Below are 50,595 nucleotides of genomic sequence, written 5' to 3' on the forward strand. Positions count from 1 at the left end.
TTAGAATTATAAGAATAAATATTACAACTCATATGGTTATAGCACATATATGCATAATTTTCCCAAATCATGAAGATTTGTGTGCCAGTATGCACCGACAGGAGATTAGTGCATAAACCGCATATAGTTCTAGCATTCCTGAACTGGATTGCGAGGAATATCTGCGGCTCCCGTTTGGTACTGTATGGATATATGCGCTTCCGAAGCAGCAAACATCCAGTGTCTCATAGACACCGTGTCTTTGCCAAGACTGATCCAGCAAGATCACGTGAACTCCAATAGAACTCACCAAATCATCCTCAGAAGTCCGCAAGGACAATGCTAGCATTACATTTGATGATTGGTGAATTGGCAGCACGAAGTACCAAATATCCGCATAGGCGGACTAAGTATAAGCTATAAATTGCAATATCATTGTTGTAATACCCGCAGTAGAAAAGGACATGTAGTCCTGAAAGCAGCGGATTCTGAAAGAAAATTCAGACCATCGGCATGAACATTCATCCTGCAACTAGTGCTATTGCATCTGTTTGGTTTATGTGCATATCTCAATATCATAATGCGTTGCAAAAGGCTCTCTCCGAAAGTCGAAAACATTTTACGGAGATAGTTCTGAAGCCTAAATTCCTTGACAAATAAGTATTATTTCCAGTCATTTAGGGGGAGAGAATGAACCCCTAGATAGGAAATGTCAGGAAATGTGATAGTTCGGGATTAATGCATGTTACACCGCACTAGTGAATGCAGTTTACATAAAGAATTAAAACTGCCAAATCACTTTGTAAATACTTTTGTGATTTCGAAGAGTTTGACTAAGTTGCATGAATGAAATGCACCGGAGGAGGGTGATACCGAAGAAAGTAAAGGTACCCCTCATCTTGTCTAGAGGCCTCGAACAAAAAGAATTGGACAAGAAACTTCGGCTCCTCACACCCCTAAAGTAACCGGAGACGTCTGGTGAAAATAGGGCAAGAGAGACTATCATACTCAAAGTCACAAAAAGTACCCCACCGAATAGAAGGGGAGCCAATTGAGATCTGGCAAACGGTACGGAACCTCAGAATAGGCGTACCGTAACTTCCCATCAAGGAAGAAAACCAGCTGTTGGAGTGCACGCTAACGCTGGTACATGCCCACATCAAGAAGTATTAAGCAAGCAAGAAGAAGAAGAAGCATATGAAAAATGCATCTCCTCATAAATTCATGGATACTCGCATAAAGTCTCATGCAACCAATAGAAATTGGCAATGAGACCTATCATGGGCAATGTCTCTTTTATCTCTTTTAGACAACAAAACTCATTGGCAGTCAACTTAGAGTTGAATGGAATTAGTGAACTGGAAGTTGAAAGGAAGAACTCAACCTAAATATTGATGAGCATTGAAGATAGAATCAATGAATGCAATTCAGGAGCTTGGATCGGACACTTGCATAATAGTACATGAAGAAGTACTAGGTCCCGAACCAACATAGAAAGAATAAACCAAAAAATAATCGAAGAAGCAAACTCGTTCGTTTTGAATTTGAGTTTAATTTTGAAATATTTGGCCGAACCCAAATCATGCTCACGCTTGTAGCTAAAAGCATGCGACAGATGGAAGTCTAGTACATCAGTCCAACCGCACTTAGAAATGTTCATGGTGCATAGCTTTGGATTAGTCAATTATCGCCAAAATGGGACGGAATTCCCAAACACAAGTGTGTCATAGCAGCACACAAATACTTGGCTAATTGAACTAAACCGAATTAAACATCGTTGAACGGTTCAGAGCTTCGGCATGGTTTTGAGAGATGGTTACCCACGACAGCAATCGCGACTTGGAAACTATCTCAACCCCCACTACTTATGAAACTAAAAGCAGCATATGTTGCATATATGCGAATGAGTTACGTGAGAAACAAACTCACTAAGCACATGAACCCCAAGCTCTTCTATGCGCATGAATTTCATAGAAGCAGTGAACTAAGTTATGTGGAAGTCTTATAGATTTGTCCACTAACTCATTATTGACATCTTCTCTTGAATATGTGTGTCCGAGAAATCGGAATAGTGAGACTTAGAGGAATAGAAAATTCAGGGGGGGAATTTCGCTAACTCATTCAGAATCTTGATATAGAAATTCAAGTACCTAGAATCAATCTAGAAAGATTGAACGAAGAATTGGGTGAACTGTACTCTTTTTCCCTTGGATAAGTTTTCCTAACAGTTTCTTATCAAGGTTTTTAATGAGGCAATTCATGTGACGTTGCAAGCATATGCTATGTACTCTTTCTCCAAATTTTTCCCACTGGGTTTTTGTGGAGTTTTGATGAGACATAGGCATCACGCAGTGAGAGCCCAAGGGGGAGTGTTAGGAAACCGCCGGCCCATGAAGGTCCAGCCCGGTTGCCCACTAATTGGGTCCATCACTAAATATGGAAAGTACTCATGGCTATGCCTATATATAGAGGGGAGGAGGTGCTATTGTATTACATAAGTGAATGAATAAAGGAAAAGAGTCTTACCCCTACATCTCTGTGTCTCCAATTCTTATAGACATTACGGGACCCTCTTGTACTGCTTCGTGTAGCAGGAGGGTTGCGTAATAGCAAGCAGAGCACAAAACATAGGAACTAGCTAGAAATTAATCGAATGAAGGAAGCAGTTGCCAACTAATTAATCAAGCATGCAATTTCGATCATATGTAAAGCAAGTAAGAAGAAGCAACAGCAGCAGCTTGAACTTAGACATCATGCTATATATATGCTGAAAACCATCTGCGGCATTGAATCGACCTAGATGGCAACTTGGCAAGATCTTGTTCAGTTTCAACATGGATTAGACGGAAGGAAATCGCACAGCGTCACATCATCGCTGGCCTGGAGGCTTGCCATGGGTGCTATCACAACTATGAATGGCAGATGACGATTAACCCATCGAGATAATCGATCCCCTTTGTTTCTTAAACTTTGGAGAAGAGGAGGGATACGAGGAGCAGCTAGAAGATGGATCGTGGAAGGGCATGCTGCCTACAGGCTTGTCGCAGAGGCGGTGGACGGCGAGAGGCGGAGCGCGTGTAGGCGATGGCCGATGGTGGCGTGGACGGAGCGCCGCAGCAGCGGGGCGACGGCGGCGCATCTACAAGCCAGCGACTCTCTAGTTACTCAATTCCATGGGTCGACCCATCTATGTTGCTGGGTCACAGTGACCCGACGCACGTTGGCCCATGAATTTTTGTGGGTCGACCCACATGATTTTGGCCCCATAAATCGCGGGTTGGGTCGCTGGGTCAGTGGGCTTACCCGACCCACCTGCATCCCTAGTAATAGGGGAACATTAAATAGTACTTTAAACAGAGCAAATAATAGGATCATGCAAGAGCTGCTAAGAGCATCTAAAGCGAAGCACATTTCTTGTGGAACTTGAGGAGTAGTCTGGACAACGAAAATCACATTGCCAACAGGGAAGTAGGCAAAACATGAATATCGCAGACGATTTCAGCAAACATTTGGCATGTTTTAGAAAGCTCTAATGAGATTATATATGCCATGTTATCATATCTGTAATTATATATAACTTCAATGTCATTCAAACCTTGAGGAAAAGTAGATCAAATCATCATGACCTTTTAATATCCCATTTAGAGTTAGTTAAGTACAAAGATAGTCATGGAGGTTAATCGATGTATTTTATGAGCATTTTAAATTACAGCGTATTTATATTAGTAAACGTGTTCTCGATGTCTTCATTCTAACAGAAATAGTTACACAACTTGAATTCTAACTCAGAAATAGAGCTTGAATCCTGAAAGGTAAAGTCCAGAATCAATTGTAAATTGGTAACTTATCCAACTTAAAATAGAAGGTGACAATATATACAAGTCTATATAGAAATGAGCTAATTAGGTTTCAATGTAGAATCTTATATGTTGCACAGACTATGAACCTAGAAGCATAGATACCAAGAAAGATCTGCTTATGTTAATGAAGCAAAAAGTCATTTATAGGATAACTTCCTCCTAAAATAGTTTCAAACTTTTTTTTACTTGCCGATACCAATGTTACATTTATCAGGCAAACTTGATTTGACAACAAACTAAAGAGTGTTCATGTCTAAATAGAAACAAAGAATTTTGGGATGTAAGGTTCCAAATGTACAAATGGTTTAGCAAGTAACACATATAGTATAAATGAGCATTCAAACTTGTGGGATATGATATGGAACCTTCAGTAGGTACATCTTAACTAACCAAGTGAACTTCATCACACAATCATTTGCAAAATTGAAACTTACATGAGTTTCTAGCTTTGTCATAAACTTAAGAGATTCTTCATTTGAAAGAAGCAAAATATAAACCCACAAAATAACTGTGTAATAAGTAAAAGAGTAAACAACAATTAATTCACTTCCCATTGCTCAAATCCCACTACTGCACCGAAATGCAGAATGCCAGGATCCCTCAGCAGAGCAGGAGGGGCGTATGAAATTCCTTGTACTTGCAATATGGATGCAAAACCGTACCGATAGTCAGCAGAGCTAACAAACTGAAATTAGCGGCTGAGATGGTCGCGAGCAATTAGTACCAGGGGTGACCACAGCCAGTAACTGATAAGAGAGAAGAGGCTGCAAGTAACTGGCATGCCAGCAGCGGACAGAGAACAGGAGGCCAGATCATGAGTCGATCCAGCATTAAGGAGATGAATATCTGGCCCTTGCTACACCATAACACCACAATCATCTTTCCCAGTAGCAAAACTGTGCCCTATCGACCTCAAGCCCTCACCGTGCCATGGGATTATCGTCAACGCTGGAGGCACGGCATCACAGGCAAATGTGTGCACCATTTGCAGAGCTGCACGCCGCCACCTCGAACCTTTGCTTCACTGCTCCGCTGCGCCGAGTCGCTGAATCGACCGCTCGCGTAGTCGCAGTCGAGGTTGAGCGTTCCCCGTTCGAGCAAGGCTCCATCCCCTGGATTGAGTGTTGCGCACTCCAGTTAGCCTCTCGCCTTCTCCCAACGCATCATCATCGGCAATAGATGAGAAGAAAACGGCTGGGTCGACGGTGGCGTGACGATGTAAGGGAAGGAAGGGAACCGATGAGTCGCACGCGAGGGAGAGCCGGGAGGGAGAGGGGCCACGGTGGCTAGGCCGAGCTCGAGCACAACGCACCAGATCGAGAACTTCAGGAATCGGCACGACGAACCTGGCATGAAACATGAATTGGACTTTAAGGGTAATGTTGGACGTGTTGTATCAACATTTTGGTTCGTTATATTCAAAGCTATAAACCACTCCTGCACTATTAAAATCAACAGCCGTATTTGATGGGCCCTTTTTTTGGGCTCATGAGCTAAACGAAAAAGTTTAAGCCCCAACAAATAGTCAGTTTGTTCGTTGTAATCTTTTGAGTAAATTTAACAAAACTACATATACTTGGGTCCAATTATCACAAAACTACAGATTTAAAAATGTGTATCACAAAACTACAGATTTAGCGTCAAACATTTCACAGAACTACCTACAGATTTAATGCACCATACCACAAGACTACAGATTTAATGATGAAGTTATCAAAGAACTACATATTCTAGAGTTTAGATCATAGCACTATTATTTATTTAAAGTTATAAAATCTGTAGTTTTGTGATAAATTAGTTTTTAAATGTGTAGTTTTGTGATAAAATAGTTGTTGAATCAATAGTTTTGTGATATAATACCTTAAATATGTAGTTCCGTGATATATTTGACTCTAAATCTGTAGTTTTGTGAAATACATTCTTAAATATGTAGTTTTATGATAGTTTGATCAAAGTATATGTAGTTTTGTGAAATTTACTCTAATCTTTTTTTAGCCATGTTAAGCCTAAATTAAATCTAGGTTCGAGTATTACTTTTAATTTTGTGAATTAGGGATAGGACTTCACCTTACACTCGAGACTTGAAAGCCACAGAATTTCCTTAGAAGAAAGGGCACAAGCTTAATTATTAATTATAAAAGCAAAAAAGAACGATAAAAGCTAAAAGGTTAGCTTAAAGAACATATCCTCTTTGTTTAGGGTTAGGCTTTTAAGATGACTTTTTGTCTTTTTTTAATAAGCTAATGAATTTTAAGCCTTAAGTTTAATGGTAAAATCTTATCTCCATTTCACATAAGAAAAAAAAACTACTTCAACCTAACTTTTTCTTAACAGTGTAAGGTTGTCTTCTGCACCTAGAGTTGGGAACCCACTCTCTTTATTTTTCACGCGTACGCTTTTCAAATTGTTAAATGGTGTGTTTATTGAAAAAAAAATCTATACAAAAGTTGCTTAAAAAATCATATTGATCTTTTTTTTAAAAAAAAGATAATAATTAATTAATCACACGCTATGGACCACTTCGTTTTCTGTGCGGGAGGGATTACTTCCCATCCCTTGCTGCACAGTCTAAGAGTGACTTATAGCTTTATAAAAGCCAAACAAAAAAAAATTATCTGTTGGTTTTGATTTCTCGGCTTATGGTCTAAACTAAGAGGGCGCCAGTAAATCGGCTTAAGAAGGGGGACAAAGTGTGGTGCCGTGATGATAAATAAATGATATAGGGATTAGATCCTAATGCACATAATTACACAGAGGTATCACATCGGGCCTAACGACTGGAGTATTAGTCAAAATCAACCAGCCTCGAGGTCGAGGCAGCGGCAATGTGTTGTTCGCAGGCGAGAAAGGGAGAGCCCCTTCTCTGCTTCCTCTTTTCCCTTCTCTGCAGCCTTCTGCCCGTCATGGAGCCCATTTCCTCTCCGCTTCCTTTGGCAACACCAATACACGAACGGAGCATCCCCGAGTACAAAAACAGAGTAATGCTAATCAATAGCAGTAATGCTACAGATATTAAGAGCCCTTTGAATCGCAGGATTGAGAAATCAGAGAAATAGGAAAAACATAGGAATTAAATACCAAACTTATTGGATTCCTATGGGATTTTAAAACACAGGAAAGTCTCCAAGTGTCGTTTGATTAGCACACAGGAAAAACGCAGGAATCTTAGACACATGCCCCTTTGAATCGTAGGGTAGAAAAAACGGAGGAATAGAAAAAACACAGTATTCTGACAGGAATTGAAGTATAAAACAGAGGATTGTAAAATACAGGAAAAACACAGGAATGATCGTTTGATTGGAGCACAAGAAAAACGCAGGAATCGGATGAGAGAGATAGACCTAAAGGAAATTTTCCAAGAGGTTGGAGCTCTTGCTAAATTTCCTCCAAAATCCACATGCAATGTGTCATTTCATAGGAATTTCATAGGATTTGGAAAGCTTCAATCCTTTGAATCAAAGGGCCAAATAGAAAAATTTCCTATAGTATTTGAATCCTATGAAATTCCTACATAAATCCTTTGATTCAAAGGGGCCTGAAGAGGAAAACATGAGGTGAGACCTCATGCTTATTTTCCTCCAAAGTTGCTCTAGTAAAGTTCATTCCATAGGAATTTCAAAGGAATTGTGATGTGACCATGGCTACCACGGATGCAACCATTGCTCACATCATGGATGAACAAGAAGATATCGAGATCAAGTACTCCAAGTGCTGGAATCCGATTCGGCCACCTACTACACTGCTGACTTCAAACGGCTACCGAATCTGCATACGACCTCCGTTTTCGGCCCGTGAGTACTTGATGGAAAGCTCTCGGAGTCCTCTTTCTAACGGATCCAGCCTCATCTCGGAAATCTATCTCGTTTGGCCGCAATCACAAAAGCAAGGTGCTGCGTCTCCTGTATTGGGCCAATGGGCTTGTAACTTTGTTTGGGACCCTGGCCCATGTGGGGCCCATGTGGGGTGCGCCCCAATCTGGTGGAGCACGACCCTTGGACCCTCTTGGTCGTCCTCCCACCTCTATAAATAGTTAGGTACCCCTTCAGGGTTTCTTGGGTTTTGTTAGATTAAAGTTTAGCCATTGCTACTTGCTTGCAGCGCGCGTGTCGGCTAGACCGTCCGTCTGCTTGTTCTTCGGAACCCCAACTTATCATTTGTATTAAATTCCTATTTGCAATATCAGATTGCTTTTATCTTGTTCTTACTTGTTTCTTCGATTTGCTTGCAGGAATAGGGTTGATCTGCACCGGCAAGATCAGCAACCCACGGAGAGGTGTATCGATCGCTTAGGCGCAACACAACGTCTCGTACGGTTGTAGTCGGATCGTCAACGTTTCTCCCAAATCGTAGTTATCACAACTCACCGAAAGATCGGGCCAACAACAGCCTTGAGTGTCGAGAGGAACTCAGGGTTCATCAGGTGGTATCAGAGCTTTCATTGCTCGGTGAGTTTTTATCTTCCTATAACCAGAAAATAGCCATACAAAAAAAAATTCGTATCATTTACCTAGCCATATTGTGCCATTGCATTGTTCTTTTCAGTTTTTGCTTTGTTGAATTTTGTGTTGCATTGTCACGTCGTGTTGCTGGTCTTAGCGTCTAGTTCGTTTAGAGTTTCGAGTTCTGGTCATGTTTTGTACCACAGTCGTCGCTACCACCGTGTCTCTGTTGTTGTCGGGACCTACGAAAACGGAATCGGCTCGCTGCCACGGTTCTATTTTTGTAGTTTTCAGAAGTTTCTGTCGGTTAGTTTTGGAGTTCTTGAGTTGCATCTAGAGTTTGCCGATCCTTGTGTGTGTTTGTTTTGGCCGTGTCTGTGTCGTGCACGAGAGGAGAAAGGTGAATTACCATATCTGATTTTGGAAGTAGTCAAGTTTGTTTTGGAAAGATATAGTAGATTGGATTGGTTAAAAATCAGTTTCCTTTTTATCCCATACACCAAATTCGGCTGCCATCCACTCCACCTCCTGGCCGAGTCCCACTCGCCCCTTTGGCCGAGTCCGACTCCCTCCCTCTCTTCCACGGTTCCGAGTTGTGTCAAACACCTTGGCGAATTTTTGTTTGGTGTCGGTTTCGAGATCTGTTTGGAAAAACGGAACCGGCATAAATTCAGCATTCCATTTTTTTTTGTATAATTTTAATTTTGGGTTTAGACTTTTACATTTGAGTCCCTGTAAATTTTATATTTATGTTTGAGTCCCTGTAATCTTACATTAAGGTCCTTGAGTCAGTTTTTGTTAAAAAAAATCAAGAAAAAAGTGAAAAAAAAGGCAGAAAGGTGCAAAAAAAAAAAGAAAAAAAAGCCGCACCAAAAAAAACAGAAAAGAAAAGGAAAAAAAAAAGAAAAGAAGAAAGAAGAAAGAAAGAAAAGAGAAAATACTGTTATGTTTGAGCTGAACTTCATATATCAGAGTTGTGCATGAGTTGTTCCTAGTGCTATCTTGTGGTATCGTTTGTGTCTAGGCTCGCGTCTCTAGTACGTTCTAGCCTAGGACCAGCACGGTACTTAACTTTGAACAATTATTCAACTTTGCATTATCTGATTTGAGCATTTGCTATTCCTTTGCTACATATTTAAGCCTACCCAGAGCTCCACATATTTGATTACAGCTGTACCGCAAGTGTTTGCCAAGGCATCGATACATCCAACCTTCATTGGGGTGCTTGGTTGAGTCGGTGTATGTCACCATTCCACTTGCATTGGTAAGATCTTGTAAGAGCTTGGTTAAAAGCTTGAGTGTGTGCGATTTTTGAGCTGCCACTACCTAGTAGTTAATAGGAACGCGCATATTTTTGTGTATGTTTCTTGTTTTCTACTAACAATGGCAGGGATACGCAAGATAATTGGGGATAGCTGCGCTCAACATCGACATCTTCGTCGAGACATGAGGAGGGATCAACATGACCATTATGAGGTAAGTGATGATGTTCTAGGTAAGATCAAATCTGCACTGCCTTATTTCGAGGGAGACTATGATCCTCGTGCTTACATTAATTGGGAGCTAGCGGTTGATAGTGAATTTCAAAAGCATGTCTTGTCGGAGAAACAAAAGGTTATGTGTGCCTCTAGTGTTTTAATTAAACATGCTTCTAATGATTGGAAACATCTTTGTAGGCATAACAAAATACCACAATCTTGGAAAGACCTGAAACGATATTTCAGAGATGTTTATGTTCCCATGTATTATGCTGACATTTTGTTCAACAAACTGCAATGTTTAAAACAAGATACTAGAACTGTTACTTCATACTATCATGATATGCAAGCTTGTTTATTACGTTGTGGTTTAGATGAATGCGAAGAAGCTAAAGAATTGAGGTTTTTATGTGGGCTTAACAAAGAAATTCAGGACATGCTTGATTGTCAAAGATATACATCTCTTTCTCATTTGTTACAACTTGCTTGCAATGCTGAAAGTAAAATAGAGGAGGACATGAAGAAGCAACATGCTATGTTTTTGTCTTCTATTACTAACCATTTGCAGGAAGTGCATAATCATGAAAAGGAGGAGAGAGACATGAAAGAGCCGCCAGTCCCATTGATCACACTCAAAGTCGAGGCACCTCCATTATCTGAAGAGGGCATCAAAGGTAAACTTAATGGTGCTGAAATTAATAAAGGTGAGTGTGTTGTTAATGAATTGAATTTGTCCACTTTTCATGCTATAGCAGAGCAACCATTAGTGGAACCAACTGCTGAGATTCCTTTGTCACAAATTGATTTGTTTGCTGTTCCTTGTGATAAAGAAGAGTTATGCGATAATGCTTCACTTATATCCATGCCACAACTTGTGAATGAACATGCTATTCCTACTGTTAATTTATACTGCACTGATTTTAAGCATGTTGTTCACATTGCTAATGAAGTAGAGGAGCGTGAATTGAGATCTTCTTTAAATACTTTGGGCTATGTTCAGTTTGATGATTTTTGTGAGCTCGATAATTTCAAGGAGAAATTATTTGCTAAGTCTGATTTGCCATATCCAACCAATGTTATATTTCACATCTTTGGTGAATATAATGATCTTGGAATATATTTTGTGCATAGAGTTTACATCTGCTCGGATTTAGAACCTCCTGTACATGTGGATAAAATATGCAAGCTAGAGAAAAATGTTATTGCTAACCAAATTGTCTCGAGTTTGCCTGGTTTTGATTGGAAGAAACAGGTTGTTGTAAATGGACTACGCAAAGAGCACCATATGGAAAAACCGAGGACGGTTTTCCGTGAAGAAGGGGAGGATGATGTGACCATGGCTACCACGGATGCAACCATTGCTCACATCATGGATGAACAAGAAGATATCGAGATCAAGTACTCCAAGTGCTAGAATCCGATTCGGCCACCTACTACACTGCTGACTTCAAACGGCTACCGAATCTGCATACGACCTCCGTTTTCGGCCCGTGAGTACTTGATCGAAAGCTCTCGGAGTCCTCTTTCTAACGGATCCAGCCTCATCTCGGAAATCTATCTCGTTTGGCCGCAATCACAAAAGCAAGGTGCTGCGTCTCCTGTATTGGGCCAATGGGCTTGTAACTTTGTTTGGGACCCTGGCCCATGTGGGGCCCATGTGGGGTGCGCCCCAATCTGGTGGAGCACGACCCTTGGACCCTCTTGGTCGTCCTCCCACCTCTATAAATAGTTAGGTACCCCTTCAGGGTTTCTTGGGTTTTGTTAGATTAAAGTTTAGCCATTGCTACTTGCTTGCAGCGCGCGTGTCGGCTAGACCGTCCGTCTGCTTGTTCTTCGGAACCCCAACTTATCATTTGTATTAAATTCCTATTTGCAATATCAGATTGCTTTTATCTTGTTCTTGCTTGTTTCTTCGATTTGCTTGCAGGAATAAGGTTGATCTGCACCGGCAAGATCAGCAACCCACGGAGAGGTGTATCGATTGCTAAGGCGCAACACAACGTCTCGTACGGTTGTAGTCGGATCGTCAACGTTTCTCCCAAATCGTAGTTATCACAACTCACCGAAAGATCGGGCCAACAACAGCCTTGAGTGTCGAGAGGAACTCAGGGTTCATCAAATTGATAGGAAACAATCCTTTATTTCAAAGAACTCTATAGGATTATTTCCCATAGGATAAAATCCTCTAGAATTTCTATTTTTTCCTTTGATTCAAAGAGGGCCTAAGGGCTTGTTCGGAATGGAGGGATTACACAGGATTTCTGTAGGATTGGCGAATCCTTTGGATTTGGCTATATTCATGCATTCGGTTCATAGGAAGCACGTGTAGGAATTTTTACGAATACTGTAGCAACCCTGTGAGGGCTCCTTTAATTTGCAGGAAAAGTGTAGGAAATTTGAAGGATTTCAATCCTATGGAAAAAATTCCTATGAAAGCCTTTGAAACAAAGGATTGAATCCTATACTATCCTTTAAAATTCCTATGGAATGGCTAATCCTATGTAGATTTTGGAGGAAAGTTAGCAAGAGGTCCAACCTCTTGGAAAAATTCCTTTGAGTCTATCTCTCTCATCCGATTCCTGCGTTTTTCCTGTGGTCCAATCAAACGGTCATTCTTGTGTTTTTCCTGTATTTTCCAATCCTCTGTTTTACACCTGCATTCCTGTCAGAATCCTACTTTTTCCTATTACTCCGCTTTTCCATTCCTGCGATTCAAATAGGCCTTTATGCGGGAATTTCATAGGATTATGAACATCCACTCACACCTCATTTTTTTTTCATTAGCTACCACAGGGAGGATGCTAATCACGTTGGAGTGACTAGATGGGAACTAATATTTTATTGCTTAATTATACTATAATTATACTATAATATATGAGATCAATATTAATTAGAAAATTCCTATGGTTTATATATTCATGTATTCCAAACGCTTCATGTTTTTCAATCCTTCGTTTTACATATGCAATTCTATATTATTCCTGTGTTTTCCTATTCTTATGTTTTTCCTATCCTGTGATCCGAACAAGCCCTAATCTGCCTATAAATCCTGGGCTATTGAAAATACGGAATTGTATACAGAGAATGTCCGAGCCTATAAGTATATTTTTCAGAAGAAATCTCCATAGGTGAACAGTGAATCCAAAAATAGCACTCAATTGATCCACCTCAGCAATGAAAGCTAAACCGACCGATGGAGAAAAAAAAGAGCAGCCGTAGGATTGGATCAATGAAAGCTGGATTTTTCTGTAACTTTCCAGTGCCTGCCTTACATGTGTTAGAGAGAGAAAAAAACATATGGAATAGAACTAGCAATAGAAGTATCAAAATATAAAGGATTAATTAGATCCATGCCACTATAAATGTGGTAAATTAGAAAAATACTACTACTATTCACGATATTGGTTAGGTGCTACTAAAATTTTGGAAAATTAGATCCATGCCACCCATCGTGTTTTCCGTCCTTCCCGTCACACTTTCCGTCCTTCCCGTCATTCCAGGAGGCTGAGGGCACGGAGGCCGGCGTCGTGGGCGGTGGACGGCGGAGCCGCCGGGTCGAGAAGGCGGAGCGGCGGAGTTGCCGGCTGGCGTCGTCCTCCGCTCCTCGCCGCGGACCCGCTACGGCGCCGTCGTGGTGGACGACGCGCACGACGGGATGGCGCTTACCGGCATCGTTCTCAGTCGTCGGCCCATTCATCTTGAAGCAACAGCAACCAGTCATATCCAATTTCCATCCCAGTCCGTCGTCCCCTAGCTGCCGGCATGCCAGCCACAAGCATCCCTCGTCAAGCTGCATCAAGTAGCAACCTCGTCGTCGATCTACATCATCAAGCAACAACAGCCGTTTCGGCATCTAGTGGTTGACATTCACCGAGCAGAAGCCCAGCCGGATTTGGCGCTGGATGCGGTTCTCGTTGAAGCCGCCCGTCACGTACGGTGCCTCTTCCTGTCCCCATCGCATCGCTCATCCTCACCGTCTCCTTGTCCTCATCGTCAATCGTGGTAACCTCATCCAAGTCGTCGTCCGTCGTGGCCCATCGTCTACAAGCAGCAACAAGCCAGTTTCGTTCCGGCGGTGGTCGTTGTCGGCGCGCGGCGGCGGGCTGCAGCACGGTGGCTTTGTGCTGCTGCTGCTGCGTCGCAAGCTGCTGTTGTGAGAGAGAGTATGGCTCAATGCAATGGTTGATTCACATCACAGAGTGTTACATGTATAGGCATCAACCTTCCATACTCTCTCCACCGACTTATGGAAACAATATCAGGAGGAGAAATGGAAGGTGAGCCGTGTACAAGGAAACTAGGAAATCACATTCCAACACCCCCTGCAGTCACAGCGTCGTGTCTAACGAACGTTGAGACTGGACCGGAATTCGGTGAAGACCAGAGACGGCAACCCCTTGGTGAAGATGTCGGCGTACTATGATGATGTGGGTACATGGAGGACTCGAATGGCGCCGATGGCGACCTTCTCCCGAACGAAGTGAAGATCGATCTCGACGTGCTTGGTCCATTGATGCTGTACCGGGTTGGAGGAGAGGTAGACGGCACTCACGTTGTCGCAGTACACCAGGGTGGCCTTGGGCGGGGGTGCGTGAAGCTCGTGAAGTAGCTGACGGAGCCAGGTGACCTCAGCGACGGCGTTGGCAACAGCACGGTACTCAGCTTCGGCGCTGGAGCAAGACACCGTGACCTGGCGTTTGGAAGACTAGGACACCAGGTTGTCACCGAGGAAGACGGCGTAGCCCGAGGTGGACCGCCATGTGTCGGGGCAGCCCGCCCAGTCGGCGTCGGAGTAGACAACGAGGTCGCCCGTGGGACATCGCTGTATGTGGAGGCCCATATCCAGGGAGCCTCGAATGTACCGGAGGATCCGCTTGAGCGCGGCGAGGTGAGGCTCGCGAGGATCATGCATGTGGAGGCACACTTGCTGAACGGCATAGGAGATGTTCGGTCTGGTGAAGGTGAGGTACTGGAGGGCCCCCACTAGGCTGTGGAAGTCAGTCGGGTCTGCGACCGGTGTACCGTCGGAAGCTTGGAGGCGGTGTCGACGGGAGTGGTACAAGGCTTGCAGTCTGTCATGCCGGCACGGTCGAGAATGTCGAGGCAGTACTGACGTTGACTGAGCAGCAGTCCGGAGGGCTGCCGAGTTACGCTGACGCCAAGAAAGTGGTGTAGGGTGCCCAGGTCCTTCATGGAGAACTCGGATTGAAGCGCGGAGATGGTCCACTGAAGGAGCCTGGTGGAGGACGCCGTCAGGACGATGTCGTCGACGTAAAGTAGGAGGTAGACGGTGTCGGTGCCGCTCCGAAGGACGAAGAATGAGGTGTCGGACTTGGCCTCGGCAAACCCGAGGGTCAGCAGGAAGGTGGCGAACCGACTGTACCAGGCGCGGGGTGCTTGCTTGAGGCCGTATAACGACTTGTTGAGGCGGCACACCATGTCGGGGTGGGCGGTGTCGACGAAGCCGGGTGGTTGGATGCAGTAGACCGTCTCCTGAAGTGTACTATGTAAGAAGGCGTTCTTGACGTCCAACTGATGGATCGGCCAGTCGCAGGAGACGGCGAAGCTGAGGACGGTGCGAACAGTGGCAGGCTTCACCACCGGGCTGAAGGTCTCGTCGAAATCGATGCCGGGGCGCTGCGTGAAGCCCCGAAGAACCCACCGTGCCTTGTACCGATCGAGAGAGCCGTCAGATTGGAACTTGTGCTTGAAGATTCACTTGCCGGTGACGATGTTGATGCCCGAGGGACAGGGAACAAGATCCCAAGTCCGGTTGGAGAGGAGGGCAGAGTACTCCTCTTCCATGGCAGAGCGCCAGTGTGGGTCGGCGAGAGCAGCCCGATATGTCCGAGGAATCGGTGAGAGGGCCGCCGCATGGAGATTGAGCCGATCTGACACCTTGCGGATGCCGTGCTTGCCGCGGGTCACCATGCCATGGTCGTTGACGACGGGTGACGCACCGAGCAGGGATGGTGGAGTAGGCACGCCGGGAAGACGAGCCGACCGTGGCCGGGTCGGGATGGCGACATGTGGTGGCAGGGTGAGCGTGGAGGCGTGGGAGGGTCCTGGCGATCTGGCAGGAGAGGCGTCAGAGAGCTGGGCGGCCGACCCAGGTGAATGGGCGGCCGGACTTGTGATGGCGTGCGTCGGGGAGACCGGCCCAGGTGAATGGGCCGGTCTGGAGCTGACGCTTGGGCCGCCTAGGCCAGTCGTGCGGGTGGGCCTTGAGGCGATGCTGGGGCAGACCGGGAGGTGGCGGCCTGCTGTCCCTGGGCCGCTGGCTGGGGAGCGGCCTGGAGCTGTCGGGCCGTCTGCCCGGAAGAGGTCGGCCGTGCTGGCATGGCCGACGCTGGGGCCAACACAGGGGCGCTGAATGCAATGGTTGATTCACATCACAGAGTGTTACATGTATAGGCATCAACCTTCCATACTCTCTCCACCGACTTATGGAAACAATATCGGGAGGAGAAATGGAAGGTGAGCCGTGTACAAGGAAACTAGGAAATCACATTCCAACAGCTGTCAACCACGCATCCCCTCCCATGAAACTCGTCGACAGACTGCGGGCACTTGGCCGCGTCCTCCTCGGCAGACGGCGACTCGAAGGCGGCGGGGTCGAGGTCCTCGAGTCCGCAAACACGTGTGTGCCGGTCTTGACGGCGGCACTGCGGTAGAGTAGGCCGGCGCGGGACGAGTTGAGGAGGCCGAAGTCGAGGCCAGCGACCATCCCCCGAGAGGCGCCGGTCGTCGAGTTCGGCGACGCTTTCAACGGCGAACTAGAAAGACAGCACGGAGTTAGGAAATTAACGGGGGAAGGACGGAAAATGCGACGGCATGGCATGGATTTAATTTGCCAAAATTCCAGTGGCACCCAGCAGATATCGCGAATAGCAGTAGTATTTTTCTAATTTACCATATTTGCAATGGCATGGATCCAATTAACCCAAATATAAAAGGCTTTCCAAGCAATCCACAGTCCCACGCTGCACATGACTGTATTTACAAAATTCAGAAAACAAAAGGCAAAACCACCACCTAATTTTAGTATAATCTGAAAATTAGTCAAAAAAAAAAGTATACATTGTACTTTTTAAGTCCCTATGATTAAGGCCTAGTTCTATTTCTCAACTTCAAACTTCAACTTCCTCGTTTTCCGTTAGCAAGCTTTTCAAACTGTTAAATGATACATTTTGCAAAAAAATTATATATAGAAGTTATTTAAAAAATTCAAATAAACCTATTTTTCAAGTTTATAATTATTTATACTTAATTAATCTTATGCTAATGAGATTTCTCGTTTTGCTTGCGTCAAAAATCTCAAAACAGATAGATCGAACGCAACTTAAATTAGCATTGGTTACAACAATTAATTCTATAGGTTAGCACACTTGTATGTAAAAAACTGTGCATGAAAAAAAAAAGCTAAGACGATTTTGATAATAATATGTAGAGCTTTTAGTTTAATTTAAAATCAAAAACTCATAACATGTCCTTTCAAAGCAGACACACCAATAGAAATTAAGGGAAAGATAAGAGGGTCAAGCAGCAATGGAGACCGTGAAAAATAATGAACCACACTAGAGAAGATGGCACAAATAATAATTATGTAAGTTTAGTTTGACATCTAAATGTAAATTTTGCAACAATTTTTTTCATTATGAATCAAAAATAAATCTAGATTTTCTTTTATCTAAACTTCCAGCTAATTTTATTCTCTAAACATTTAAAAGAATATAAGCTAAATAAAAATATATAGATTTGCTTTAGGAAATACTATAATAAAAATAAAAAATTATTTATTTATTATATATTATAATAAGAAAAATATAGTTAAATATATATTTTGGAGATGGTATAATTCTAAAAAATGTTAAGAATTATTTTACAAAATTGTCTTTTCTAACACTGAAAAGAAAACACAATTTTGTAAAATAATTTTCTAGAAGAAAAACCAAAAATGGTAGGATGGACTAGTCTTGGACTATGCATCATGTCCCGGCCTCCCGGGCGACACAGAGAGAAGAAAAAACGAAACAGCCGAGATGGAGAGCGCACCGGCCACCACCACCTCCTCCTCCACCCAACACGGCGGCGGCGGCGGCCATATCTTCCTCCTCGCTTTCCCCGAGGCGCATGGCCACGTCAACCCGATCCTGCAGCTCGGCCGCCACCTCGCGGCGCACCACGGCCTCCTCCCCACGCTCGTCACCACCCGCCACGTCCTCTCCACCCTCCCACCCCCTCCCGCCCCCTTCCGCGTCGCCGCCATCTCCGACGGCTTCGACTCCGGCGGCATGGCGGCCTGCGGGGACGCCAGGGAGTACACCCGGCGGCTGGCGGAGGTGGGCTCCGAGACGCTGCGCGCCCTCCTCCGCTCTGAGGCCGACGCGGGGAGGCCCCCCCGCGTGCTGGTGTACGACCCGCACCTCCCGTGGGCGGGGCGCGTGGCGCGCGGCGCCGGGGTGCCGGCCGCCGCATTCTTCTCGCAGCCGTGCGCCGTGGACGTCATCTACGGGGAGGTCTGGGCGGGGCGCGTTGGGTTGCCCGTCGTGGACGGGGGCGCGCTCCGGGGGTTGCTGAGTGTGGATATTATGGGTACCCCATACCCATACGGCATGGTTATCCGACTAGTTATAGGGGATAACTTATATATATGAAATATGTAACAGATCATGACTTGGGTATTACGTTTCCCTGTATATTATGGAACGGCCTAAAGTCCTGGTTTGATAAGATTGTAAAGTAGATTTAGGAAACCGATACCGTATTGGTTAAGGTTTCTATCTTGTAACCCTGCCCCCCAACCTATATAAGGAGGGCAGGGAGCCCCTCTAGGGGCACGATGAGACAACTAGATCGTCAGATCTATAATACACCCGGCGGATTCAAATCCCCAAACAGGAGTAGGGTATTACCTCTCATTGAGAGGGCCTGAACCTGTCTAAATCATTTGTCTCCGCCTCCATCCACTTTTAGGTCTCGTGCGCTACCCCCTTTTATTATTGCCGAAATCATGTTTCGACAGTTGGCGCGCCAGGTAGGGGTTGCGTCGAGTTTCCTATCAACGAGCGCGATGGAATCAATTTCATGAGTCGCCGACTTCGCTTTCGCTTTGGGAGTTTTCACTTCCTTTCCGTCGACCACTTCTTCAAGCTCCTCTTCTCTGACTTGATCCAAATCAGTCAGGGGGAAACTCAATCTGATTTTTATCATTATTTATCATATTGATTTTTAATCTCAGATTAATTTCTTGCTATTTTTTGTTGTTGTTCGCATATAACTACGCGGCACTATTGAGGCGATTGATGCTGGTCATGGACTCGAGGCGTCTCAGCTTTCCGGTCGATCGGCCGCGAGTCCACTCCGCCGGCTTGTCCTCGCCACCGCCATTGCTGATAACAACAACGACTTCACCGCCGGCCTGCCTCCGTCGCCGCCGATTGGTGCCTCCGCCTACACGGCTGGCCTATTATGCCGCCGCTGTTGGGCGTCTACGACTTCACCGCCGGCCTGCCTCCGTCGCCGCCGATTGGTGCCTCCGCCTACACGGCTAGCCTATTATGCTGCTGCTGTTGGGCGTCTACGCTTTCACCGCCGGCCTGCCTCCGTCGCCGCCGACTGGTGTCCTCGCCTATACGGTTGGTTGGTCACACCACCGTTCATGGGCGTCCATGCCTCCGCCTACACGGCTGGCCTATTATGCCGCCGCTGTTGGGCGTCTACGACTTCACCGCCGGCCTGCCTCCGTCGCCGCCGAGTGGTGCCTCCGCCTACACGGCTGGCCTATTATGCCGCCGCTGTTGGGCGTCTACGACTTCACCGCCGGCCTGCCTCCGTCGCCGCCGAGTGGTGCCTCCGCCTACACGGCTGGCCTATTATGCCGCCGTTGTTGGGCGTCTACGACTTCACCGCCGGCCTGCCTCCGTCGCCGCCGATTGGTGCCTCCGCCTACACGGCTGGCCTATTATGCCGCCGCTGTTGGGCGTCTACGACTTCACCGCCGGCCTGCCTCCGTCGCCGCCGATTGGTGCCTCCGCCTACACGGCTAGCCTATTATGCTGCTGCTGTTGGGCGTCTACGCTTTCACCGCCGGCCTGCCTCCGTCGCCGCCGACTGGTGTCCTCGCCTATACGGTTGGTTGGTCACACCACCGTTCATGGGCGTCCATGCCTCCGCCTACACGGCTGGCCTATTATGCCGCCGCTGTTGGGCGTCTACGACTTCACCGCCGGCTTGCCTCCGTCGCCGCCGATTGGTGCCTCCGCCTACACGGCTGGCCTATTATGCCGCCGCTGTTGGGCGTCTACGACTTCACCGCCGGCCTGCCTCCGTCGCCGCCGAGTGGTGCCTCCGCCTACACGGCTGGCCTATTATGCCGCCGCTGTTGGGCGTCTACGACTTCACCGCCGGCCTGCCTCCGTCGCCGCCGATTGGTGCCTCCGCCTACACGGCTGGCCTATTATGCCGCCGCTGTTGGGCGTCTACGACTTCACCGCCGGCCTGCCTCCGTCGCCGCCGATTGGTGCCTCCGCCTACACGGCTAGCCTATTATGCTGCTGCTGTTGGGCGTCTACGCTTTCACCGCCGGCCTGCCTCCGTCGCCGCCGACTGGTGTCCTCGCCTATACGGTTGGTTGGTCACACCACCGTTCATGGGCGTCCATGCCTCCGCCTACACGGCTGGCCTATTATGCCGCCGCTGTTGGGCGTCTACGACTTCACCGCCGGCCTGCCTCCGTCGCCGCCGAGTGGTGCCTCCGCCTACACGGCTGGCCTATTATGCCGCCGCTGTTGGGCGTCTACGACTTCACCGCCGGCCTGCCTCCGTCGCCGCCGAGTGGTGCCTCCGCCTACACGGCTGGCCTATTATGCCGCCGCTGTTGGGCGTCTACGACTTCACCGCCGGCCTGCCTCCGTCGCCGCCGATTGGTGCCTCCGCCTACACGGCTGGCCTATTATGCCGCCGGTGTTGGGCGTCTACGACTTCACCGCCGGCCTGCCTCCGTCGCCGCCGATTGGTGCCTCCGCCTACACGGCTGGCCTATTATGCCGCCGCTGTTGGGCGTCTACGACTTCACCGCCGGCCTGCCTCCGTCGCCGCCGAGTGGTGCCTCCGCCTACACGGCTGGCCTATTATGCCGCCGCTGTTGGGCGTCTACGACTTCACCGCCGGCCTGCCTCCGTCGCCGCCGATTGGCGACTTCACCGCCGGCCTGCCTCCGTCGCCGCCGATTGGTGCCTCCGCCTACACGGCTGGCCTATTATGCCGCCGCTGTTGGGCGTCTACGACTTCACCGCCGGCTTGCCTCCGTCGCCGCCGAGTGGTGCCTCCGCCTACACGGCTTGCCTATTATGCCGCCGCTGTTGGGCGTCTACGACTTCACCGCCGGCCTGCCTCCGTCGCCGCCGATTGGTGCCTCCGCCTACACGGCTGGCCTATTATGCCGCCGCTGTTGGGCGTCTACGACTTCACCGCCGGCTTGCCTCCGTCGCCGCCGATTGGTGCCTCCGCCTACACGGCTGGCCTATTATGCCGCCGCTGTTGGGCGTCTACGACTTCACCGCCGGCCTGCCTCCGTCGCCGCCGACTGGTGTTTCCGCCTGCACGGCTGGCCTTTATGCCGCCATTGTTGGGCGTCTACGTCTTCACCGACCGGCTTGCCTTCGCCGCCGCCGACTGGTGTTTCCGCCTGCACGGCTGGCCTTTATGCCGCCGTTGTTGGGCGTCTACGTCTTCACCGACCAGCCGCCTCGTCCGCCGCCGACTGGTGCTTCCGCCTGCACGGCTGGCCTTTATGCCGCCGTTGTTGGGCGTCTACGTCTTCACTGACTGGCTTGCCTTCGCCGCTGCCGACTGGTGTTTCCGCCTGCACGGCTGGCCTTTATGCCGCCATTGTTGGGCGTCTACGTCTTCACCGACCGGCTTGCCTTCGCCGCCGCCGACTGGTGTTTCCGCCTGCACGGCTGGCCTTTATGCCGCCGTTGTTGGGCGTCTACGTCTTCACCGACCGGCTTGCCTTCGCCGCCGCCGACTGGTGTTTCCGCCTGCACGGCTGGCCTTTATGCCGCCGTTGTTGGGCGTCTACGTCTTCACCGACCGGCCGCCTCGTCCGCCGCCGACTGGTGCTTCCGCCTGCACGGCTGGCCTTTATGCCGCCGTTGTTGGGCGTCTACGTCTTCACCGACTGGCTTGCCTTCGCCGCTGCCGACTGGTGTTTCCGCCTGCACGGCTGGCCTTTATGCCGCCATTGTTGGGCGTCTACGTCTTCACCGACCGGCTTGCCTTCGCCGCCGCCGACTGGTGTTTTCGCCTGCACGGCTGGCCTTTATGCCGCCGTTGTTGGGCGTCTACGTCTTCACCGACCGGCCGCCTCGTCCGCCGCCGACTGGTGCTTCCGCCTGCACGGCTGGCCTATTATGCCGCCGTTGTTGGGCGTCTACGTCTTCACCGACCGGCCGCCTCGTCCGCCGCCGACTGGTGCTTCCGCCTGCACGGCTGGCCTTTATGCCGCCGTTGTTGGGCGTCTACGTCTTCACCGACCGGCTTGCCTTCGCCGCCGCCGACTGGTGTTTCCGCCTGCACGGCTGGCCTTTATGCCGCCGTTGTTGGGCGTCTACGTCTTCACCGACCGGCCGCCTCGTCCGCCGCCGACTGGTGCTTCCGCCTGCACGGCTGGCCTATTATGCCGCCGTTGTTGGGCGTCTACGTCTTCACCGACCGGCTTGCCTTCGCCGCCGCCGACTGGTGTTTCCGCCTGCACGGCTGGCCTTTATGCCGCCGTTGTTGGGCGTGTACGTCTTCACCGACCGGCCGCCTCGTCCGCCGCCGACTGGTGCTTCCGCCTGCACGGCTGGCCTATTATGCCGCCGTTGTTGGGCGTCTACGTCGTCACCGACCGGCCACCTCGACCGCCGCCGACTGGTGTTTCCGCCTGCACGGCTGGCCTATTATGCTGCCGTTGTTGGGCGTCTACGTCTTCACCGGCCGGCCGCCGCATCCGCCACTGACTGATGTCACCGCTAGCACGGCTGGCCTGTTATAACGCCAACTGATGCTATCTTCTTCACGGCTGGCTACATCGCTGTCACTACTAATAGGCATCAGTATCTTCAACACAAGCTGCCTACGTTTGCCATGGCTGCCGACTGGTTTCTTCACTTCCATGGCTACATGATTCTACCAGTGTTGATTAGCCTTATCTTCTTCACCGCCGGTCATCTCGTCTGCTGTTGACTAGTGCCCTCACCTCTACGTCTGGTTTATACAGCTACCACTACTGATGGACATCATCATCTTCCGTCGCCGACTGATTATGCTGCCGCCGATTGGTGCTTTTATCTTCACAACTACGCGTCTTCACTACCGGTTTGCTTCTGTTGCCGCCGACTTGTGTTCACTTCATTATGGCAATACCACTTTGTCATCATGGTGGAGCGACTTCATCTTTATTATCTTCGGCACCGGCAAACTCTATTGCTGCTACTTCGCAAGTTTTACTACTTCACCAACCATGACGTTGTTGTGAATCTCGACATCTCGGCATGCGATGCCGTGTTATTTTACTACAACAAGTGGCTCTCCAACATTCATGATCTCTACTTGGACATCTTCAACACATATCTTCAATTAAGCAATGACTACTCGACGATAAGAAGCTATAATTCTCGACTCTATGTTCAGTTGTTTCCCAACTAACCAAAGAGTCGGGGGCTACACAAATACAAGGCTCAAAATTTGACAAATTTTATGTCAAGCTGAAGAAATCAATTCATCAACCAACGAGTCAACTCCAGGAGTCATTATCTTCATCTTTGATTCAGAGCAGACATTCTACTTCAACAACTTCAAATATTTCGGTTTAGACGAGTTGGGCAACAACATCAACTCTCCTCCAATTATTCGTCTTCACGGTTGGCCTACTATGCAACTGCCGATAGAGGATCTCATCGTTATCATGGACTGCTACACTACTATTGACTGGATCAACGACATGGTTATCTTCATCAAACATCCTGTCAAGTCTCTTCAACATAGCCTACTCTGCTGCCGTTGATGGGCAACTTCGTCATCATAGCCGGCTATCTCTGTTGCCGCTAATCATCATTACCGTCGGATGCGTTTGCCATTGCCGACTATTTTCTTCATCTTCATAATTGGTGGATTTCGTCATCACCTTTGATGCGTGTCTACATCTTCACCGTCGGCTTGCTTTTGTCACCACCGACCGGTATCCTCGCCTTCATGGATGGCTTATTATGTCGCCACTAATGGGCATCTTCATCTTCTTCACCAGCTGCATCGTCTGTCACCACCGACTGTTCTTTCGTTGTTGTTGGGCGCCTACATCTTCACTGCTAGCTGACCTGACTGTTGCCGACTGGTTTCTTCACCTCCATGGTTATGCAACTTCATTACATTTAATTGGTGGCATCTTTACTACCACTGACATCTTCCGTTACTTCTGATGAGCAATTTCGTCTTCATGTTGGTCATTTCATCTCCATGCCGACTGCGTTAGTTATTGCCAATAGACAATTTTGACTATGATAGAAGGACAAGCTATATGCTCAGGGGCTCATCAACTCAAGCGTGAGGATTATATCTCCAATTTGGATTTGTTCCGGATACATTCCACATGGATTCATAGTCATGAGTCTATTTTCTATGCTCAAAGACTGGGCCAATTATTATTCCCCGTAAGGGCTATCAACCGAATACTTGCGCCAGTCGGGATTCAATTATTATATTTATTTTGGAGTATCCCATAAGGGATAATCATTCAGATCAGAAGCTATTCATATGAGCTACACTTGGTCTATATTACCCGGAAGATTTATTACTCGGGAGTATGTTACATGCGTCATCCTTTAAAGGGTGTCGAAGGCATATTTTTTGGCCTAGGCCTAATATGTCTGCAGCCCATATTTTCAGGTGTGGCCTGTCACGTTCTTTTAGGGACTTAGGCACTTTTTGCTTAGGCCAAAGTGCGCGTGATCAAGTGCCCAATACCTTAAAATCCTTTTATACCGCAGTTACTCAACTTTTTAGGAGTTGGTACAATGCATCTTAAAAGGTGTCAAACAGTAAAGCTTTATATAGCTGGCCCGCTGACTTTTTTATATATAAGTCAAGGTGCTGTTTGGGTTTTTAAGCAATTGATTAGATACAATATCATTGCTTTTCGCCACGTAAGTGTGCATTTTTATTGACCAATATTATGGCTTAGGCTGATTATATATTATGGTCATTTTTCAGGCGGTTGGTAAATCCTTTATGAGTTTACTTACTCGGATGTTATACCACATATGCCATATATTTCCAGGTGTGGTGAAACCATGTGTCTTTTAGGGACTTAAGCACATCTGTTAAAGCAGTGTGCGCATGGCGTATGCCCAATACTTTGGAAATTTCTTTATTCACAGCATTCAAGCTTCTTTATAGCTATTTTGCTATATCACTCATCATATTTTACAAAGCAGTTGGTATATCACCCGGATCATGTTATTTGGAGGATTCACACCGCATATGCTGTATATTGATATCAAGTCACTTGGTTGATTACGATTATCAAAACCACTCGGTTGGTTGGATTATTTATTCCTTGACTATATGCTTGGTTTGTTCAATTAACCACATTGTCGGGGGCTACACCTATTAGGTGCATCTAGTCGGTGCACCTGACTTTATTTTCCAGCCCTCCACAGTCTTCAGATTTGGTAAAAGTACTCGGGAGACCATGACAAAGATGATTGAAGCACTCGGCTTTGGAGTAATCTGGTTCGAGAGAAGATTATCTTTTCGACTGCGAAGGTCTCAGGGGCTACTGTGGATATTATGGGTACCCCATACCCATACGGCATGGTTATCCGACTAGTTATAGGGGATAACTTATATATATGAAATATGTAACAGATCATGACTTGGGTATTACGTTTCCCTGTATATTATGGAACGGCCTAAAGTCCTGGTTTGATAAGATTGTAAAGTAGATTTAGGAAACCGATACCGTATTGGTTAAGGTTTCTATCTTGTAACCCTGCCCCCCAACCTATATAAGGAGGGCAGGGAGCCCCTCTAGGGGCATGATGAGACAACTAGATCGTCAGATCTATAATACACCCGGCGGATTCAAATCCCCAAACAGGAGTAGGGTATTACCTCTCATTGAGAGGGCCTGAACCTGTCTAAATCCTTTGTCTCCGCCTCCATCCACTTTTAGGTCTCGTGCGCTACCCCCTTTTATTATTGCCGAAATCATGTTTCGACACTGAGCGTGGAGCTTGGGCCGGAGGACGTGCCGTCGTTCGTGAAGGCGCCGGAGTCGTATCCGCCGTTCCTGGAGGCGGTGTTGGGCCAGTTCGATGGGCTGGAGGACGCCGACGATGTGCTCGTCAACTCTTTCCAAGAATTGGAGCCGAAGGTGAGTCAACCTGCTCATGCCCCTCGCCTGTTTGTTGTTTTGCCCAAGAGACAATTAGAGAAATAGAGTCAACGAATAGGTTCGTTTCAAATTCAGCTGAAAAATCATGGCAGTGTTCAATTCAATGAAAAACGTAGAAGATTTGATAGATGCAATGTTGTTACTTAATCAGGAGGCAGATTACTTGGCATCAGCATGGCGTTTTAAGACGGTTGGCCCGACCGTGCCATCCTTCTACTTGGATGACGATCGCTTGCAACCAAACAAGAACTATGGGTTCAACATTTCTGACAGCACTTCACCATGCTTGGCGTGGCTAGATAATCAGCCCCCTTGCTCTGTTGTCTATGCTTCCTATGGAACTGTTGCTGATCTTGACCCAACTCAGTTAGATGAGCTGGGTAATGGATTTTGCAATTCTGGTAAACCATTCCTTTGGGTCGTGAGGTCCTGTAATGAACACAAGCTATCAGAAGAACTCCGTGACAAGTGCAAGGAGAGGGGCCTAATCGTTTCTTGGTGCCCCCAGCTCGAGGTCTTATCTCACAAAGCCACAGGTATGGAACAAAAAGTCATGTTTTATTGACAAAGATACGCAACTAGTAAGCAACTTTCTTTAATCTGGTTAAACGTTACTCAAGGCCCCATATCTGTTTGATTCAAATGCGGAAATGTAATATATTCAATTCAGATTTTGAGTCAAATTGGTAATAATATTGTTAATTTCAGTTCATTCACTAAATTACTAGTTCAAATATTTCATGAGACAGAATTAATGTCATAAGGCCATGATTATAGATATGTGGTGTGAATAGAAGACTGAAAGTCCCAGATATTGGAATATATGAACCATATCTCTCTCAAAATTACATAAGCCGCGTAGACAGTTAAAAGTAGTTGTCAGAGTAAAGACAAAAGCACGAATACAATAGTTGTAACTGATGCATAGATACTGATCAGTTTGATTGGAGTGTTTCTTCACTTAAATTTAATGGCATCTATAGAATCCTACAAGGACATACTACCCCTAATTTTGTACACATGGCATACTGAGTCATTTTCATAAGATCTATATTTTGGATCCCACGAACCTAGCTCAAGTTACTGCCTTCAACCAAATTATCCAATGGGTAACCTATCTTGTCAATCCAACTCTTGGGTGATAAGATGTGTGTATCATGTCAATTCTTCTATCGGAACTCTCTGCAGTAATCAGTTTCAAATAATTAAGCTGCAGGTAGAAACTGATCATTCTTCATTAATCAACAGGTTGTTTCTTAACTCACTGTGGATGGAACTCAACAACAGAAGCAATTGTTACTGGTGTTCCACTGTTAGCGATGCCTCAGTGGACAGACCAACCAACTACAGCGAAGTACATTGAGAGTGCATGGGGAAATGGTGTACGCGTACGGCGGGACAAGGAAGGAATGGTGAGAAAAGAAGAGGTGGAGAGATGCATCAGAGAGGTTCTAGAGAGTGAGAGGAAGGCAGATTACATGAAAAATGCTAATAGGTGGATGAAGAAAGCTAAGGAAGCCATGAAGAAAGGAGGGAGCTCGTATAATAATATTGTTGAGTTTGCCTCAAAGTACGCTTCATATTGACATGGAATAGTTTTCATCTGGCTACCAAGGTATTTTATTTAGATCTCTGGTTATGATTACAATAATGGAGGGAGAAAGTTTAGTTCTCCTATGTTCTAAGTAAAAGAATATTATAACTTCGTAGCTGAATGATTTGGAATTTTAAAATGCGTAAGTAACATGTCTTCAACTATGAGAATGTCAAAACTCAAAAGTAATCTGCCCAATCTTTGTACGAATTGCAGGCTTTTAATTGGCCAGATGATGACTAATCAAGTTGGATAAAGATCAACACGGAACACACAAAGTATGCACTTCCACGGGTCATGAGAATAGATGGAACTGCAAAATGTAGAACAGGTTTGCACTTTCCAACTGTTTCTCAATTTACCTTCTATAATGTAGATCTTGATAATTTTATTTGACATATAAAAAATGTTTTTTCTTGATTGGAATGATGTATTGATATAGCTGGTAACGTAATACGTAAATCTGCCTTTTAATAATCAATTGGGTGACATTCTTAATTTGTATACATGGGCATGGCGAAATGTGCTCAGTAGAAACGTTTTTTCCCTACTGTTTCTGTATTATATTTGTTGAAGCACTGGGTGTAATAATCAGATAGTGTTTTAGTACAAGAAGAATTTGTTGAATGATATTTGGACAAGAAAATCAATTACTTTGTCTTCCCCAATTTATAATAAATGACTTTCAACAAAAGCAGTGTCACAAAACATTATCCTCACAACAGATTATTCCAAGAGCATCATGAAGATGTTTATTTGCATTTCTAGTATAAAAACATGAGAAATTGGCACTTATCATTTTGAAAAGAACTCTATAGATTGGAATGACAGAACAGAAATGAAGCTAATCCTTTTGCACCTGTAGTATGGTAAGAATGTCAACTGTCAATTGATCAATAGGGAGGAACATCATCAAATAATCAAATGGCTGTTTTACTTAAATTTCTCAACTTGAAACTAGAAAAGAGTGATTTTACGAATCTCACTGGAAACAGTTAATACTAGCATACAATGGATGTAATGCCCTTAATCACACCAGCCTGGCGTTAGTCATATATATGGGTTTAGTTGCTGTTGGTAAAAATACTCACATCATAGTACAAAATGACATAAGAGTCAGGCGTATGATAACACCGTATGCAAAGGACTCAAATCTTGGTGATTATGATAGTATGGTCCTCAAGTTTTCTCCAACTGCGCAACAAAAGTTCAATAAGGTCGCTGATACCGTCATCTTCATATGTCATCTTCATTATCTTCGAGATCTCAGACTTGGAAGTTATCAGACTTCTGCTCTTGGAATGAATCTGGTTCCTGTTTGCCTTGGGTGTTCTTTTCCTCTTTCTCGAATGATCTGAAATCTATTGGGGCATCACACAGGATCACTCTAGGATGATAAATCAAGAAAGCAGATTAACAAGACAAACTGAAAGAAACTATAAGTAGTACCTCGCAGTTCTGCAATATAACTTTCTCGAGGTTAGGAGTGTTCTGCAGAAAACTCAGCAATATATGTAAATTTTGACCCAGATCACATTCATATATGTTCAATGTAGTGAGCTTGTGAAATGTTTGAAAGTTCGCAGATTCATATATATATATATGCTTGTTACAAGGACACCAGTTCCTCTTGCATACAAATTTACACAATAAATCCCATAAGACTTGAATCTTGAACAATCCAATTAATCAACTTTGCATAAATAATTTTGTAACTCCATAGGATCTAACAATAAATAAACAAAAACCCTCAAATGATGATCCTTGTTTTCAATCATTTGCTATGAACAGGGTAATACATGAACAATAGTACATGGGCAACCAAACTTGTTGTCGAAGTCACAGAAGTGTCCATAGTTCTCATGAGGTCCAGGTTTCATGCCATTCTAACCCAATGGATTCGATCCCACCAACTTGCACTTTTGACCATGTTCAATGTCATCTATTTCGAACAATGAATTGCTTCTCCGTAATATCTGATGATAGATATCAACTTGCCTCTCAAGCACCACCACAAATGGTGGACACTACCAGTTGGAGGATAAGACTTAATTTGTCTGCCAACAGTACAAATCGACATAAACTAACTTCGAACACCAAAAATATAATGATCAAATTAACCATAAATATAATTAAATTTTTTCCTGATTAGTTCCATCCAGCACCTAAAAAACTTCCAATATAATGACACTTATGCAAACATGTAGTTAACTTCCATAGCTATGAGTCTTCATGTGTTGGATATTCAAGAATCTAGAAAAATATAGGTACGATTTAAAATTATATCCTTGAGGAAAGCTATATATAACTTAAACCAGGTCATAAAAATTGATTCTTTATCTCCAACTATCTACTTTGACATTAATAATGCGGTAACAATTTTCTACGTACATATTTCAATATAGTTTTTTTTTTTTCAAATTGTTGCATTTACATCGAAGGCATATACAATGCAACATAAATACTAAGCGTGCAAAAAGTTAACTGGTCAGTAGAACAATCTCATGTTGATCAGTGCTAAAAAAAGACGCACATTGTATAAAGCATAAACAAAATTATCAATTATCAGAGCTAGTCACCACACAATCATCTTCTCAACACATTATTATATTTTTATACTCAAATGAAAATACTTATATGTAACTCCTGAAATGTGAACAACGAAAGAGATTATAAAATGGCAATGCTTTGTTGTACATGAAGCTATTGCATTTGAAGCTACAAATTAGTTCTTTCCACAACTATAAAATCAAGCATATCTAAATACATGATTACATGAACCATCTTACTACAAAATGTTATCGTACTGATATGGTGGAGGTGAGTGATCCCTCCGTGTAGGAAATTAAGCTCCATATTTAGCTAGAGGCACCATGAAACAAAATATATTTTGTACGATTCAACAGTTCCAGCTCACATAAAACCAAGGTTCTAAGAATAATGTATAATTTCTGAAATGATGGCAAACCTAGAAAATTTTGTAGTTCACTTGTTGCTTCAATCAGTTGGCCTTTACCCGAATTTAGAGGTCAGAAACAGCTGAGATCGGGAGGTTCAAGCTACACTTTTTCCCCTTACTTGACCACAACACCAACATCAAAGATTCTTGGCATAAGATCAGATTAGAAAATAGGCATTTGCATAAGAGAATTCTATAATTTAACAGCAATATCTTTAACACCACTATTTTCACTTTTGTGGAGCATGGTATAAAGAAGCAATGGAAACCATTATTCACATATGTTTACACATATCATGACACTTAATGTATGCAACTGAATATTCACCAAATAAATTTGTAATCACGTTGTTTTTGTGTTGTGAGCTGAATCATGTAGAGTAGCATATGTATATTCATAAGAAAAATCACTGCATGAGATTGACACTGGATCAATAAAAGAATATGTTGAACTATTAATCGATGCAATAGTTAGAGGCACATAGACCGCCACATGACCTCTGATGGGTGAAACATAATATAGAATATTGGGATTATGCCTGACCATTAAGGTTCATGTTCTTTCTTGACCTGGGGAAGAAAGATTTCAGCTCCTGCACTTTAAAATGAAATTAACAGCTGCATCTATAATTTATTTTAGAATTATCATGTTAATTTAGAGTGAATGTGAAACAATATCTCAGAGTTAGGTATTGTCACCGTGTGCAAGCTTCATTTCTCAATCTTTCTCTGAAGTATCTTTCTTCAGGCAGTATAATTTTGCTGAGAAATCAACCTGAGATAACAACTTGATTCAGCATATTTTTGTCATTAATTATCCTACAATATGTAATAACTTGATTGAGCATAATCATGTATGTGGAAAATTTCTAATGGAAAAATAACAAAAAATACCATTCTGCTAGCCTATATGTAACAATCATAACTATTACGCACCTCCATGAGTTCCTAGACTGAGTGGTAGTATATCATCATATCCTTACTTATTATTCCCAGTCATGACCGGTCTAAAAAATCCTGTACAGGTGGTCATCCTTGCTGACTTGCCATTACTAACAGAGATAAGTTTGTGTTTCACCAAAAGAAAACCATTTAATTAGCACCAATCAAACTCGCAAAAAATTGGGTAGAAAAATGTCAAAATCCAGCTTGTAGAGCATGGTGCCCAAAATTTATTTTGTTCCAGGGACAGAGGGTTGAAACCAAAACACCGTCAAACTACTTTGGCAAGAAGCAAAGTGAGCAGTAGAATAAGAGCTAACCATATAGATCTAAGACGTGGCACCCTGACTGCATACCGGTTAGGCAATAGTTAAATATTCATGGTCATCGCTAAAACCACTACAACCATTGGTGTGGAACTCTAATCCAAGCAAGTGCCTTGATTTGTTGGTTAAACATGAACTCAGAATATCACCACCAGAAAATGTTGCAGAGGAAGATTGGGGGAGAGTAATGGACTCTGTAATTTGTCTGATGGCTGGTCCACGCTGGTCCACTTCTTTTTTATTTTCAATGAAACTGAATAGTGTATCTAGATGTTCACTGACAGGATTTGGAGTGCATAAACTTGGCATACATGTGAGAAATCATGCATCATGATTACAGAGTATAAGTGGATCATACTGTTGGAACCCAACACTAAGTGATCATTTTCATCCATTGTTGTAAAGATCATCTGAGTAATTTGCAGTTCCTTCAATACTGTTTATCGTCCTTGCAAACATCATACACAAATATTAGATCTGTTAATGAAATGAAGGTCTAAAATTATTTTATTTGAGTAAAAATATATTTAATACACATATTATTAACAAACGATAGATAGAAGTAAAAAAATAAAATCAAAAAGTGTGTGTGAGGCACAGAGAGCTGAGCAACATTAAAATTTGAAAAAAAAAATGGAAAAGAACGTGCCTTCCTTTGCAGTATGATGGCACACTGACCAGAAGATGAGTTCGATACTCTTATTTCTCATCTAGTGCATCTGACAAGGATGATGGCTAGTAAATAGTTGAGCAGGTATATGGCAGCAAAATCATTGGAGTATGTTTGTACATAGTTCTGAAATTTCTCCCTTACTCTACGCAACCTGAAACAGAATACACGAAATTTTCTCATGTGGGAATTCCATCAAGCAGCTAGTACATAGAGAGGATGTTACCTGAGGAGAATGAGGCTAGTACACAGAGGAGGCAAATCTTTCACCCAGTAGTAAGTTGAGAACTGAAGAAGAGATCGCTGTGGCCTTGGAGGCGGAAGCTCGGCGTGGATCGAGGGTCACAACGGCGGCGGTGCGAGGTCTTGCTGGTGATGGCGACACAGGAGAACGATGGAGGCGGGCGGCAAGGCTTCGTGGCGGTGAAGGAGACAGCCAGCGAGATCGAGCAGAGGAAGAGGCCGAGTGAATTTGTTGAAGGCGAAATCGTGTGTAGGTGGCGCGTCATCGAGGGCGAGATCAAGAGGAAGAGGAAGCTATCGTCAGAGTGATTGAGGAGGAAGCGACATGCGGATGCGGTGATAGAGGGAGTGGGGCGACGGGGTTAGCGGCGGCGGGGACGGCAGAGGAATCCGTGGTGATGGGATGGGGATTCGACGTGTTTGTGCGTGGGCCCTGGTTTTCCTTGATTTCACCCGTAGGATTGCAAGGAGGCAACTCCTCCTTTTTATATTAGTACTAGTTATCGTGCACGTGCAAGGCACGTTTTAGTATTATATACATAAAAGATAGAATAATAAATATAACTTATCTATGTAGTGCACTTTTTAAGAATAAAAAGTAAATGTTTTATAGATCATGAAAATCATCATTTGAACTCTAGCCTGATTTCTGAGTAGCATGCTCTTTTGTATTCATGTCCACGTAGAACACAACATCACTATAGAATACATAATGTTGCCCTCAAATTATAGCATTATTTACCATCATTAGCTAATGAGACCACTTGGAGTCCTGGAGAAAACAACAACAACATGCCAATGTGAGTGATATAAATTGGTCCGCAAGTACAGAAATTGAACTCAGAAATAAACCAATATGTCACAATATAAACTTCAGGCACATCACCGGTTAAAATTAGTCAGCAAGTTCAGCAAATGAACTCAGAAATTAACCGGCATGTCAGAATATTAAGTTCAGGTACAACCCAGGATAAGATCATAAAATAATATAGCAAATGTTCCCAATTATGTTTCTGAATTGTCCTTCCAATAAAAATTTCAAGTGTTGCAGTCCTTCCCAAATCAAATAAGTTTACAAGATCCAAATCAGAGACGTATTGTCATATACATCAGTTATGTTTGCACAAAATTATTTCACCCCATGTAACTAAACAGTGGCAATTAGCAGATCATCGAGACCTCTCTTACAAGCATCAACTCATCTATTATTTGTCAAGACAAAGCCAAGCTCATAATCCACATCAGGTTATCCTCCAGATATCATCGAACACTTGGTGTAAACAATATGATATTCTAGATATCATCGAACACTTGGTGCAAACAATATGATACTCCAGCCATGCTCCGTAGTCCTCCAGAAACAACCAGGTTCAATAGTCCAGTGAAAAAAAAAAAATAAAGAACAGGGCCAGCAGAAGAATCTGAACATAGTACTCTCAATGCAACCACATTCTACCTGCACAAATAATATTAAGTACTCAATCAGAAAATAATATTTGGCAAGATTATTTGAAATACTCTTGTGCATCAGTACATCAGGTTTTCCTCCATATCAATGAACACTTGGTGTAAACAATATGATACTCACCATCCATGCAACCTGGTCCTCCAGAAACAACCAAGCTCAACAGTCCAATGAATAATATAAAGAACTGGGCCTTCAGAAGAATCTGAACATGGTACTCTCTAATCAACCTTAGACAATCTGCAGATATAATATTAATTACTCAATCAAAATGTAATATTTGGCAAAATTAATTGAAATACCATTAAGTGACAGGAGCAAGTTTTAAAACATTAATAGCAAGTGACAGGTGCACAATTAAATCATTAGATGAGTGAACCTTCAATTTCAGGAAAGTAGAAAGTCATGTCGACATGAATATAAAGAATCTCATACCTGTTCAGAATAAAACATCTCGATATACAATGTTCTTTGTGCTTTTTCCAGTGGGGTCAATGTCTATCCTTGGCTTGGCCAAAATTCTGGTTGTTCCCCTCGAGACACCCCTAGAGAGTGCAACGTAGAGTTGACCATGAGAGAAAACAGGTTCAGGGAGATAGATTGCCACATTTGGGATTGTCTGTCCTTGAGCTTTGTTGATAGTCATTGCAAAACTAAGACGGATGGAAAACTGCTTCCGCTTGAACTTAAAAGGCAATGAAAGATCCTCCGAGGGGTATAATGGAATCCGTGGTATGAAGACCCTCTTCCCAGCATGTGCACCACTGACAATCTCAGCACTAATGGAATAATTCTGAAATGCTCTAATCATAAGCCTAGTTCCATTGCACAACCCGTTGTGCGGGTCGAGATTGCGCAGCAATATGACAAGACAATTAAATTTGACCTTTAAAAGATGTGGCAATCCATTTGGTGTGAGTGAATTCAGGTACTCAAATTTATAGAAATTGGGCAAAACGTGGAATATTTTGTTTCATTAACCTAATTTACAAATCGCTCCTGAAAATGAAGAACAACATTACCTAGTGCATTTTGCATAAGTGGCCATTAACATTTAAAGCTTATACATATTATATTTGAAGGTTGATTTTCGTTTATAGCGTTTGCTCATTCTGACGATGTTATTTAGTATACACACATCAACTTCACTATAGAACAAATAATGGTTTTAAGCTGTACCTTTCTCAGCTCTTCAGAAGATCGATTGCAAGACCTTCTTTCCTTGAAATGATAACGGTATGAAGTTAAAACTTAAAACCAGCAATGAATTCTTCACAGGGTACACAATTTTCAGTCATCAAATCCATTCCATATGCGCCAACTACCATTCTGAATTCCTGATACTTCCATTACACATGTTTAATTCTTAGCTTTGCTTTAGTTCTATCCACTTGAAAACTTATACTATCTTGTTCTGCTACCAACCACCCGAGGAAGCTCTACCATATATACAAAATTGAAATGTTAGTTCTCACAGCCATCCATTAATGGAACCCATCTACAGTCACACAAAAATATATAGCTCTAAAGTAGTAGGACCAGTGAAGTAGTAAGCCACACAGAAGTATCATGTTTACCGCATACCTTATTCTTGTCCATTTGCATTTCTTAAGTGCAAAAGCTTTCAGAAATGATGTCCAATACTAAATCATGTTTTCCTGTTTATTGGATTTTCTTTTGTGCTCCAATTGGCTAAGAAGCAATGTCACCTGAAATGACAAACACTAAATCAGACTATATATGGCCCAATAGAAGTACAGAATAAATATATTTAGATAAAAGAAAATATGAAAAAGAAATTAGTCAACAACAATTGGCAGCAAATGAGTGAACTTATCAACCGTGCAGTGAATCAAATGAAAGACCATAAGGGACGACAATCCAGTAATTGTTGATGATCACAGAAATAAAAAAGAAAAATAAGAGGCAGGCAGCCCAACAGCAACAAACGGGCTTGATATGGCTATTTACCCTGTCATTGCAGAAAATTGCAGTGTAGGGTTTCGTGCATTTTCCATTTCAGTAAGAAAGGAACTGTTATTTTTCGACTAAATAAAAAAGATAAGAGACTAGGCATGGTTGAATTTGCTCTCTGTAAGACAATCTGCAAGATATTCAACATGACAACTATAATGTTAGTATGTATGAAACTGCAGCACCAATCACGTAATATATAGCCTGCAATTATCCACAAAGGTAAAGAAGAACCGAATAACATAACTAAAAGGAGATGCATACCATTAAGCTTGAATAAGAAAATTCAGCTAGAGAACTAATGGGGAAAATTCACAAAGAGGAAAAATGGGGATTGAAAAGAGTCGATTTGAGTTGAATCAGGTATCACCAACATAAGAGAGGGAGGCACACGGCTGGGAGGCCTAGCTGCTGAGTCTATCCCCTTCCAATGGCGGCAACACTAGAGGACTCACAGAGCAGCGACAAAGATGGAGGCTCAGTGTCGGCGGAAGGCTTGACCACCGTGGCTCGACGGGGTGGCATCGCCAGCGGAGCCCTGGACCACTGAGGCACCGATTGCAGGGCGACGACGGAGCTGCGACGCTGGTGGGAGTATGCACAACCAGGGCGAGACGGGGTAGCGGCACTGGTGGAAACCCTGGACCACCAGGATACTGATTGCGGTGACGACGGCGGCGGAAGTGCGGATGATGACGGATGGTGCAGCAGCGTTCAAAGGCGCGGCGACGGCGTTATCATGATTAGGGGAGCCACCGCGGGATTAGCGCGATGGAGCCTTGGTGGTCCACGCGTGGGGAATTTTGTGAGTTGCCATGGCGCGATTTGTGTGGCCGATGGGGAAGACCGCGGCTCCGGCTGTGGAAGGGGACGATGGCAACGTATGGGCGGCGGCGTCCGGGCAGCGGTGGAAGGGTACGACGGCGGCGTCTGGGCGGCGGCGGAAGGGGACGACGGCGGCGTGCGCCACGCGAGGAGGAGTGAGGAGGCGAGGAGGAGGAGAGGGGGAGCGAAGCAAGGGGACGACGGCGGAGCGGCGCCACGCAGGGAGGAGCGAGGAGGCGAGGAGGACCGAGGCGGAGTGGAGGTAGCAGCGACGACGCTTGGGAGAGAGCGTCGGATATGAGGATTTGTCGTTGTGGCGATGATGCGCGACGGATTGAATGCGGCGGAGGCGAGGTGCGCGGCAGAGATGGCGCATGCGGAGTAATCGCGCGTGGACGGTGGAGAGGATAAGGTCGCTATAATCGTTGGAATCGGTGGAGCGAGGAGGATAGCGAAACGAATTAGATGAGATGAGATGGTAGATGGACGGATGAGATGGGAGGAGGTGATTTCACCTGTAGGATTGCTAGACACAACTTATACTTTTTATATTAGTATAGATAGACCAGAGACTGACAGATGTGCTCTCTATGCCCTCCACCTGCTGCTGGCCCAAATATCCAACAGCGAGAGAACAAAATCTACATTAATTTTATTACGGCAAGGAGAAATTCTCTTTGATTACATCGATTTGGTGGACTCATGTAGAGTTAAAAGTACTCTAGTAATTTGGTTGGGAGTAACGTTAATCTGGTTAATTTCGATTAAGAGCAACCAAAATACTGTATTTTCTCTCTGTAAAAAAACTCCAAAAATACATTTTTTTTAATTTGAGAAACAACATTACAAACGTAGATACTCACAATACACATACACCCATATAAACGCACATATACACCCAACCTTTATTAGCACCTCGAAAAGACTGAACTTGTATATCTTGAGAGTGATAAAGTTATCTCTAGCACCTCGTTGTTAATAAGTACGTCGCCTAGAATTGAAAAAAATAATTAGCCGTAAATACGAGTACTCAAAATATATTGTACTCCATGTTCTATCTATTATATGCAATACAACTATTTTCAGTTATGTTATCCTAAATTCGATTGCCCCAATGTGCAAAACTCTCCATAGGATAAACACATCACTCTAATCCTCCATTACCTATGATAAACACATTCATTCCGTGTGAACCACGTCTCATTTAGCCACACATTCACCAAGGCAAATTTGGAGCACTCAAATTCCAATTTTGTATTCATATTCCCATTCAACAAACCCCCACAGCATAATTTAAAATGTAGGCGTCTGTGTTCTGCAGGAAACGTACGTCCTATGCACAATAATTTATTTATACGCGTATATACTTCACGGCTACGCAGACTGCCGTTTACACAGAAACACAACATCGTACACGCACCGTATGTGCTTACATAAGTTCGTACCACTGACTATATATACCAATGCATCCTAGTTCCAATTCACCAAACCAAAAGCAGAGTTCACAGAAGCAGCAGCAGAGCAGCAACCAACAGCAGCTGGATCACAGGTCACAAAGCCTGATCGACCATGGCCATGGCCAAGGCTCTGCTCTTCGCCATCCTCGGCTGCCTCTGCCTCTGCAGCGCTGTTCTAGCAGCTCGTGAGCTGAGCGATGACGCGGCCATGGCGGCGAGGCACGAGAGGTGGATGGCGCAGTACGGGCGCGTGTACAGGGACGATGCCGAGAAGGCCCGCCGGTTCGAGGTGTTCAAGGCCAATGTCGCCTTCATCGAGTCGTTCAATGCTGGTAACCACAATTTCTGGCTTGGTGTGAACCAGTTCGCCGACCTCACCAATGACGAGTTCAGGTGGATGAAGACCAACAAGGGATTCATTCCTAGCACGACTAGGGTTCCTACTGGATTCAGGTATGAGAATGTTAACATTGATGCGCTGCCGGCGACCGTGGACTGGAGAACCAAGGGCGCGGTCACTCCCATCAAGGATCAAGGCCAATGTGGTAAGAAAATTCAGGCTACTCAGATGACATTCTTCAGTATCTTTTATGATAGCGTTTTGTGATGACATCTATTGTGTCCAATGCATTGAACATGAATGATTATTGCAGGTTGTTGTTGGGCGTTTTCGGCCGTGGCAGCCATGGAAGGTATTGTCAAGCTGAGCACGGGCAAACTTATCTCACTCTCTGAACAAGAGCTTGTTGACTGTGATGTCCATGGTGAGGACCAGGGCTGCGAAGGTGGGCTCATGGATGACGCCTTCAAATTCATCATCAAGAATGGCGGCCTCACCACCGAGTCTAACTACCCATACGCAGCAGCAGACGACAAGTGCAAGAGTGTATCCAACAGCGTCGCATCGATCAAGGGCTATGAGGATGTGCCAGCCAACAATGAGGCTGCCCTTATGAAGGCGGTGGCTAACCAACCTGTGTCTGTGGCTGTCGATGGAGGCGACATGACATTCCAGTTCTACAAAGGTGGTGTGATGACCGGCTCATGTGGCACTGACTTGGACCATGGTATTGTGGCCATTGGCTATGGCAAGGCTAGTGATGGTACCAAGTATTGGTTGCTGAAGAACTCCTGGGGCACGACTTGGGGTGAGAATGGTTTCTTGAGGATGGAGAAGGACATTTCTGACAAAAGGGGCATGTGTGGCCTCGCCATGGAGCCTTCCTACCCTACTGCATAGGGAAAGCTCAAGTGTGATGTGGATGATGTATAGGGATTGATGAATAATGTGTTGCTGTGGTTCATACTTTGTTTGTTCAAAAGATATAATTTATAATGCACTTATCTACGAGATGCATGGATAACATGTGTTGGATCTGATAAAATAGGTCAAGTATATATTGTCCATGAGCAAGTGAGCCTTTGCTACAATTAATTAAGATGGCTGGTAAGGTTATAAGTAGAACAAATAACATGTACTGTCATAATTTATAATTCAAATTGTTGAAATCACTAGTAATCACATACACTACTACTTTCTCTGTTTCATATTATAAATCTAGACATATATGTACATATTCATTAATATCTATATGAATGTGGGCAATACTAGAATGTCTTATAATATGAAACGGAGGGAGTATAGAAAAGGAAATTTGTGCTGGTTGGGAGATGACCATAGGTGCCATATTTTCGAACGGCACCCAGCAAAGCAACACCTTTGAGGTCCTAGGAATGAAAAAAAACTGGCTTGATGCCTCGACCAACTCTCCGTCATCACTGAGATCACCATCATTCACATCAAACACAATCACAATCATCACTGAGATCACCATCATCACAAACAGACAAAGAATGACACCATCACATCGACGACCGGGCCAACCCCGTGGTCGTGGCGGTGGATCAGTCCCTGTGTTGACAGTGGCGTTGGTTGGATGGAGAAGAAGAGGAGGAAGGAGGAGTGGTGGTGGTGGCTAAGGAGGAGGAGGAGGAAGAGGAAGGAGGGGTGGCAGTACGATGAGGAGGAGGAGGAAGAAGGGCAGTAGCGGGGAGAAGGAGGAGGCGGCAGAGGATAACGCCAGTCGGCTCGGTTGGCCGGTTTTTTTAATTATAGGCGGTCTTTTAAAGAACATGCACATATAATATCAGTATAGGTATCGATTTTTTTCTAGAATCGGCACCTGTATGTTCTTAAAGATGCCGGTTTTTAATTTTTTTTTATCCCATGAAAGTGGAAAATGGTCAATAGATGCCGGTTTTAAATGAATTGGCAGTTTGGCACCTATGACTATGAGCCGTTTCCTATTAAGGTTTCTGTTGTAGTGTTATAATTTATAATTATAATAATTTATATTTTTATGCTTCTTGGTGTATTTTGTTAGATAATGTCTTGGTGTACTTATGTACCATTAAAATTACTACTGATGCATGGTATTACAAAGCTAACATTTTGGAAACATGTCACCGTTTTTTTATAATATTAATTATCGTTCTATGTAAATAACTTAAAAGGTGGAAAATTCTTCGTAAAATGTCTTATCCCTATTATGATATATACCAGTTATAAGAAAAAGAACTCATTTTAGACCTGCTATGTAAAGTTAATTTATGTCTGCTGAATCCTGAGTAATCTAGCAGTTTGCTCTCCCTATATAATTTTCAAGTGAAAAAAAAATTGTAATTTCCATAACATCTGGACTGGATATTCTCATTAATTAAGAATGCATTCAAAGAATTCTATTCATTTCAAATATTTTGCAGCGAATTCAGTAATATTTTTACTAGAGCTCCCTCCTGAACTCCTGCATTGCTTTCTTAGCTTTATTCAACAAGCTCCCAGCATTTCGCCTGTATTTCTCTTTCCGATCCCCATCCATCGTCACCTCGCTGATGCACCTCTTCCCTCCATAAGGCACCATTCTTGTCCCATTGCACCTCCGCGCACCTATGCCCCACAAGGTCTCCATATAGTATGCAATGGTTGGTTGATCAGCCCATTGTGCATTGCCAAAGGGGCACACCGTTGGCAATCACCTCCAATCCGTGACGAGCCCACTTATTTGAGTAAAAATTAAAAAGAGAAATATTGATTATTCACCACTTGAATAATATTTATCTCTTCTCTCCCTCCCTTCTCTCTCGCTCTCTTCTCTCTCTCTCTCCCCTCCCTTCTCTCCCGCAGCCAGCGGAGGCGGTAGCGGCAACTGCGCCCTCCCCTCCGCCAGATCCGGCAGGAGGGGAGGCGTCAGCGACAGGCGGGGGTGGCCGGATCTGGCGTTGGCGGCGGGTGGGGTGGCTCAAGAAGGGGAGGTGGCGGAGGGCTCGCCGGCGGGGAGGAGCCCTCCCCTCCACTAGATCTAGCGGGAGGGGAGGCGGCGGTAGGGGTGGCGGGCTCGCGGGGAGGTTGGTGGCGGCAAGCGGCGGGCTCGCCGAAGGGAGACGGCGCGATGGGAGGTGGCGCAACGGCTGACCGTGCGACGGTGACGACTGAAGAGGTGTGATTTTTTTTATTGCATAAATTTGATTTGAGTGCCAAAATTTGTGTCGTGGGATGAATGTTGCCAAAATTTGATATGTGGATGATTCCATCTTTGCATGTTGTGGGATGAATGTTGCCAAAAAAAATTTTCTTGTTCTTTCTATTCTTCTGGATGTGGGACGAGGGACTGCTCGGCTCGATGCGTTGGCTCGATCGAGCTAACGCATCGAGCCGGCTTTTTTTTATTCGTCGAACCTAAAAGGTTCTAATGAACCGGCACCTTTTTATTTCAAATCAGTGCCGCCTCCCTTGTGCCGGTTGAGAAAACCGGCACCGAAGGGGGTTTCCCAACCGGCACTAATTCCCTTTTCTGTAGTAGTGATACTAGCTTTGGAAACAAAAGTACATAAATACTAATGTTATAATTCAACATTCAACAAATCATACGCTTTCAAAAATCCACATTGCCACAATTTGTTTATAGCAATCAAGCTAAGAAAAGCAGCAGACGAAAAACTGTGCAAAGAGAAAACACAACAATAAGAAAAAAAGAGAATATGAGATAATCTAACTTGTGAGGTAGCAAGGTCTCGTGCCTCAAGCTCGCAGCGGAAGGGAGTGGGGAGGGTCGGAACAACTGAATATAGATCCACCACCTAGGGATCGAACTACCGTAAGCATAGGGCAAGGCCGTCGTCACAATCTCCGTGCTGACTTCCCGGGCCTTCGTGATCTCACGACACAGTCATCGACCATGGAGCCACCAGATCTGCCACCACTCCCTCTCCTTAGATCCCCAACCAGCGGATCCAAGTCTCCGCCATCACTCCTACTCAATAAGCTACCATTGTCATCACCGCCATTCCTACCAATCAAGCACTATCACTACATTCTCCGCCCCTAACTTCTCGTCGCCCACGTAGCGGAGGAAGCGCTGCAAGGACCAGATCTAGTGGAACCCTGAGCAGCCCCGAGATTTGGGTTTTAGATCTGGTCCTTGCATCGCCCCTCCACTGCGTCGAGGAGGAGGGAGGAGCAAGAGAGAGGAGGCATGCAGCGATGTTTGGGACAGCAAAAGGACATCCCCACGGTAGGGTTGGGGATACAAGTGGGAGAGACATCGGTAGGCAAACAGTTCTCCTCCCCCGCGTAGTGGAGGAAGCGCTACAAGGACTAGATCTGGTGGTAACCCTGAGCAGCCCCGAGGTTTGGATATCAGATCTGGTCCCTGCACCGTCTCCTACACTGCGTCGAGGAGGGAGGAGCAATAGAGAGGGGGCATGCAGCGATGTTTGAAAGAGCAGAATAACATGCACGCGGTAGAATTGGGGAGGTGAGGAGGGGGAGGCATATCGGTGGGCAAACGGTCACATCAATGGCTGTGGAGAGCGAAAGGATTGTTGTGTCAACGTGTGAGAGGAAATGTAGAGATATATAGCTTCTGCGCAAGAGCCAAGCTTAGACTTATGTATGCACGCGTTGTGACCTGCCTTGACTGTTTTTACCATCGGTTAATTAAGAAAACAAGCACCACTGTCTATTTTTTATCATGAACAAATAGGAGTATTTTTATATCACAATGAATTCATTAATAAACCGGCCTGAATAGTATCATTAATAAAACTGAGAATGATATAATTTCCAGAAACAACATTAAATAATCCGGCAATGACAATGAGGCTCCGGTTGATGGTTCTGTGCGATAGGGTAGTTACGCAAGATTGAAGTCTCAACATTTTTAACCATATTATTTACATGAGTTTTTCCTTGTGCTATTTTTTAGCTTTGTATAGTATGGAAACTTGTACTCCCTCCGTATTTTAATGTATAACGCCGTTGACTTTTCGACTAACGTTTGACCATTAGTTTTATTCAAAATTTTCGTGCAAATATGACAATATTTATATCATGCTTAAAGAACATTTGATGATGAATCTAGTCACAATAAAATAAATGACAATTGCATAAATTCTTTGAATAAGACGAATGGTCAAACGTTGGATAAAAAGTCAACGGCGTCATACATTAAAATATGGAGGTAGTAATTAGTAGGAGAGAGATATTTTTGTAATGGCGAGTTCTAATAGAAAGGATGGATTAAGTGGAGAACATAAATAACAGTTTGTCCGGTGGAGGAAAATAAAATGCACATGTATTCTGTAATTTAGAAAGACATAACCCCATGTGCTCCCAAAGTATGGAAACCTTAAAGAATTATTTTTTTTATCCCGATATGTCTATGCTAGCTTGTTGTCCTCGACGAAGACATAAGCTAATTACACTTCAGGTCAAGTTTGGCGTAGCTCTAGATACGAGATTTCTTAAATATGGTCGTACCTGCAAATCTATGGATCGGTGATTACGTAAATAATATTTAGATTAATCATTTGTTCCTATTTTAGATGAAATAAGAAATTTTAAAACAGTATAATTTGATATAGAAACTTCAAATTCAGAAGGGATTTGGGGTCTGGAGTTATGCTAGACATGACCTTCATTATGAAATAAAAATTGTAAGTAATATAAAGTACCATTTTACACAGTCCGTAAACTTAATTTACTTCTGCTGAATTATGGAAAACATCAGCTCCTCGACCTCCATGAACTTTTCTAGGAAAAAAATTATTCATAAGCTAGAACATCTCTAGGCTAATAGCCATTCTCACTGGATTTTTGTCATTTCGAATACTTCGCAGCAAATTCAGCAATATTCTTGTCAGACCTTCCTCCTTCCTGCATTGCCTCTTTAGCTTTCTTCATCAACCTTGCAGCACTCGGGTTTCTGAGTTCCAGAGTGCTTTTGTACTGGGACGACTGATAATAGATAGCGCCCTAGTGGCATATGAGTGCCTTCACTCCATTAAGAAGCAACACTGCAAGAAGCCTTTCTTTGCTCTAAAAGTGGATATGATGAAAGCCTATGATCGTGTTGAGTGGTCTTTCCTGCATGGATGTCTTTTGAAGCTGGGCTTCGCTGATCCTTGGATTCAAACTGTCATGCGATGTGTCACCTCTGTAAGGTATGCAGTTAGGATCAATGGAGAGCTAACGAACCCGGTTACTCCGTCGAGGGGTTTGAGACAAGGGGATCCAATCAGCCCTTATCTCTTTCTGCTCTGCACTGAAGGGCTATCCAGCATCCTTCAAAAGAAGGAATCAATGGGGGTGATTCAGGGCATTAGGAACGGTCGTCTTGGCCCACCAATCTCACACCTGCTCTTTGCAGACGACAGCATCTTCTTTGCTAGGAGCGATCTGCACAGTGTTCAAGGACTGAAAGATGCACTCCAAGCATACTGCAAGGCCTCAGGACAGAAAATTAATCTTCAGAAATCTTCCATCTTCTTTGGCCAGAACTGTCTTGAGGATATAAAGAACTCGGTGAAGGAGACACTCCAAGTTTCGGTTGAGATCCTCCAAGACACGTATCTAGGCATGCCAACTGAAATTGGAAGAGCGTCCACTGGCTCTTTTCATTTCCTCCCGGAAAGAGTGTGGAGAAGAGTGAATGGTTGGAACGATAGGCCGATGTCCAGGGCCAGGAAGGAGACGATGCTCAAAGCTGTTGCGCAGGCGATTCCCACCTATGTTATGAGCTGCTTCAAGCTGCCTGTGTCAACTTGTGAGAAAATGAAATCCTGCATCCTTGACCATTGGTGGGGCTTCGAGGACGGGAAGAAGAAAATGCATTGGCGTTCCTGGGAGTGGATGACGACGCCGAAATCTCTGGGGGGGATGGGTTTCAGAGACCTGGGCCTTTTCAACCAAGCTATGCTTGCTAGACAGGGTTGGAGAATCGTGACTGATCTTGTTTCGCTCTGTGCTAGGGTTCTCAAAGGAAGGTACTTCCCGAACTCTGATCTCTGGAATGCTCCCAAACCCACTGCCACTTCCTTCACCTGGCCCAGTATTCTCTTTGGAAGGGATTTGCTTAGGAAAGGTGTGAGGTGGGGCATTGGGAATGGCTCTTCGGTAAAAATCCTCAAGGATCATTGGATACCAGGAATCAAACCTTCGATGGTGAGACCTCTCCTCCCTTTGCCTGAGGATGTCACGGTGGACTTCTTAGTCAATGATGCGATTGGGGAGTGGGATGAGGATAAGGTGTTCTCTTTCTTTGACGAAACTACTGCCCAACAGATCCTACAAATTCCTGTTAGTGCACATGGAGGAGAGGATTTCATTTCCTAGCCACACGACAAAAGAGGGGTTTTCTCGGTGCGTTCAGCTTACAACCTTGCAAGATCAGAAATCTTTATGGCTGCGCAAAGTGAAAATGGCAGGGGAATGTCGTCGGGTTTACAAGAGAGTGCAAACAGATGGAAGGAACTTTGGAGAATCAATGCCCCAGGGAAAATGTTAATCAATCTTTGGAAAATTGTGCATGACTGCTTGCCTTCAGGTTTCCAGCTGAGAAGGCGGCATATCCCTGCTACTGATGGCTGTTGCTTTTGCGAAAGGGATGACAGAATCGAACACATCTTTCTCCTTTGCCCTTTTGCTGTATGTGTTTGGGATGGCACTAAGCAACATTTTGATTTGAAGCTATGCATGACTGAGCTGTCAAATATGAAGCAGTGGGTTTTTGATTTCCTGGGGAGAAGTTCAGGCATCCAAAAGACGGCACTGGCTATCACGTTGTAGCATATATGGGAGGCTAGAAATCATTCCAGGAATAATCCTACCTTAGCAAATCCAAGACAGGTCATCCAGAAAATCTTGGCTTATGTCGAGATGATTGAACAACACTGTTGCCGTGCTGTGCAAGCGGTTAGGGGTGATGCTCTTCGGCCAGTGCCCAGATGGAGGCCTCCGCCTGAAGGTACGATTCTTATTAATACAGATGCTGCTGTCTTCCAGTCAGTCAATTCGTTTGGGTTGGGGTTTCTATTTCTGGATCACAGCGGGCTGTGCTTGTTCGCTGCTAATGAGCGACACTCGGGGTGTATCCAACCTGAAATGGCAGAAGCTTTGGCTATTCGCTGTGCGTTGCGCACGGCGATGGAGGAGGGTCACCAGAAAATTGTTTTGGCTTTAGACTGCCTAGCTATCATCCAAAAGATTCAGTCTGGAACACGCGACCGGTCAATGGTTGGCGCTCTTGTCTCTGACATAAACTTCCTGGCGGCTGGTTTTTTGGACTGCTCTTTCATTCATGTTAATCGTGTAACTAATGCTGCGGCTCACCTTTTAGCTCAATGTTCTGAGCAAACAGTTTGTAATACCTACCGTACTGTAATCCCGGAGACTCTTCGGGAGGTACTGCTGTCTGATCTTAATTAATCTATGAGAAGCTGCATTATCTCAAAAAAAAAAAACCTTGCAGCACTCCTCCTATAGTCCTCCTTCCTATCCCCATCCATCACCTCCCGAATGCACCTCTCAACTTCTTCCCTTTGTATGCCGCCACTCTTTTCCTGCCACACTCTGACACCCATGCCCCACAAGCTCTCCATATACTTTGATATGGTTGGTTGGTCAGCCCAATATGGCATTGCCACTAGCGGTACACCATTAACAATTGCCTCCAACGTCGAGTTCCATCCACAGTGCGATAAAAAACAACCTATACATAACATATTTTATTCTAATTGAAAACGACTTCAATTGAGCTATTGTTGTCTAGTACTCATTCACTAGTCTACTATACACTCCCTCCAGGCTAAAAAAAAATAACTTTGACCAATATTTTCTATTACCATATATATATAAACACCAATAAATATATGATTTTATTGAATTGAAGTACTTTTTAGATTAATTATACATATGGTTTGCATATTTCTAAAAAACATTTTACATGTTATTTATAGTCAAATTTTTAAAGTTTCACATCTGTCTTATAAAAATGACAATTATTTTCAACCTGGAAGAAAATTATTTTGTTGTCAAAATAATTAATTTGAGTTTTTGTTGGTTCCCATACCTGTGGCCTTGTGAGCAAGCACCTCCAGCTGGGGACAAAAGGGAACAATTAGTCCTCTCTTCCCACACTTCTCTCGAAGTTCTCGAGATAACTTGTGCTCCTCATTGGACCTCACAACCCAAAGGAATGGCTTGCCTGAATTGCAAAGGCCATTGCCGACCTCCTCGAGCTTGGCTGCGTCGTAGCTGGAGAAAGTCCCATACGACACAAACACGACAGAGCGAGGAGGCTGCTTGTCCAGCCATTCCATGCACGGCACGGTGCTCGTGAAGAGGTTGAACCCGTACGCCGTGTTCGACGGCAGCGGGCCGTCGCCGATATAGAACGACGGCAACAACGGGCCGACCGTCTTCGCGCGCCATGTCGCCTCCATGTATGCTGCCTCCTGCTCATTTCACAGCCAAAATGTGTAACAATTTTGGGACGAAATGATCTTGTTTGTTGCAATGTAAGCTGGATACACTAGATTACCTTTGGCTCGAGGTCGGAGAAGGAGTTGACGAGCACGTCGTCGGCGTCCTCCAGCCCGGCGAACTGCGCCACCGACTGCTCACAGAACGCCGGTGTCAGCTCTGGCGTCGCGACGAACGGTGGCAGGTCGTCGTGCCCGAGCTCGACGCCGAGCGCGCCCCGCGTGTACAGGCCGCTCACGTCCGCCGGCGTCACCGGCAGCGCGAGGCGCCCGGCGCACACCTCCCCGTAGATGAGGTCGACGGCGCAGGGCTGCGGCATGAACGCGGCGGCGCCCACGCCGTCGTCGCGCGCCACGCGGCGCGCCCACGGCAGGTGCGGGTCGTACACCAGCACGCGCGCCGGCCGCCCCGCACGGGCCTCGGAGACGAGCAGCTCCGCCAGCGTCCGTGCACCGTGAGCCTCAAGGCTGCGGTGGTACTCCCCGTAGTCCGGGGGCGCGGCCATGCAGCCGGCGTCGTCGTCGAAGCCGTCGGAGATGGCGGCCACGCGGAAGGGGTCCCCCGGTGGCGGCGTGGTGGAGAGCACGTACCGCGTGGTGACGAGGGTGGGGCGGAGGCCGTGGTACGCGAGGCGGCGCCCGAACTGGAGCATCGGGTTGGTGTGGCCCTGCGCCGCCGGGAACGGCAACAGGAGCACCCGCCCGCCGCCATGGTTATCGTCGCCGACGTTGGACGTTCGCCACCGTGACCGCCGCCGGTGGCGGTGTGCTCATGCTCCCCATGATGTGATAGAGGACTGTGGGTGTGTGCTGGGCCTACTGCTGGCTGGCTGATGTGAGTGTGTTTGATCGAGACGGATAAGTAGGAGTGGCGCCCAAGATTGCTTTCTGTATGGGTCAGAATTTGCGGTGGACTGTTTCAGGGATGTGTCGGCCCGGGACAGCGAACCTGGCATGAAACAGGAATTGGACTTGATTTGCAAGTAAAGGACATGTTGCACGTGTTGTATCACACGTTTGTTTTTGGCTCTCTACAAAACCCGTGGATGTAGACACGTATCTAGGATGAAAACGGTCGGAAAAGGTTGGAAATTAAAACCATTTGGCATTTTTATTTTCATATTTTTTTTCTCGAAAACGGAATCGGAACTGTAGACCCGAAAACGGTAACGATATCGGTAACGTCGGTAAATCGGAAACGGGACTATTGAAATGGAATCTACTAATATTGATCGGAACTTCATATGAAAAACAACCGTGTGTGGCATAATTACACATTTAACTATGCATGAATATAACTCTATAACTTCATTCTTACATCATCACACTCCACATAACACCATTATATGATGATTAATGATATGATAAAGTTCGATGAATAATATAGACAAAGTGCAACAATACTTCAACATCGATCCAAATCAATATAGTCGATAAATTTCTATATATTACTCACATATTGAATGGTAAAACAGACTTCTCCACACCTATTAAACGAACTAATGGCCAATTCGGCAATGTTATGGAAAAGATGCAAATCAAAATTGAGAAACATAAAGGGAATGAAGAAAATTTAGGGACATAGAAAGCATCGACTAAAAAATTAGGGGTGTGAAAGAAAATTTCTCTTTCCCTTTCCCCTCCAGTCACGGGCTCACGGCGACCCCCTTCCACTCTGCTTCCTTTGGCAACACCGATACATGCAAGAACAGAGCACAGAGACAGAACAATGCTAATTGACAGCGGTAATGCTACACATGTTAATCTAAACAATACAAATTTTGTGCTATGGAACGCACGGAATTGCGTACAGAAAATGTTCGAGCCTGTAGGTATATGTTTCAGAAGATTGTAGTGGGAACGATTTTCTTCCGTCGAGGGAAAATTCCCTGTTTCTTGAATTACTTATTACCTAAGTTATCAAAACATTAATAAATATAGATTAATATGTGATATATCACTATACAAATACGAATTTAGATAAAAAAAATATAACAAACATAACTATGAAGGTACGAAAACAAGTTTCTGTTTAATTTGTTATTTTTTATAACTTGTGGAAGTCGAATTTTACATAACATGCTTTATGAAATGATATATTTTATATTAACCTACCTTATTACT

At 45.0% G+C, this 50,595-nt stretch overlaps 3 protein-coding genes across 18 annotated transcripts; 2 read left to right on the forward strand and 1 right to left on the reverse strand.

The window, feature by feature from the left end:
- The first annotated feature begins 17,798 nt into the window (after window positions 1-17,798).
- Window positions 17,799-28,418, forward strand: LOC9272562 (UDP-glycosyltransferase 79). The gene is made up of 5 exons (XM_066309727.1): window positions 17,799-18,374; window positions 25,976-26,176; window positions 26,349-26,733; window positions 27,446-27,812; window positions 28,008-28,418. Exons 1-4 carry the CDS (start codon window positions 17,799-17,801, stop codon window positions 27,781-27,783), a joined length of 1,500 nt encoding a protein of 499 aa, XP_066165824.1. The 3' UTR covers window positions 27,784-27,812; window positions 28,008-28,418.
- A 5,484-nt stretch (window positions 28,419-33,902) lies between these two features.
- LOC4335166 (UDP-glycosyltransferase 79-like) lies at window positions 33,903-49,303 on the reverse strand. Of its 16 annotated transcripts, none has more exons than XR_010740624.1 (7): window positions 48,531-49,303; window positions 48,060-48,444; window positions 35,981-36,105; window positions 35,576-35,617; window positions 34,832-34,941; window positions 34,520-34,636; window positions 33,903-34,387 (listed from the first exon to the last, which is right to left on the reverse strand). XR_010740624.1 is itself a non-coding variant. In XM_066309315.1 (3 exons), exons 1-3 carry the CDS (start codon window positions 49,122-49,124, stop codon window positions 36,089-36,091), a joined length of 996 nt encoding a protein of 331 aa, XP_066165412.1. In that variant the 5' UTR covers window positions 49,125-49,303; the 3' UTR covers window positions 35,980-36,088. The 16 variants fall into 16 exon arrangements, 1 of the variants encoding a protein (XP_066165412.1); XR_010740622.1 differs by having other exon boundaries at window positions 34,832-35,141; XR_010740621.1 differs by having other exon boundaries at window positions 34,832-35,189.
- On the forward strand, window positions 38,670-40,065 carry LOC107276017 (senescence-specific cysteine protease SAG39). Its single transcript, XM_015780001.3, has 2 exons — window positions 38,670-39,197; window positions 39,306-40,065. Exons 1-2 carry the CDS (start codon window positions 38,765-38,767, stop codon window positions 39,890-39,892), a joined length of 1,020 nt encoding a protein of 339 aa, XP_015635487.1. The 5' UTR covers window positions 38,670-38,764; the 3' UTR covers window positions 39,893-40,065.
- Window positions 49,304-50,595: the final 1,292 nt, after the last annotated feature.

This window comes from Oryza sativa, chromosome 4, assembly GCF_034140825.1.
Source record: "Oryza sativa Japonica Group chromosome 4, ASM3414082v1".
Classification (NCBI taxonomy): domain Eukaryota; kingdom Viridiplantae; phylum Streptophyta; class Magnoliopsida; order Poales; family Poaceae; genus Oryza; species Oryza sativa.

Excerpts from the sequence above, each read along its gene's own strand:
- LOC107276017 (XM_015780001.3), top strand. The coding sequence starts at position 38,765 with ATGGCCATGGCCAAGGCTCTGCTCTTCGCCATCCTCGGCTGCCTCTGC. Across the intron at positions 39,198-39,305 it reads CAAGGATCAAGGCCAATGTG|GTTGTTGTTGGGCGTTTTCG; the intron begins GTAAGAAAATTC and ends TGATTATTGCAG.
- LOC4335166 (XM_066309315.1), bottom strand. The coding sequence starts at position 49,124 with ATGCTCCAGTTCGGGCGCCGCCTCGCGTACCACGGCCTCCGCCCCACC. Across the intron at positions 48,445-48,530 it reads TCTCCGACCTCGAGCCAAAG|GAGGCAGCATACATGGAGGC; the intron begins GTAATCTAGTGT and ends TGAAATGAGCAG.
- LOC9272562 (XM_066309727.1), top strand. The coding sequence starts at position 17,799 with ATGGAGAGCGCACCGGCCACCACCACCTCCTCCTCCACCCAACACGGC. Across the intron at positions 18,375-25,975 it reads CCCCATACCCATACGGCATG|GTCTCGTGCGCTACCCCCTT; the intron begins GTTATCCGACTA and ends ATCCACTTTTAG. Across the intron at positions 26,177-26,348 it reads TCCAAGAATTGGAGCCGAAG|GAGGCAGATTACTTGGCATC; the intron begins GTGAGTCAACCT and ends TTACTTAATCAG.